The sequence below is a fragment of the Eleutherodactylus coqui genome, chromosome 2 (genome assembly GCF_035609145.1).
Source record: "Eleutherodactylus coqui strain aEleCoq1 chromosome 2, aEleCoq1.hap1, whole genome shotgun sequence".
Classification (NCBI taxonomy): Eukaryota; Metazoa; Chordata; class Amphibia; order Anura; family Eleutherodactylidae; genus Eleutherodactylus; species Eleutherodactylus coqui.
The window spans coordinates 335491735-335563823 of NC_089838.1; the positions used below are offsets into that span (position 1 = coordinate 335491735).

Genomic DNA, 72089 nt, shown 5'->3' on the forward strand with positions numbered 1-72089 from the left:
CGCTGCGCTGAGAGACATTGCTGGATGGGGCCGAGGACAGCGGAGGTGAGGGTGTGGGTCCAGGCCAGGAGACGGTCGTGCCTGTGTCATGAGAGGTGGGTTCGATCTCAGTGGCAGGTTGGGGCCCAGGGGGAGAGGCAGTGGCGCAAGCTGGATCCGGTGAACGGCCTTCGTCCCACCTTGTGGGGTGCTTGGCCATCATATGCCTGCGCATGCTGGTGGTGGTGAGGCTGGTACTGGTGGCTCCCCGGCTGATCTTGGGGCGACACAGGTTGCACACCACTGTTCATCGGTCGTCCGCGCTCTCACTGAAAAACATCCACACCTTTGAACACCTAGCCCCCTGCACAGAGGCTTGCCGCGAGGGGGTGCTTTGGAAAGCAGTTGGGGGATTATTCGTTCTTGCCCTGCCTCTATCCCTGGCCACCCCACTGCCTCTTCCAACCTGTCCTGTGGCTGCAATTGCCTCCTCCTCTGAAGACCTGTCCTCTCTTGGCTTATCACACCAGGTGGGGTCAGTCACCTCATCGTCCAGAGGCTCTTCCTCCGAATCCTCTGTGCGCTCCTCCCTCGGACTTACTGCCCTTACTACTACCTCACTGATAGACAACTGTTTTTCATCATCTTCGTCCTCCTCACCCACTGAAAGCTCTTGAGACAGTTGCCGGAAGTCCCCAGCCTCATCCCCCGGACCCCGGGAAGTTTCCAAAGGTTGGGCACCGGTCACGACAAACTCCTCCGGTGGGAGAGGAACCATTGCTGCCCAATCTGGGCAGGGGCCCGAGAACAGTTCCTGGGAGTCTGCCTGCTCCTCAGAATGTGTCATTTTCATGGAGGCTGGGAGGAAGGAGAAGCAGCAGCCAGAGGATTCAGAGTTGCAGCAGTTGACGGCGTAGAAGACTGGGTGGTCGATAGATTGCTGGATGCACTTTCTGCCATCCACGACAGGACCTGCTCACACTGCTCATTTTTTAATAAACGTCTACGACGTGGACCCAAAAATTGTGATATGAAGCTGGGGACCCCAGAAACTGTCCTCTTTCCTACTCCCGCAGCAGCCGGCTGCGATTCACCTGGACCAGGAACTCGGCCTATGCCCACACCCTCACTTGGGACTCCGCGTCCTCGACCGCATCCACGTCCTCTACCCCCAACCCTACCCCTCAGCATGCTGGATTAAGAATCGAGCAGAGACAGAGCGGTGTAAAAATGTTTGTGAATTATTGCCGCGCTGTTGGTGGGTGCCAGCGGTAATATAACGCAAAATGAAGCCAGAGATAAATTATAAGGAAGGCTGTACTTAGGCCTTGCTGTGCACTATGCAGTTTGGATGGACGTGAAGTCCCATAGGCCACGCAGGCAAATGCACTGGGTCACCGGTAGTGGTAAAAAGGATTTCTTTTTTAAATCTCCTTTTTTTTCTATGCAATGCAAGCTGAGGCTATGCAGTGTGTATTGCACTTTCAATCCATGGGCGTCTGACACACCGTGCAATTGTCAGACAGCATGCGTATAACTCAGAGCGGTGTAAAAAATTTGTGCTTTCTTGGCGTACACTTAGAGGCAGACAGAGCTGACGTAATGCTAAGTGCGGACAGAAAAATATTTAAATGAAGGCTACACGCAGGCTCTGCTGTGTAATACTGAGGTACTACAACTCCCAGCAACCACGGAGTTAAATGCACACGGTCACAGGTTGCCCTAAGAAGAACCATTGGGGTTCTTGCAGACAGGATCCTACACTACCACTGTCCCTGCCTGACCAGTACTGCCCCTATACTCAAGTACAGCCTGCAGCCTGAGAACGCTATAGCCTGCACGCCCGATATACATTAAAAAAAATGTGCAAAACTGCTCCCAGCACCCACAGTAGTAGTGCACTAGGTAAGCTGTGGCCCTAAGAAGGACCGTTGTGGTTCTTGAAGATGCTAACACTATCCCTATAGCAGCAGCAGCACTTTCCCTGATCTCTCTTAGCGTGTGTCTGTGGCGAGCCGCGGGCGGGGCTGATTTAAATACTCGGGGGTCACTTGATTTCGCCAGCTACTCACTGCAGGGGGGTGGGATAGGGTGGAACGTCACAGGAGGAAGTTGTAATGCCTTCCCTGTGTTTCTATTGGCCAGAAAAGGGCGCACATTTCTCAGGGAAGGAAATGTAATTGAGTCGAGTGCCACGTGGTGCTCGTCTCGAGTAACGAGCATCTCGAACACCCTAATGCTTGAACGAGCATCAAGCTCGGACGAGTGCGCTCGCTCATCTCTAATAGTAATCGAAAGCATCCACAGAGCTCTTCTCCCACGACCCACACCATCGGCTCTTCCCCGGGATGTGATCTGCGAACTGCTGAGCTATGTGGACACGGCTGCTATCCTGCAAAAATCAAGGGAGACATTGGAGATCCTTTTCGAAAATAACAAAATCCAACTCTTCCAGAACCTAGCTCCCAGCACTCTGGCCAAGAGACGCATCCTAAAACCCCCCACAGATGCCATGAGAGCAAAGAAATTAGCTGATAAGTGGCTCCAACCCTTCGGTCTGGCCACGTTCAAAGAAGGTCAGCAGATCACGATTAGATCCCCAGAAGATCTGAAAGCTGCATGGAAAAAGATGGAAATCCCACCAATAGAGATCCCCTCCTGGATGCCCGTCCACATAAAACACCAGATACCTCAACTCCCAAGAGCAGAAAGCTGGAACCTCAAATCGAAGACCAAGACTTCCAGAATAACCTGAATCTAGCCTGATACTAGATCGGGAATTTTCATAGTTTCCCTGGGCGGGTTACTATGACTAAGGAGAGAAACATTACACGGGAGTTTCCTACAATCAAAAGTTTACTACGATATTCTAGCTTGTTTTTCTATTTCTCTTTCAAATTTACCTTCCCTACCAGTTACCGGTCAAGACAGAGAAATTTGAAGTCCACAGAAGAGACCTCTTTGAGTAACAAAGGACACTGAACTTCTAGTTGTCTTGGCAACCAACTGAACTGTGAGTTGGGCATCTTCCCCACACGGGGTCTTGTTTCTTTTTATCGCTGTTTTTTCTACCCTTTCACACTCACCCCTGAGTGGTAAGGACTTGCCTCGTTTGGCGGAAAGATTGGCTGGCCTTTCTCTCACCGGGATCCCCAGGTTCCACTTGGACATAAATGTCCTTTATTTTTTGGGGATGGGGCCCTGGCGAGGGGGATGCAGACACCTTGGCGAGCACTGGTATCCGTCTCCTGGGCTCTGTCTCGTTGACTGGGAGATGGATGGCAGACAAGTTTTCTATTCATATACATGTGGGTTCGAATCTCTAGTATAGCATGTTATTATAATTTTAACCAAGTCTCGGTGGCATGCTTGGGAGTTATGGAGTATGCCCACCCACCCCCTGTTTATGTGGGGGGAGAGAGAAGCTCTTATCGGACCCCTCTACTTAACGCACAAAAAAGGCGCTGAGGGGCTTCTACCTCTGGTCTGAGCCTTTCTCTGCTCGAGTATTTCTACAATGTTTTACTTGCCGTCTTTTGAGACAAGTACTGTATATAGTTCTTTTTTTCACTGTCAACGAGCTGGCCTGCCAATTAATCTCAACGTCTGTGAGCGAACCAAGACACATCAATTATCTGACATACACTCAACATGGCTAACATTAAATACTGGAGATGAGCGAACGTACTCGGATAAGCACTACTCGTCCGAGTAATGTGCTTTATCCGAGTATCGCTGTACTCGTCTTGAAAGATTCGGGGAGCGCCGCGGAGTGGGGAGCTGCAGGGGAGAGCCGGGAGGAATGGAGGGGAGATCTTTCTCTCCTTCTCTCCCGCCCGCTCTCCCCTGCTCCCCGCCGCAACTCACCTGTCAGCAGCGGCGCTCCCTGAATCTTTCAAGACGAGCACAGCGATACTCAGATAAAGCACATTACTCGGACGAGTAGTGCTTATCCGAGTACGTTCGCTCATCTCTATTAAATACACATTGTTCAACGTTAGAGGCATGAATACCCCTCAAAAAAGGAGCCAAATATTTTCTCTATTACAAAAACTAAAATCAGAAATAGTGTTCTTCCAGGAGACTCATTTAAGACACAATCATATACCTTAACTCCCATCCCAAATTTACAATCAATGGTTCCAGAGCACATACTCCTCAGCTTCTAGAGGGGTTTCCATTGCAATTGGGAAAAATGTTCCCTTTATCCCCACACTCCAAATTACCGACCCTTGAGGCAGATACATCTTTTTAAAAGGCACAATAGCCAACAGTAAAGTCTCCTTTGCCAACCTATATGCACCAAACCAAAATCAGATCCCGTGGTTAACTCGCACCCTGGGGAAATTTTCGGAACTAGCAGAGGGCTTGATTATTGTGGGAGGAGATTTTAATGTGGCAATAGACCCCTCTAGAGACACTACGTCATCTGCGCAAACAATTCCACACAGACAAATTCGCAAATGAACGAACCTCCACGACGCTTGGAGAATCTTACACCCTGAAGACAGAGAATACACTTACTTTTCCCACATACACTCAACTCTTCACAGAACAGACTACCTGTTTATTTCTGGGAAGCGCATCCAATCTGTTAAGGAGGCCGACATCAGTCCCGCTACAATCTCCGACCACGCACCGATATCTATATCAGCATCAATACATAACCTTCCCCTCAAAGAATGGCCCTGGCGATTAAATAAATTAATAAGTAATGAAAAACACTGTTCCGAATTATCTAGAAAACTTGAAGAATTTTTCGAAATAAACAGCACCCCAGACATCTCCCCCCCCCCCCCCCCCGATCCTTTGGGAATCACATAAAGCATTCATTAGATGAGAATGAATAGCCCTGGGATCGGCAGTTAAAAAACAGAGAGATAAGGAAATAGATTCCCTGTTAGCACAGATCGCAAGCCTTGAGAAATTACATAGAAATTCCTTAAATAAAGACAATCTCCAAGACTTGATGAATCTTAGAGGAAAACTCAAAAATAGCCTTAATATGAAAGCCACAAAAACCCTTCTCTCCTCTACATATAAGATCTACATGCATGGAGACAAAGCCTCTAAAACAATGTCAAAATTAATAAAAAAGCAAAAAGAAAAAGCCTTTATCTATAAAATGAAAACGTAATCAGGCAACACTGCAACATCAACAAAGGAAATCGCCAAGGAGTTTTGGGGAATTCTACAGAGGCCTATATAACCTCTCTATTGATAACTTAATGGAAGATCCCAACCATATTGCTAAATCAACGTCGGCCTTCCTGGAGAATCTCAAACTACCTACACTAACTGAAGAAGCAAATTGACCTTACTTAACCCCTTCACTAACTCCAAAGTAGAAAAAGTACTTAACTCCATACCCAATGGGAAGAGCCCAGGTCCGGATGGCCTACCTATAACCTACTACAAAACATTCTCCAAACAACTACTACCAAAATTCACAAATTTATGTAACTCCCTTCTGTCGGGAACAGACCTCCCCAAACAATCTCTGGAAGCTTTCATAACCTTGATTCCAAAAGAGGGTAAAGATCAATGCGGTAACTAACACCCTATATCACTACTAAATGTAGATCTTAAAATCTGGGCAAAACTCCTGGCCCAATGCATATCCTTGTTCCTAGGTAAGCTTACCCATGCAGATCAAGTGGGTTTTGTCCTACACAGAGAAAGGAAATTCAATACATCTCGCATTATAAACGCATTACGCTAGAAACAACAAAATACCACTAGTACTCCAAGGGACGGACGCCGAAAAGGCATTTGATAAAGTAAGTTGGAATATCATGGAAAACTCGCTATTAAAATTTGGCTTCCCCAATCAATTTATTAACGCTATTCTTACCCTTTATTCAAATCCATCAGCTAGAATTCGCGTAAATGGAACCCTATCAAATCCCTTCCCGATCACAAACGGGACCAGGCAGGGCTGCCCATTATCCCCCACCTTATTTGTTCTAGCAATGTAGACCCTTGTACAGCAAATCAGACAAAATCCCAACATCCAAGGCCTGAAGGTAGGAAACATCACACATACTACAGCTGCATTTGCAGACGACCTACTCATACTATTGACCAACCCAAAAACAGCCTTCCAGGAAATATCTAAAATTTTCAAACAATTTGGCAAGATATCAAATTTCAAAGTCAACCTTGAAAAATCAGAAGCCTTAAATATATCCACCCCAACCAACATAATCGCGCCCATACAGAAGCAATACCCTTTCAAATGGCCCCTTTCTAATATTAAATATTTGGGTATTTTCCTAACCACGGACCCCTTCTTAACTTTTCAAAGCAAATTATACTCCCCTTCTCAAGAAGGTTGAAAGCCAACTACAACACTTCGATGTTCCCCTAATATCTTGGATGGGAAGGAAAAACCTAATATCTACTTATATCCTCCAATATATCCTATACATTCTGGAGACGGTCCCAATAGGAGTACCCCATCATTTCTTTACCAAACTACATCAACTTTTTACAAGTTTTATCTGGAACAAACGCAAACCTTGCCTGGCACTCATGTATCTAAATAAAATAAAAAGCACAGGGAGGTTTCGGACTCCCGAGCATGTCCCTCTACTACAAAGCAATACACATAGACAGATCGTTATCTTTAGTAGATAATAAAATAAACCCCTCCTTAATTGAAATAGAAAGAACCATGATAACCCAGGAGGGACAATATTTTCTTTGGTCCAATGACCCACCTCCACTTAAAACTAGATTAATTAGCCCAACCACAAAAGGAACAATCAGGGTTCTGTGCCGCTTGAGAGCCGAAAAAGGAGGACACTCCAAACTGTCACCAATGAAGCCTGCTGCTTTGACCCTTGGACAAAACTGAGCACTAAACCGCTACACAACATCATCAAAGGAGCCAGATTCACAAACCCAGACCATATCACCACACTCATAGCGAACACTCCCTTAAACTCCTTCGAAAGATTAGGCTTATACACCTCACTAAAAAAAACTGCAAACGCAACATAGTGAACGACTGAGAGACCCATTGTGGTTTGAAACATACCTATCACTACCTGAACGACCCCGAAAGCTCATGACACGCTTATATAAGAGCCTGTTATTGAAAACCTCATCTGATAATACAAGAGAACTACCCGCTGGTATAAGACTCCAGTCACACTCTTCAAATCAAATCTATTGCCAACAGATGTATGTTGGAGATGCGAATCGTAAAAGGGAGACTTGCAGCATATATGGTGGCATTGGACAATCATCAATCCTTTCTGGCAGCAGATCACAAGACACATAAATACAATACATGGTACCTCACTCACTCTCACCCCTGAGGAAGTGCTACTGTGGCTCCCCTCTAGACAGTTAATTCCCTCAAAAAGACATCTTCCTACAACACTAATTTCTGCAGCAAAGCTCCTTATACCACTCTACTGGTAAAAGAAAACAATCCCTACACTGTCTTAATGGAAAGGTAAAGTGTCCCAGATATACAGTTTCAAAGAGATCGCTGCATGGGAATCTGGCATGAGAAACAAATTCCTTTTGACCTGGACACCAAGGGTATTATCCCAAAAGAATCAACCTTAAAATTGTATTCCGCTTAAGCTCACAGACCACACACTTGAATATTTTAACGCAGATAAACATCGAAGGCAGTAACCTCTCGTTAAAAGGTTCATGTCCCCTCCCCCTCTCCCTTTCCCTTCCCCTCTGTCATGTTCATTCTGTTATCACTGACTTTACAAGGCAGTAACGGAGCCACTAGGTTATACTGGAGGTACCTCAGTGAACGACAAGCAAAAACCAGCAATCTTCACCCACTGGTATAGAACCGATAAAGGTTTGGACAATTAACGCCAACTTCAAACCACTCATTTTACCCAGCAGATCAGGAGCTTTGAGTTACTAATGCAGCATCCTTGGGCTTACTCAGTAACCGCGTACACACAACTTGCGCCACTCTCCATATAGCTCCTCTACAGAAAGCTAACACAAAGTTGTATATACACACACTGAATAACCCTTAGATTAAATATTATCTCCACCCGAACAAACCTAGTGACTGCCAAACTGCATAACTGCAAAGTTTACAGGACCTGCAAGTCCTATATTTGATGTACCACTGCAATGGCTGTACTCCAGTGCTCCTATGTTGCCTCATCTACTGTACCAACAATTTAAAATAAAAAAAAAAGATTAAAAAAAAACAAACTGTTAAATATTAAATTTTAACTTGTGTGGGAACTGATATAAGGGGGGGGGGGGGTCGGGGGGGATTCTTTAACTAACCGGCCTATTAGTGACTTTTTTGTTGCTGAATTTCATTGGCTAAATCTTGAATTGAAGGTTGGTATTCTAGCAGGGCGCTCCGTGCATAAAACATCTGGATGCAGAAGACAAGCAGGGACACCCCGCTTGTCTTCTGCATCCTCCATTCTGAGCGCTCAGCTGTATAACAGCCGAGCGCTTGGAGCGGGAACAGCTGGCAGTGCAAGGTGATCGCTCATCTTGAGTGATCATCTTGCACTGTAAATGACACAACGATGACTGCTCAAAAGTCGCTTGAGCGCCATCTTTTGAGCGAGGAGCGTTGTGTCTAAATGGGCCTTAAGACGGAGAACAGACTGGGATTTTCAACAGCTTACAGTAGGAATTTTCAAACTGTGTCAATAGACTTCAAAAATAGAAGAATCCTAAACTTAAGGGGACAGTGTAGGGATTAGAGTCCTAGTGTCAGCATACAATAGGGATTAATGGTTAGTTCCCAAGTTACAACTATCTGCCATTAACCAATCCTAGTTTAAATTTCTTCTCAATTCTTGGGTAATACTTTTCTTTACAATGCAGCTCAAGTTCAGATGTTACATTAGGACTCAGATGTTATGTTCTACGCGTTTCACCGCTAAGTGTCGCAAATCTTTAGGAAATCGTGAGCTTATCAGGTGTGCATCTGGACGAGGGAATCTCGCTCAACACTCAACACCTGAATTTAGGAAAATATGAGCATATCAGCCTAGACCGACATAGACGTCTCGTTAGTGTGTCCGGCGCCACACCTCTACTCTGAGTGGCTCCGCCAATATACATCAAGAAGATGCTCTGGTATGTGGAACCCACACCCCTCACAACGGGTTACCAGGACAACAGAGGCAATGCTCTTTTTCCACCTCTTTTGCCTCTCCTACGTGGGTGTTTTTTAATGTTGTTGGGGTTTTGAGCATTGATGGCTGAAAAAAGTGTAGTATTTTGGACCTTGTGATCGGAGGTGTCATGGTAGCTCCAAGTGTTTTCCTCCCTTGAATATATTGACACCAACTCCATTAGTAAGCTACGAAAAAAGGGAAATGTTTTGGATTCACAGATTAAACACTCTGACCCCGTATGGGTTAAACGAAGTCCTTGAAAAAAATCTAACCGTGGTGCTCTCTCTTATTTTAATATTATTCTATTTATTTCTTCTGTAAATAATTTTTTATTCATTGGTGATAAATTATACAGCTCAGTGTATTAAGTTTATACAAATTTGTTTAGTAGGAATCATTTTTATTAATACATTTTTAATATGTGGCATCGTTATATAATTTTTATATGTATATATATATATATATATATATATATATATATATATATATAGAGTGTTCCGTCTAGTATGCAATTGTTACTTATTCGTAATAAGAAAGCTCGGTCTGTTTTAAAAATATATTTTTATCCTGATGAGCCCTGAAAAACTATTTTTACTTTATACTAGAGATGAGCGAACACCAAAATGTTCGGGTGTTCGTTATTCGTAACGAACTTCCCGTGATGCTCGAGGGTTCGTTTCGAACAACGAACCCCATTGAAGTCAATGGGCGACCAGAACATTTTTGTATTTCGCCGATGCTCGCTAAGGTTTTCATGTGTGAAAATCTGGGCAATTCAGGAAAGTGATGGGAATGACACAGTGACGGATAGGGCAGGCGAGGGGCTACATGTTGGGCTGCATCTCAAGTTCCCAGGTCCCACTATTAAGCCACAATACCGGCAAGAGTGGGCCCCCCCCCCTCCCAACAACTTTTACTTCTGAAAAGCCCTCATTAGCATGGCATACCTTTGCTAAGCACCACACTACCTCCAACAAAGCACAATCACTGCCTGCATGACACTCCACTGACACTTCTCCTGGGTTACATGCTGCCCAAACGGCCCCCCTCCCCCCCACAGCGCACACCAAAGTGTCCCTGCGCAGCCTTCAGCTGCCCTCATGCCACACCACGCTCATGTCTATTTAGAATTGCGTCTGCCATGACGAGGGACCGCAGGCACACACTGCAGAGGTTGGCACGGCTAGGCAGCGACCCTCTTTAAAAGTGGCGGAGCGATAGCCCACAATGCTGTACAGAAGCAATGATAAATAGAATCCTGTGCCACCGCCATCAGGAGCTGCACACGTGGGCATAGCAATGGGGAACCTATGTGCCACACACTATTCATTCTGTCAAGGTGTCTGCATGCCCCAGTCAGACCGGGCTTTTTAATTCATAGACACAGGCAGGTACAACTCCCTATTGTGAAGTCCCTGTCGACCCACAGCATGGGTGGCTCCCTGGAACCCACCGGCGGTACACAGAAATATCCCATTGCATTGCCCAACACAGCTGAGGTAGTAATGTCGTGCTTAATGCAGGTGGGCTTCGGCCCACACTGCATGCCCCAGTCTGACTGGGGTTCTTTATAAGTGTACAGATGTAGTAAAAACTCCGTGTGCACCTACAGCATGGGTGGGTGCCAGGAAGCCACCGGCGGTACATAGAAATATCCCATTGCATTGCCCAACACAGCTGAGGTAGTAATGTTGTGCTTAACCCTTTCCAATCCAATTTGTATATGGTTTTCCTAGGGGGCTTACTCTTTTTCTGCTGTTATACAACGGCGCTATATGCTGGCTAAAGCCAGTACTGCATGAGCTGACACGTAGGATAGGCTCCGACAGCAGAGAGGCTGGCAATATACAGTAAGAGAACCCCGACGGACGTCTACCAACAACGGAGCTGTACAGCCTTAAACCCTAATGTCTTCACAGGTCACACAGTGGACTGGAAAGGGTTAATGCAGGTGGGTTTCGGCCCACACTGCATGCCCCAGTCAGACTGGGGTTCTTTACAAGTGGACACATGTAGGTTTAACTCCCTGTGGACCCACTGCCTGGGTGGGTGCCAGGAAGCCACCGGCGGTACATAGAAATATCCCATTGCATTGCCCAACACAGCTGAGGTAGTAATGTCGTGCGTAATACAGGTGGGCTTCGGCCCACACTGCATGCCCCAGTCAGACGGGTTTTTTAGAAGTGTACAGAAGTATTAAAAACTCAGTGTGCACCTACAGCATGGGTGGCTCCCTGGAACCCACCGGCGGTACACAAAAATATCCCATTGCATTGCCCAACACAGCTGAGGTAACGTCAGCTGTAATGCAGGTGGGCTAAAAATTAATTTGATTACACTGTAGGCGAGGGCCCACAAAAATTGCTGTATCAACAGTACTAATGTACATCCCAAAAATTGGCCATGGCCAGCCAAGAGGGCAGGTGAAACCCATTAATCGCTTTGGTTAATGTGGCTTAAGTGGTAACTAGGCCTGGAGGCAGCCCAGTGTAACGAAAAATTGGTTCAAGTTAAAGTTCCAATGCTTTTAAGCGCATTGAAACTTATAAAAATTGTTCAGAAAAATTATTTGAGTGAGCCTTGTGGCCCTAAGAAAAATTGCCCGTTCAGCGTGATTACGTGAGGTTTCACGAGGAGGAACAGGAGGAGGAGGAGGAGGAATATTAGACACAGATTGATGAAGCACAAATGTCCCCGTTTTGGATGGTGAGAGAGAACGTAGCTTCCATCCGCGGGTGCAGCCTACGTATTGCTTACGTATCGCTGCTGTCCGCTGGTGGAGAACAGAAGTCTGGCGAAATCCAGCCTTTGTTCATCTTGATGAGTGTTAGCCTGTCGGCACTGTCGGTTGACAAGCGGCTACGCTTATCGGTGATGATTCCCCCAGCCGCACTAAACACCCTCTCCGACAACACGCTAGCCGCAGGACAAGCAAGCACCTCAAGGGCATACAGGGCTAGTTCAGGCCACGTGTCCAGCTTCGACACCCAGTAGTTGTAGGGGGCAGAGGCGTCACCAAGGATGGTCGTGCGATCCGCTACGTACTCCCTCACCATCCTTTTGCAGTGCTCCCGCCGACTCAGCCGTGACTGGGGAGCGGTGACACAGTCTTGGTGGGGAGCCATAAAGCTGGCCAGGCCCTTAAAGACTGTTGCACTGCCTGGGATGTACATGCTGCTCGATCTACGCACATCCCCTGCAACATGGCCCTCGGAACTGCGCCTTCTGCCACTAGCGCTGTCGGCTGGGAATTTTACCATCAGCTTGTCCGCAAGGGTCCTGTGGTATAGCAACACTCTCGAACCCCTTTCCTCTTCGGGAATCAGAGTGGGCAGGTTCTCCTTATACCGTGGATCGAGCAGTGTGTACACCCAGTAATCCGTAGTGGCCAGAATGCGTGCAACGCGAGGGTCACGAGAAAGGCATCCTAACATGAAGTCAGCCATGTGTGCCAGGGTACCTGTACGCAACACATGGCTGTCTTCACTAGGAAGATCACTTCCAGGATCCTCCTCCTCCTCCTCCTCAGGCCATACACGCTGAAAGGATGACAGGCAATCAGCCGGTGTACCGTCAGCAGCGGGCCAAGCTGTCTCTTCCCCCTCCTCCTCATCCTCCTCATGCTCCTCCTCCTCCTCCTGTACGCGCTGAGAAATAGACAGGAGGGTGCCCTGACTATCCAGCGGCATACTGTCTTCCCCCGCCCCCGTTTCCGAGCGCAAAGCAGCTGCCTTTATGGTTTGCAGGGAATTTCTCAAGATGCATAGCAGAGGAATGGTGACGCTAATGATTGTAGCATCGCCGCTCACCACCTGGGTAGACTCCTCAAAATTACCAAGGACATGGCAGATGTCTGCCAACCAGGCCCACTCTTCTGAAAGGAATTGAGGAGGCTGACTCCCACTGCGCCGCCCATGTTGGAGTTGGTATTCGACTATAGCTCTACGCTGTTCATAGAGCCTGGCCAACATGTGGAGCGTAGAGTTCCACCGTGTGGGCACGTCGCACAGCAGTCGGTGCACTGGCAGCTTAAAGTGATGTTGCAGGGTGCGCAGGGTGGCAGCGTCCGTGTGGGACTTGCGGAAATGTGCGCAGAGCCGGCGCGCCTTTACGAGCAGGTCTGACAAGCGTGGGTAGCTTTTCAGAAACCGCTGAACCACCAAATTAAAGACGTGGGCCAGGCATGGCACGTGCGTGAGGCTGCCGAGCTGCAGAGCCGCCACCAGGTTACGGCCGTTGTCACACACGACCATGCCCGGTTGGAGGCTCAGCGGCGCAAGCCAGCGGTCGGTCTGCTGTGTCAGACCCTGCAGCAGTTCGTGGGCCGTGTGCCTCTTATCGCCTAAGCTGAGTAGTTTCAGCACGGCCTGCTGACGCTTGCCCACCGCTGTGCTGCCACACCGCGCGACACCGACTGCTGGCGACATGCTGCTGCTAACACATCTTGATTGTGAGACAGAGGAGGAGGAGGAGGAGGAGGAGGGTGCTTTAGTGGAGGAAGCATACACCTCCGCAGATACCACCACCGAGCTGGGGCCCGCAATTCTGGGGGTGGGTAGGACGTGAGCGGTCCCAGGCTCTGACTCTGTCCCAGCCTCCACTAAATTCACCCAATGTGCCGTCAGGGAGATGTAGTGGCCCTGCCCGCCTGTGCTTGTCCACGTGTCCGTAGTTAAGTGGACCGTGGCAGTAACCGCGTTGGTGAGGGCGCGCACAATGTTGCGGGAGACGTGGTCGTGCAGGGCTGGGACGGCACATCGGGAAAAGTAGTGGCGACTGGGAACTGAGTAGCGCGGGGCCGCCGCCTCCATGATACTTTTGAAGGACTCCGTTTCCACAACCCTATACGGCAGCATCTCAAGGCTGATGAATTTTGCGATGCGGACGGTTAACGTTTGAGCGTGCGGGTGCGTGGCGGCGTACTTGCGCTTGCGCTCGAACACTTGCGCAAGCGACGGCTGAACGGTGCGCTGAACTACACTGCTGGATGGGGCCGAGGACAGCGGAGATGAGGGTGTGGGTGCAGGCCATGAGGCGGTAGTGCCTGTGTCCTGAGAGGGGGGTTGCATCTCAGTGGCAGGTTGGGGCACAGGGGGAGAGGCAGGGGTGCAAACCGGAGGCGGTGAACGGCCTTTGTCCCACCTTGCGGGGTGCTTGGCCATCATATGTCTGCGCATGGTGGTGGTGGTGAGGCTGTTGGTGTTGGCTCCCCGGCTGAGCTTTGCGCGACAAAGGTTGCACACCACTGTTCGTCGGTCGTCAGGCGTCTCTGTGAAAAACTGCCAGACCTTAGAGCACCTCGGCCTCCGCAGGGTGGCATGGCGCGAGGGGGCGCTTTGGGAAACACTTGGTGGATTATTCGGTCTGGCCCTGCCTCTACCCCTGGCCACTGCACTGCCTCTTGCAACCTGCCCTGCTGATGCCCTTGACTCCCCCTCTGAAGACCTGTCCTCCTGAGTAAGCGTTGCACACCAGGTGGGGTCAGTCACCTCATCGTCCTGCTGCTCTTCCTCCGAATCCTCTGTGCGCTGCTCCCTGGGACTTACTGCCCTTACTACTACCTCACTGCAAGACAACTGTGTCTGATCGTCATCGTCCTCCTCACCCACAGAAAGTTGTTGAGACAGTTGGCGGAAGTCCCCAGCCTCTTCCCCCGGACCCCGGGAACTTTCGAATGGTTGGGCATCAGTGACGATAAACTCCTCTGGTGGGAGAGGAACCGCTGCTGCCCAATCTAAGCAGGGGCCCGAGAACAGTTCCTGGGAGTGTTCCCGCTCCTGAGCAGGTGTCATTGTAGTGGAGTGAGGAGGCTGGGAGGAAGGAGGAGCAGCAGACAGAGGATTCGGATTGGCAGCAGTGGACGGCGCAGAACTGCGGGTAGACGATAGGTTGCTCGAAGCACTTTCTGCCATCCAGGACAGGACCTGCTCACACTGCTCATTTTCTAATAACCGTCTCCCACGTGGACCCATTAATTGGGCGATGAATGTGGGGACGCCAGAAACGTGCCTCTCTCCTAATCGCGCAGCAGACAGCTGCGACACACCTGGATCAGGAGCTTGGCCTGTGCCCACACCCTCACTTGGCCCTCCGCGTCCTCGGCCACGTCCACGTCCACGTCCTCTAGGCTTACCCCTACCCCTCAGCATGCTGTATTACCAGTGATTAGATTTCCCAGGCAGGAAATAAATTGGCGCAAGACTGCAGGGCAAATATAATTTTTGCCCTTTTTGGAAAACGAAAGGCCCCACTGCCTCTAGTGAATGAATTATCTAAGTTTAATAACTGTGCTGTGTCCCTGCTTATGTGTCACAGAACGTGAGGGTAGCAGAGTTATTATAACTCTTGGAGAGCAGGTATTTTTTTTCCCAATTAAGGAAAGCAAATGGCGAAGCCAGCAGTAAAGCGTAGCTGGCTGCGTATGATTTAGCAATGTTTTTCACACAGCTCACACGTGTCCACCGCCCGTAAGGACGGACAGAGGCTGGACAAATAGATTTGTTTTCAGTTTTTTCCCACCAACAGGCAGCACTGCGTATATTCTATGAACCTGAGAAGTTTAATAACTGTGCTGTGTCCCTGCTTATGTGTCACAGAACGTGAGGGTAGCAGAGTTATTATAACTCTTGGAGAGCAGGTATTTTTTTTCCCAATTAAGGAAAGCAAATGGCGAAGCCAGCAGTAAAGCGTAGCTGGCTGCGTATGATTTAGCAATGTTTTTCACACAGCTCACACGTGTCCACCGCCCGTAAGGACGGACACAGGCTGGACAAATAGATTTCTTTTCAGTTTTTTCCCACCAACAGGCAGCACTGCGTATATTCAATGAACCTGAGAAGTTTAATAACTGTGCTGTGTCCCTGCTTATGTGTCACAGAACGTGAGGGTAGCAGAGTTATTATAACTCTTGGAGAGCAGGTATTTTTTTTCCCAATTAAGGAAAGCAAATGGCGAACCTAGCAGTAAAGCGTAGCTGGCTGCGTATGATTTAGCAATGTTTTTCACGCAGCTCACACGTCTCCACAGGCGTAAGGACGGACACAGGCTGGACAAATAGATTTGTTTTCAGTTTTTTCCCACCAACAGGCAGCACTGCGTATATTCAATGAACCTGCGAAGTTTAATAACTGCGCTGTGTCCCTGCTTATGTGTCACAGAACGTGAGGGTAGCAGAGTTATTATAACTCTTGGAGAGCAGGTATTTTTTTTCCCAATTAAGGAAAGCAAATGGCGAAGCCAGCAGTAAAGCGTAGCTGGCTGCGTATGATTTAGCAATGTTTTTCACACAGCTCACACGTGTCCACCGCCCGTAAGGACGGACAGAGGCTGGACAAATAGATTTGTTTTCAGTTTTTTCCCACCAACAGGCAGCACTGCGTATATTCTATGAACCTGAGAAGTTTAATAACTGTGCTGTGTCCCTGCTTATGTGTCACAGAACGTGAGGGTAGCAGAGTTATTATAACTCTTGGAGAGCAGGTATTTTTTTTCCCAATTAAGGAAAGCAAATGGCGAAGCCAGCAGTAAAGCGTAGCTGGCTGCGTATGATTTAGCAATGTTTTTCACACAGCTCACACGTGTCCACCGCCCGTAAGGACGGACACAGGCTGGACAAATAGATTTGTTTTCAGTTTTTTCCCACCAACAGGCAGCACTGCGTATATTCAATGAACCTGCGAAGTTTAATAACTGCGCTGTGTCCCTGCTTATGTGTCACAGAACGTGAGGGTAGCAGAGTTATTATAACTCTTGGAGAGCAGGTATTTTTTTTCCCAATTAAGGAAAGCAAATGGCGAACCTAGCAGTAAAGCGTAGCTGGCTGCGTATGATTTAGCAATGTTTTTCACGCAGCTCACACGTCTCCACAGGCGTAAGGACGGACAGAGGCTGGACAAATAGATTTGTTTTCAGTTTTTTCCCACCAACAGGCAGCACTGCGTATATTCAATGAACCTGCGAAGTTTAATAACTGCGCTGTGTCCCTGCTTATGTGTCACAGAACGTGAGGGTAGCAGAGTTATTATAACTCTTGGAGAGCAGGTATTTTTTTTCCCAATTAAGGAAAGCAAATGGCGAACCCAGCAGTAAAGCGTAGCTGGCTGCGTATGATTTAGCAATGTTTTTCACGCAGCTCACACGTGTCCACCGCCCGTAAGGACGGACAGAGGCTGGACAAATAGATTTGTTTTCAGTTTTTTCCCACCAACAGGCAGCACTGCGTATATTCTATGAATAATAACGGTGTTGTGGCCCTGCCTATACAATTCTTTCCCTGCAGTATCAATGGAGGGTGCAATGCTCTGCAGAGGCGATTTTGAGAAGCCCAAAAAAAATGCAGCACAGCCAACAGCAGCCTGGACAGTACTGCACACGGATAAATATGGCCCTAGAAAGGACCGTTGAGGTTCTTGAAGGCTACACTCACTCCTAACACTCTCCCTGCCTATGCAGCACTTCTGTCCCTAATGCCAGGTGCAACGGTCTGCAGAGGCGATTTTGAGAAAAAAAAAATCCCACTGCTAACAGCAGCCAACACACAGCTATCAGTGGCCCTAATAAGGACCTTTGGGGGGTCTTGAAGCCTACACTAACTACCAATTCTTTCCCTACAGCAGCTCCGGTATAAACAGCACTGTCCCTCATCTAACTCACACCGCATCTGAGGCGAACCGCGGGAGGGGCCGACTTTTATATTAGGCGAACACCTGATCTCGCCAGCCACTCACAGCAGGGGGGTGGTATAGGGCTTAAACGTTGCAGGGGGAAGTTGTAATGCCTTCCCTGTCTTTCAATTGGCCAGAAAAGCGCGCTAACGTCTCAGGGAAGGAAGTGAAAGTAACCAGAACACCGCATGGTGTTCGTCACGAATAACGAACATCCCGAACACCCTAATATTCGCACGAATATCAAGCTCGGACGAACGCGTTCGCTCATCTCTACTTTATACTCTTTTGACTACATTATTTACAACATATTTTGAACTAATTGTAATGAAAGGCTGCACTATTCGCTAAAAACACGTATAATGGAACATACTAACGACAGAGAGAGAAAAAGCAAAACTGCCTCAGGAGTTGGCAGACATGTTTTGGAACATAATGCGGCTCTTTAGAGTCATTCAGATTCCGCTGTAAGAAAACCTCTAAGACGAGGGGATTGGAGAAAGTTTGTCCTCAGCAGAGCGGCGTTCTGGATTCTGAAATTGGCAACTCGCTTACTGGTGGGTTTAAATTTCAAAATGATTTGCTGGATATTTATTAAAAGGGGAAAGAAAAAAGGAAAGAAAGAAAAAATATATATATGTATTTGTTTTGGGTTTTGGGATTCACAAAGAAGCTTGTGGAAACACGCACACGTGATATAAATGTATAATAAATGGCCCGTAATTTAGTTTAAAGGGGAAGTATCACATCAGTTTGTCGGCCGTGATCAAGAAAGAAGTGTTTTGAAATGCAAAATTTGCAAGTTTATGGATCTTTTGGAATAAAAGAAGTGTTTTAAGGAGCTGTCCTTTCTCCTTTCTATTGTGTTCACTCTATGAATCCTCTCCCATGTACCCTGCAGCAACTGTGGAATGCACTGCAGATACCTGAGACCACCTGTCAGCTCCCTATTGAGTCCCTCCTAGAGGAGAGAGGGGGGAGTTGCAGACCCCTAAGGCTGGCCTAAAGTAGATTGGGAGGCTCTGCAGCAGCTGCACACAAAATCCATATAATGTTAAAGACCTTCTATGCTGCTCTGGGGTAATAAGAAGGAAGGCAGCCCCTTGTATGACTGAGATTGTGGGGGAAATTACCCAGGACCCCAGCTTTTGTGATATTATTTTAGATTCTACTGTTTCAGAGAAATCATTTCTTGTATAAGCTTTAGGCCTTGGTAGAATGTCAGCTTGACTTAACCAGCAATAAACCATAGCTGGTGACTAGTCAGGCGATGGCTGAAAGTACAGACATAAATTGATAAGAAGCAAATTCATACCAGGTTGCAGCTGATATAACCAATAAATTTACCTTAAAATAAAGTCATAAAAAGTAAAACATGTATTAAATAACAGAATCGCTGAAGAATGGAAAGTTTTAGGTATTATGAATAGACTTTGATCGAACATGTGGCATTATTGAATGATGTAAACTAAATATGTAATGTTTGGCTCAGAATCAACGTCACTTTAATTATATGATAGGTCTATAAAAGACCTCTTGTAACGCCGATAAACTCAAAGTAGATGAATTGTACACTCAATGCAGCTGTGCATATTGTCTCTCTTCCTACCGATCGGTATTACTTAAACAATAATGAGTACTCATTACAATTTGGACGCCGGATGACATACTAAAGGGAGTTTTTCCCTAACAAACTTGGTACCGAAACCCTTATCAAGGCAGAAATCTTTCCCCTTGGACCCCTGACCTAGCAGTGAGGAGCGAGGATACCAGGAAACCACAGATTTAAAAACATCGCTGTACAGGTAAGAGATTTTTATCTTACTATAAAATCTGTGCTTTTCTGAAATTCTCCTCTTTCCGTCCGGAGTTAAGTGGGTAAGTGTTTTTATCTCCTTTAAAAGCCTGATTTTCAAAGAACCTGTAAGAGGGATCTGGTATGTCATTTTGGCGGGTGAGAATGTTGCATCCCATGTTTTATGTTTTATAATGATTCCCTTCAGCATATACTAGAGCGCTGCTAAGCTTACTACTGTACTCTGTCCTCTTAATTTGGGTGTGTATGATTACGGAATCCTGTAGACAGGAAATGGTTTATGGCCTTGTATAAAAATCCCCTTCACTGAACTTTTTGGGAATAAGAAATAGAAGAAAGCTATTTCACATAGACTATATATATATATATATATATATATATATATATATATATATATATATATATATTAGAGATGAGCGAGCACCAAAATGCTCGGGTGCTCGTTACTCGGGACGAAATTATCGCGATGCTCGAGGGTTCGTTTCGAATAATGAACCCCATTGAAGTCAATGGGCGACCTGAGTATTTTTGTATTTCGCCGATGCTCGCTAAGGTTTTCATGTGTGAAAATCTGGGCAATTCAAGAAAGTCATGGCAACGACACAGCAACGGATAGGGCAGGCGAGGGGCTACATGTTGGGCTACATCTCAAGTTCCCAGGTCCCACTATTAAGCCACAATAGCGGCAAGAGTGGGCCCCCCCTCCCAACAATTTTTACTTCTGAAAAGCCCTCATTAGCAATGCATACCTTAGCTAAGCACCACACTACCTCCAACAAAGCACAATCACTGCCTGCATGACACTCCGCTGCCACTTCTCCTGGGTTACATGCTGCCCAAACCACCCCCCCCGCACGACCCAGTGTCCACAGCGCACATCAAATTGTCCCTGCCCAGCCTTCAGCTGCCCTCATGCCACGCCACCCTCATGTCTATTTATAAGTGCGTCTGCCATGAGGAGGAACCGCAGGCACACACTGCAGAGGGTTGGCACGGCTAGGCAGCGACCCTCTTTAAAAGGGGTGGCTCCCTGGAACCCACCGGTGGTACATAAAAATATCCCATTGCATTGCCCAACACAGCTGAGGTAGTAATGTTGTGCTTAATGCAGGTGGGCTTCGGCCCACACTGCATGCCCCAGTCTGACTGGGGTTCTTTAGAAGTGGAAACAGATGCATTTATAATTCTCTGTGGACCCACAGCATGGGTGGGTGCCAGGAAGCCACCGGCGGTACATAAAAATATCCCATTGCATTGCCCAACACAGTTGAGGTAGTAATGTTGTGCTTAATGCAGGTGGGCTTCGGCCCACACTGCATGCCCCAGTCTAACTGGTAATATGTACCTTAACAGTAACCTCGTTGGTGGTAATGTGGTTTTGACTGCGGACCTGGTAGCGCGGTTTAATGTAGTTGGTTTTCGGAATGTGGCCAGGATTAAGTGGGCCGTGGCGGGGGGATGGTGGTTGTGCTCTCTTGTTGTGTCGTTAAAGGTGAAATTCTTGGACTGCCACCAGACGGACCAATGCAAAGGTATTTGCCAAGAATGTTTTCATTGTTGGAGGAGGAGGGGGATGTTTTGGAGGCACTATGTGTCCTCTACACGTGTCCGTTGTTATATGCACCTTAACAGTAACAGCGTTGGTGGGAAATGGCCTCGCCGCCATCATGTCTTTGTAAAGCCTCTGTTTCCACACCCCAGTGACATACCATTAGCAGCGGTATAGGCAGAGCCCACAATTATTAACATTTCAGCGGTAGCATTAGGGACAGGCCCCACTAACATATCACTAGCAGCAGTATAGGGGGAGCGCAGTCTTAGTTCCATTTCAGTAATAGTAGCACTCAAGACAGGCCCCAGTAACATTCCCATTGCAGCAGTTTAGGGAGATAACAGTCTCTTTCACATTTCAGTAGCTGCAGTATAGACAAGGCCCCAGTTACATTTATGTAGCTAAAGTGTAGGCCAACCCCACACACCTTTCTGTAACATCACTGCAGGCGAAGAACATAGAAATTACTATGATTACACTGTAGGTGAGGGCCCAAAAAAATTGGTGTACCAACAGTACTAATGTACCTCAGAAAAAATTGGCCATGCCCAACCAAGATGGCAGGTGAAACCCATTAATCGCTTTGGTTAATGTGGCTTAAGTGGTAACTAGGCCTGGAGGCAGCCCAGTTGAACGAAAAATTGGTTCAAGTTAAAGTTTCAACGCTTTTAAGAGCATTGAAACGTATAAAAATTGTTTAGAAAAATTATATGAGTGAGCCTTGTGGCCCTAAGAAAAATTGCCCGTTCGGTGTGATTACGTGAGGTTTCAGGAGGAGGAGCAGGAGGAGGAATATTATACACAGATTGATGAAGCAGAAATGTCCCCGTTTTGGATGGTGAGAGAGAACGATGCTTCCATCCGCGGGTGCAGCCTACGTATTGCTTAGGTATCGCTGCTGTCCGCTGGTGGAGAAGAGAAGTCTGGGGAAATCCAGGCTTTGTTCATCTTGATGAGTGTAAGCCTGTCGGCACTGTCGGTTGACAGGCGGGTACGCTTATCTGTGATGATTCCCCCAGCCGCACTAAACACCCTCTCTGAGAAGACACTAGCCGCAGGACAAGCAAGCACCTCCAGGGCATACAGCGCGAGTTCAGGCCACGTGTCCAGCTTCAACACCCAGTAGTTGTAGGGGGCAGAGGCGTCACCGAGGACGGTGCTGCAATCGGCTACGTACTCCCTCACCATCCTTTTACAGTGCTCCCGCCAACTCAGCCTTGACTGGGGACCGGTGACACAGTCTTGCTGGGGAGCCATAAAGCTGGCAAAGGCCTTGGAGAATGTTCCCCTGCCTGCGCTGTACATGCTGCCTGATCTCCGCGCCTCCCCTGCTACCTGGCCCTCGGAACTGCGCCTTCTGCCACTAGCGCTGTCGGATGGGAAGTTTACCATCAGTTTGTCCACCAGCGCCCTGTGGTATAGCATCATTCTCGAACCCCTTTCCTCTTCGGGAATGAGAGTGCAAAGGCTCTCCTTATACCGTGGATCGAGCAGTGTGTACACCCAGTAATCCGTAGTGGCCAGAATGCGTGTAACGCGAGGGTCACGAGAAAGGCATCCTAACATGAAGTCAGCCATGTGTGCCAGGGTACCTGAACGCAATACATGGCTGTCCTCACTCGGAAGATCACTTTCAGGATCCTCCTCCTCCTCCTCCTCTGGCCATACACTCTGAAAGGATGACAGGCAAGCAGCATCTGTCCCCTCAGCAGTGGGCCAAGCTGTCTCTTCCCCCTCCTCCTCATGCTCCTCCCCCTCCTCCTCAACGCGCTGAGATATAGACATGAGGTTGCTCTGACTATCCAGCGACATACTGTCTTCCCCCGCCTCCGTTTCTGATTCCAAAGCATCTGCCTTTATGCTTTGCAGGGAACTTCTCAAGAGGCATAGCAGAGGAATGGTGACGCTAATGATTGCAGCATCCCCGCTCACCATCTGGGTAGACTCCTCAAATTTTCCAAGGACCTGGCAAATGGCTGCCAACCAGGCCCACTCTTCTGTAAATAATTGAGGAGGCTGACTCCCACTGCGCCGCGCAAGTTGGAGTTGGTATTCCACTATAGCTCTACGCTGCTCATAGAGTCTGGCCAACATGTGGAGCGTAGAGTTCCACTGTGTGGGCACGTCGCACAGCAGTTGGTGCACTGGCAGATTAAACCGATGTTGCAGGGTCCGCAGGGTGGCAGCGTGCGTGTGAGATTTGCGGAAATGTGCGCAGAGCTGGCGCACCTTTCCGAGCAGGTATGACAAGTGGGGGTAGCTTTTCAGAAAGCGCTGAACCACCAAATTAAAGACATGGGCCAGGCATGGCACGTGCGTGAGGCTGCCGAGCTGCAGAGCCGCCACCAGGTTACGGCCGTTGTCACACATGACCATGCCCGGTTGGAGGCTCAGCGGCGCAAGCCAGCGGTCGGTCTGCTCTGTCAGACCCTGCAGCAGTTCGTGGGCCGTGTGCCTCTTATCTCCTAAGCTGAGTAGTTTCAGCACGGCCTGCTGACGCTTGCCCACCGCTGTGCTGCCACGCCGCATTACACCGACTGCTGGCGACGTGCTGCTGCTGCTGACACATCTTGATTGCGAGACAGAGGTTGCGTAGGAGGAGGAGGAGGGTGGTTTAGTGGAGGAAGCATACACCCCCGCAGATACCACCACCGAGCTGGGGCACGCACTTCGGGGGGTGGGTAGGACGTGAGCGGTCCCAGGCTCTGACTCGGTCCCAGCCTCCACTAAATTCACCCAATGTGCCGTCAGGGAGATATAGTGGCCCTGCCCGCCTGTGCTTGTCCACGTGTCCGTTGTTAAGTGGACCTTGGCAGTAACCGCGTTGGTGAGGGCGTGTACAATGTTGCGGGAGACGTGGTCATGCCGGGCTGGGACGGCACATCGGGAAAAGTAGTGGCGAATGGGAACCGAGTAGCGCGGGGCCGCCGCCGCCATCATGCTTTTGAAAGCCTCCGTTTCCACAAGCCTATACGGCAGCATCTCTAGGCTGATCAATTTTGCAATGTGCATGTTTAACGCTTGAGCGTGCGGGTGCGTGGCGTCGTACTTGCGCTTGCGCTCAAACTGTGGCGCTAGCGACGTCTGGACGCTAGGCTGAGAGACATTGCTGGATGGGGCCGAGGACAGCGGAGGTGAGGGTGTGGGTGCAGGCCAGGAGACGGTAGTGCCTGTGTCCTCAGAGGGGGGTTGGATCTCAGTGGCAGGTTGGGGCACAGGGGGAGAGGCAGTGGTGCAAACCGGAGGCGGTGAACGGGCATCGTCCCACCTTGTGGGGTGCTTGGCCATCATATGCCTGCGCATGCTGTTGGTGGTGCCTCCCCAGCTGATCTTGGCGCGACAAAGGTTGCACACCACTGTTCGTCGGTCGTCAGGTGTCTCTGTGAAAAACTGCCACACCGTAGAGCACCTTGACCTCTGCAGGGTGGCATGGCGCGAGGGCACGCTTTGGGAACCAGTTGGTGGATTATTCGGTCTGGCCCTGCCTCTTCCCCTGGCCACCGCACTGGCTCGGCCTGTGCCCACACCCTGACTTGGACCTCAACGTCCTCGCCCGCGTCCACGTCCTATAGGCCTACCCCTACCCCTCAGCATGGTGTATTACCAGTGATTTGATTTCCAAGGCAGGAAATAAATTGGCGCAAGCCTGCTGTTAAACTTAGCTGGCTGCGTATGATTTTTGTTTACGTTCTCCACCCACCACACACGTACCCAGAACACTGAGGACTGTCAGAGGCAGGCCACATAGAATGTTTTCCCTTTTTTTTTTTTGAAGGGAAGGCCCGCTGACTATATTCAATCAGATAAGAAATGTGTTCCACAGAACTGCAGTGTTATATGAAGTGCAGCAGAGCGGTGATTTTTCCCAGGCAGGAAATAAATTGGCGCAAGCCTGCTGTTAAACGTAGCTGGCTGCGTATGATTTATTTACGTTCTGCACCCACCACACACATACCCAGAACGCTGAGGACTGTCAGAGGCAGGCCAAATAGAATGTTTCCCTTTTTTTTTTAAAGAAAAGGCCCACTGACTATATTCAATCAATAATATATGTCTTCTGGCCCTGCAAATGTGTCACAGAACTGCAGGGTTGCAGAGTTATTAACTACAGCAGAGCTGTGATTTTTCCCAGGCAGGAAATAAATTGGCGCAAGCCTGCTGTTAAACGTAGCTGCCTGCGTATGATTTATTTACGTTCTGCACCCACCACACACGTACCCAGAACGCTGAGGACTGTCAGAGGCAGGCCAAATAGAATGTTTTCCCTTTTTTTTAAAGGAAAGGCCCACTGCGTATATTCAATCAATAATAAATATGTTTTCTGGCCCTGCAAATGTGTCACAGAACTGCAGGGTTGCAGAGTTATTAACTACAGCAGAGCGGTGATTTCCCAGGCAGGAAATAAATTGGCGCAAGCCTGCTGTTAAACGTAGCTGGCTGCGTATGATTTCTTTATGTTCTCCACCCACCACACACGTACCCAGAACGCTGAGGACTGTCAGAGGCAGGCCAAATAGAATGTTTTCCCTTTTTTTTTTAAAGAAAAGGCCCACTGACTATATTCAATCAATATGTCTTCTGGCCCTGCAAATGTGTCACAGAACTGCAGGGTTGCAGAGTTATTAACTACAGCAGAGCGGTGATTTTTCGCAGGCAGGAAATAAATTGGCACAAGCCTGCTGTTAAACGTAGCTGGCTGCGTATGATTTCTTTACGTTCTGCACCCACCACACACATACCCAGAACGCTGAGGACTGTCAGAGGCAGGCCAAATAGAATGTTTTCCCTTTTTTTTTTAAAGAAAAGGCCCACTGACTATATTCAATCAATAATATATGTCTTCTGGCCCTGCAAATGTGTCACAGAACTGCAGGGTTGCAGAGTTATTAACTACAGCAGAGCGGTGATTTTTCCTAGGCAGGAAATACATTGGCGCAAGCCTGCTGTTAACCCCTTAGTGACCAAGCCTGTTTACGCCTTAATGACCAGGCCAAATTTTGCAAATCTGACACGTGTCACTTTAGCATGGAAAAAGACCAGAAAGGTTTTGCATATCCAAGCGATTCTGACATTGTTTTATCGCCACATGTTGTACTTCATTTAGGTGGAAAAAAAAGACCGATAGAATTTGTGTTTATTTATTAAAAGCGCCAAAATTGGGAAAATTTTGAAAAAATTATCATTTTTTTCACATTTCCAACAGCAATATCTCAAATATGTGCAAACATAATATAGAAATTTTTGCTAAGATTTATATTTCCATTCGTTTACTTTATTTTGGATGCACATTGGAAAAACTTTCGTTTTTTTTTTAACCATTTAGGAGACGTACAAATGTAACATTACTTTTCAGCATTTTGAGGAACACTTTGTTTTCCTACACCAATCCAAGATTGGAAAGGCTCATAGGAGTCAAAATGATAGATACCCCCACAAGTGACCCCATTTTAAAAACTACAACCTTTAACGTATTCACTGGGGGGTGTCATGAGTATTTTAACCCCACAGTTTTTTTTCAGGAGTCAATGCAATTTAGAAGAGAAAAACAAAAATTTCATATTTTTGCAAATATGTCATTTTAAAGACAGGACTTTTTTCTATAGTACACATGAAAATTAGGATTTGCACCCCAGAATGGATACCCCTGTTTGTCCCGTGCTCAGAAACATACCCATTGTGGCCCTAATCTTACGTTTGGATGCACAATGGGGCCCAAAATTAAAGGAGCAATCGGTGGCTTTCGGAACAGAAATTTTGCTTAAAGGAGATTTAGTCCCCATTGCCCACTTGTAGAGCCCTTGAGTGACCAAAACGATGGAGAACGCCCACAAGTGACCCCATTTTGAAAAGTAGACCCCTTAACGAATTTATCTAGGGGTACGATGACTTTTTTGACTTCACAGTTTTTGCATGAATCTAAGCCAAGCCGAAGGAAAAAAATTACAATTTTCATTTTTTTGGTAATTCTGTCATTTTAAAAGCAGTTTTTTTGTACAGCACATATATGAATGAAGACTTGCACCCCAAAATGGATACCCCTGTTTCTCCGGTGCTCAGAAACATACCTATTGTGGCCCTAATCATATGTCTGGATGCACAATGGGGCCCAAAATGAAAGGAGCAACCGGTGGCTTTCGGAACAGAAATTTTGCTTGAAGGAGATTTAGTCCGCATTGCCCACTTGTAGAGCCCTTGAGTGACCAAAACGATGGAGAACGCCCACAAGTGACCCCATTTTGAAAAGTAGACCCCTTAACGAATTTATCTAGGGGTACGATGACTTTTTTGACTTCACAGTTTTTGAATGAATCTAAGCCAAGCCGAAGGAAAAAAATTACGATTTTCATTTTTTTGGTAATTCTGTCATTTTAAAAGCAGTTTTTTTGTACAGCACATATATGAATGAAGACTTGTACCCCAAAATGGATACCCCTGTTTCTCCGGTGCTCAGAAACATACCCATTGTGGCCCTAATCATATGTCTGGATGCACAATGGGGCCCAAAATGAAAGGAGCAAGCGGTGGCTTTCGGAACAGAAATTTTGCTTGAAGGAGATTTAGTCCCCATTGCCCACTTGTAGAGCCCTTGAGTGACCAAAACAATGGAGATCCCCCACCAGTCACCCCATTTTGAAAGTAGACCCCTTAACGAATTTATCTAGGGGTATGATGACTTTTTTGACTTCACAGTTTTTGAATGAATCTAAGCCAAGCAGAAGGAAAAAATTACGATTTTCATTTTTTTGGCAATTGTGTCAATTTAAAAACTGTTTTTTTTTGGAAAGTGTACATAGGAATGAAGACTTTCGACCCCCAAAATGGATACCCCCATTTGTCCCGTGTTCAGAAACATACCCATTGTGGCCCTAATCTACTTAAAGGAAACATAGCTAGGCCTATAATGGAAGGAGCACCCGTTGGATTTCAGGGTACAACGGAATAAATTCCAGTCCCCATTGCCCACATGTAGAGCCATTGAGCATCCAAAACGATAGAGAACCCCCACAAATGACCCTATTTTAAAAACTAGACCCCTTAACAAATTCATCTAGGGGTGTACTGCATATTTTGACATCAAAGTATTTGAATGAATCTAAGCAAAGCAAAAGGAAAAAATTACGATTTTCATTTGTTTGGCAATTTTGTCAATTTAAAAACTGTTTTTTTTGTACAGTGTACATAGGAATGAAGACTTTCACCCCAAAATGGATACCCCTGTTTGTCCCGTGTTCAGAAACATACCCATTGTGGCCCTAATCTACTTACAGGACACATGGCTAGGCCCATAATGGAGGGAATGCCCGCTGGATTTCAGGGCAGAACTGAATAAATTCCAGGCCCCATTGCCCACTTATACGGAAAAAAATTTGACTTCCTAAAAATAATCCCCCCCCCCCCCCCCCCGCCATCCCCATTTTTTGGCATTCCTTAAATATTAGATAAAGGTAATAATATAAACTGCGTTTTATGTCCGAAGACAGGGGTAATTACGGAGGCTGGTTGGGCTGGGCACATGGGGCAAGAAAACCGTGTATCCCCCCTCCTCTCATGTATTTTGGGGGGTATTTCGTAACCTCAGCGGCGGGGATGGGGTGTAGAAAGTGGTGCTGTGAGGCTTTGTAATCTTGCTGCGGTGCAGCGGTCTCACAGAGAAGGCGCTCAACAAGCTGCTCCTGGACCTGCAGGAAGACGAACGTTCCCTGGGCTTCTTGTAAATTACGGATTACAGGTAGCGGTCTGAATAACGCCGGGCTCACGTAACCGTAGACGGAATCCGCTTGCCGAGGCCTGCAGCGGATTCCAGCTGTGAGCCCGGCTGTGACCCTGCGTACGGTTGCGTAATGTACTGCGAATAACTGCCTACTCACACAGGCGGTTTTTTGTTTGCATTTCCCGTGCCGTCGCTTAGAGATGACCCGGGTACAAGCAGCCCGTACACAATGTGTTTGCATATGGGCTGCGAGTATATCCGCGGTCATAGAGCACAATGGGCTCTAGGTCGCAGATATTCGTGGTAAAATATAGCATGCTGTGTTCTGTTTCTGCGAGTGGATTACGTAATTCCGACCCGCTAATTGGGGGGAATTGTGTAATCCAATGCATGCGATTGATCCATGGATTACCGCTGATCAAGCGCATGCAGAACCTGTAATTCCTCTCCGGTCATGTGTGACCGGCCTAATGTTAGATCGCTACTTTATCACGTGACCGGGGACCGCTCAGCGAGGCCACCGGTCACTGCTCCAAGCACTCAGCGACCGTTAGTCGCTGGGAGTAAGGAGATTTAAAATTTCCTGGGCTTCCCGGCTCCTGCGAATGTGTCCGGCATTTTGCTGGCGGGCGCATGCGCAGCAGCCGGAAGGGTCCATGGAGGATAATCGCATCTGGATTCAAATGCGGAAGCCTCCGAGAAGATGTTTCATCTCCTCTCACCGATCGCATCGGTGAGGGGAAATGAAACTGCCACTTTTTAAAGAACTTTTACGTGATCGCCATTATGCATTGGATAACGGCGATCACGTGACCAGTAACCGCATACCGCGGCTCCCCGTGACATCTCCAGGCTCTTGGCTACCTTTTGTAGCCAGCAGCAGGGAGATTTTATATTTCTTGGGCAATCTTTCACTTTTGCGCATGCGTCCACCATCATGCTGACGGGTGCATGCGCCGAAGCTGGGGTAAGATCCGCGGATCAACATCCCACCAGGGAACAAATCCGGGACCTTGGGTACGTAATTTCATCCCCCCTTACAGATACGATCCATAAGGGGAGATGAAACTTTAACTTTTTAAACTTTTTTTTTACTTTTAACTTTTTTTTTTTTACTTTTTAACTTTATATGATCACCGTTATCTGATGGATAACGGTGATCATATGACTGGAAACCGCATACAGCGGTCCCCAGTCATATCTCCCTGCACTCGGCTATCTGTGACAGCCGGGTGCAGGGAGATTTTGAATTTGCCGGGCTCGCCGGCTTCTGCGCATGCGCGCCGCATTGGCACATCGCAGAAGCCAGAGGGGGGTCCCGACACCGGCCGGAGGACATCGGCGGACCTGAGGTGAGTATTTTCACCTCCCCTCATCGATCCGATCCATGAGGGGAGGTGAAATTAAGCTGATTTTAACTTTTCAAAAACTTTTTCGCGATCGCCGCTATCCGTTGTATAACGGCGATCGTGGTACCGGGGACCGCTCACCATGGTCCCCGCTGATATCTCCTGCCTCCCGGCTACCTACAGGAGCCGGGAGCCAGGAGATTTTAAGTCTCCCGTGCCGCCGGGCCTTCTGCGCATGCGGCTGATGTAATGCCTCCTGGCGCGCATGCGCAGAAGGACGGCTACGGCGCTCGGAGCATCGGGACAGCTGGGAGTCGTGCGGCGGACATCGGTGAGTAATTTCAGCTGCTCCGATGGATCCGATCCATCAGAGCAGCTGAATCTTTAACTTTTATTGCACTTTTATTTACTTTTTTGCGATCGGCGCTATCCATTGCATAGCGCCGATCGCAATACCGGGGGGGGGGGGGGGCTCCGAACAGCCCGGGATGACAGCTCCATGCTGTCAGCTACCTGCGGACACCAACAGCATGGAGCTGACACGTCCACAGCCCGAGGGGCATTATTCTCTGCAGGAAGCATGTTTTTACGTCCTCAGAGAATAAAGCCCACTTCGGGAGGACGTAAAAACACTATGGGCTGGTCGTTAAGGGGTTAAACGTAGCTGCCTGCGTATGATTTTTGTTTACGTTCTCCACCCACCACACACGTACCCAGAACGCTGAGGACTGTCAGAGGCAGGCCAAATAGAATGTGTTCCCTTTTTTTTTAAAGGAAAGGCCCACTGCGTATATTCAATCAATAATATATGTCTTCTGGCCCTGCAAATGTGTCACAGAACTGCAGGGTTGCAGAGTTATTAACTACAGCAGAGCAGTGATTTCCCAGGCAGGAAATAAATTGGTGCAAGCCTGCTGTTAAACGTAGCTGGCTGCGTATGATTTCTTTATGTTCTCCACCCACCACACACGTACCCAGAACGCTGAGGACTGTCAGAGGCAGGCCAAGTAGAATGTTTTCCCTTTTTTTTTTTTAAAGAAAAGGCCCACTGACTATATTCAATCAATATGTCTTCTGGCCCTGCAAATGTGTCACAGAACTGCAGGGTTGCAGAGTTATTAACTATAGCAGAGCGGTGATTTTTCGCAGGCAGGAAATAAATTGGCGCAAGCCTGCTGTTAAACGTAGCAGGCTGCGTATGATTTCTTTACGTTCTCCACCCACCACACACGTACCCAGAACGCTGAGGACTGTCAGAGGCAGGCCAAATAGAATGTTTCCCTTTTTTTTTAAAAGAAAAGGCCCACTGACTATATTCAATCAATAATATATGTCTTCTGGCCCTGCAAATGTGTCACAGAACTGCAGGGTTGCAGAGTTATTAACTACAGAAGAGCGGTGATTTTTCCCAGGCAGGAAATAAATTGGCGCAAGCCTGCTGTTAAACGTAGCTGGCTGCGTATGATTTCTTTACGTTCTCCACCCACCACACACGTACCCAGAACGCTGAGGACTGTCAGAGGCAGGCCAAATAGAATGTTTCCCTTTTTTTTTTTAAAGAAAAGGCCCACTGACTATATTCAATCAATAATATATGTCTTCTGGCCCTGCCTACGCAATTCTGTCCCTGTAGTATTACTGCAGGGCGCAATGCTCTGCACAGCCGATTTAAAAAAAAAAAATATGCAGCACTGCTAACAGCAGCCTGCACAGTACTGCACATGGTTAAATGTGGCCCTAAGAAGGACCGTTGGGGTTCTTGAAGCCTACACTCACCCCTAACACTCTCCCTGCCTAACCACCACTTCTGTCCCTGTAGTATTACTGCAGGGCGCAATGCTCTGCACAGCTGATTTTGAAAAAAAAAAAAAGGGCAACACTGCTAACAGCAGCCTCCACACGGATAGATGTGGCCCTAAGAAGGACCGTTGGGGTTCTTGAAGCCTACACTAACTCCTAACGCTCTCCCTACAGCAGCTCCGGCACCAGCAGCACTGTCCCTCAGCTAACTCACAAGGCATCTGAGTCGGAGGGGCCGACTTTTATACTCGGGTGACACCTGATCTCGCCAGCCACTCACAGCAGGGGGGTGGTATAGGGCTTGAACGTCACAGGGGGAAGTTGTAATGCCTTCCCTGTCTTTCAATTGGCCAGAAAAGCGCGCTAACGTCTCAGAGATGAAAGTGAAACCGCGTGGTGCTCGTTAAGAGTAACGAGCATCCCGAACACCCTAATATTCGCCCGAGCATCAAGCTCGGACGAGTAAGTTCGCTCATCTCTAATATATATATATATATATATTTATATAACTAGTCAGGGATACGCCCTTCGTAAATAGAGGGTAGTGGTTAAAAGTCAGAGAGAAGAAGCGGGAGGACATACAAGGGGGGCTATAACGGGAACCATACACCCAAATGGCGGTAACCAATGGAAAACCGCTAGAGAAGTAGTTGAAGAAATGGAGGGACAAAGTACAGTAGGAAATCAATGTATTCAGTTGCTAAGAGCAGCAGGTTTAGGAGAAGCTGGAATTCTTGAATCTTTCTTTTGGGAGGTATTCAGGAATTGCCAGGGGGGGGGGGGGGGGGGGATGGATTGCAACTAAAAACATGTATGGGATAAGTAAAACAAGCGAAGATATAAGTTATCAATGAAAAGAGTACAAAGGTATAATGTATTACGTTCTTAAAATACAAAATCCACCAGCCTATGATTCTAATAAAAAGTTATTCACAGAGGAAAAGGGTCCTTACTGGACTTGTGGGCTGTAAACTGTAAAAATCCATGGTAGAAGAGACGTTTGTGTTGTCTGTGGTCCTGGCAGACTGTCTAAAAAGCACAGCAATAACTTTTTTTCTCAGCGCGTCTGTAAGCAGGAAGTAGCAGGTGAAGAACCTTTGGCCCCTATGCCTAAAGGACTTTACCCTGTAATTACTAATAAAGTATAGCAGAGTCAAATCTAGAGGAAACTGCTATGGGAAAATTCATTAATGAAGCAGTGGATTTAAATGTTACAGTCTATGGAGATAGAAAAAATATACAGTCCGGAAAAAGAATACTGTGAGGGTCTCCAAAAGTGGGCTAGTGAAAGGTTACGGGAATCTTCCCTTTCCCTGTCCACTGTGATGCAGGAAAAGTGTGAGACCTTTGCGGAAATAATATATAATATATAATTGGTGGGCGGACCTTGGGTATAGCGGCATAACTGATGGTAACATTAGGACTTCTGTGTTAGCATTATCTTTTGTGGAAGGTCTTAAACCCTCCATTCGCAAGAAATTATAGGAATGCAACCCTAAATGGCGGCAGACTGAATATAAGAATCTGTAGCAGGCAGAAAAAGGAATAGAATTAAATGAAAGATCTGAACGGGTTACAAACCCTAGAGCTGTCATGATGATGCAGAGACAGGGGTTTTAAAGGAAAAGCCTCAAGGCACAAGTACCCGCTAGCGCCACCTATTTTACAGTGATTGACCTTAGCAATTTATGTCAGCCTTTATGTCAGTTGTATTGCACCCCGATTCACAATATCTCTTTGCATTCACTTTAAGGGGAAAACAGTACACTTGAACAGTTCTGCCACAAGGAGCGCAGAACTCTCCAAATATGTACACACAGGTCCTACAAGCTTTTCTGCAGGCCTGGCCCTGGCCACAAGGGGTGGTCTTGCTACAATATGTGGATGATTTGTTACTATGTGCTGACAATCTCTAAATTTGCCAGCAGGCATCAATCTCACTGCTCCATTTGCTAGCAGATAATAGATGTAAAGCTTTAAAAGACCAGCTTTAGTTCTGTAAGTAGAAGGTAATCTTTCTTGGTCACTGCCTGTTATAAGGAACCAGGCATTTGACGGAAGAAAGGAAAAAAAGGCTATTCAAGATCTGCCTCTCTCATATTTTGCTGCAAAGCGTCGAACATTTTTAGGTCTTGTATCATTCTGCAGGCCTTGGTTACGTTCGGCTTCGCTACTTATGCTACCACTCTATGACTGTCTCAAAACCACTCCCTTCACGTTTTCTGAAGAAGCAATCACTAACCTTTATTTGCTAAAACAAGCTATCACTTCTTCTCCTGCACTGGGTCTATCTAACTACCAACTTCCTTTCCGACTTTACTGTACAGAACTGTCTGGACATACTACAGCAGTAAACAACATGGTGGCAGGCCACGGCCTGTGGCCTACTATACAGTCAGACAGATCTGCTTGCAATGTGCACTCCTCATGCCTCCTAAAATTACCTCTCAAAGATGTACTACCTTGAATCCCGCTACTCTATTGCCAGTGGATTATCCGGATTCCAAAAGGGGGGGAGGAAGGAGGGGGAGTAGGGGAAAATACAAAAATCAATGATGACACATTTGATGATGACACACACGAGCACGATTGCATAGAATTGATGCAACAAGAAACTGCAGGTTTTGAAAATGTTGTTGAAAAACCATTAGATAATCCTGATTTTGAACTTTTTGTAGACGGTTCTCGTTATCAGGGTGAAGATGGACGATTCCACTCTGGTTATGCAGTCATAACACAACATGACACGGTAAAAGCAGAGTCTCTGCCTCCGCATGTCTCAGCACAAGAAGCGGAATTAAAAGCACTCAGAGGGGCGTGTAGAGTGGCCACAGGTAAGACGGCTAATGTGTACACTGACTCCAGGTATGCTTTCGGCATAGCTCATGATTACGGCCCCATATGGAAGGCCAGACAATTTTTAACCTCTGCTGGACAACCTATTAAAAATGGTGCTGCAGTGAAAGAATTAATTGAGGCCCTGCTATGGCCAGATAAGATAGCAGTACTAAAGATCAAAGAACGTACAAAAGATACAACCATGGAAAAGAAAGAAAAAAAGGGGGTTTTTGCTACGCAGCATACAGACCCCGACCCAGTCACAAGAGAGACATTTTGTTCTGATACAGATACAGAGACATTTTGTTCTAAAGCAGACACAGGGAAACCTGTTTCATCTGATATGGACATTATTAAGACTTTCTCAATACAAGCCAGCAAAGAAGAAAAGGACAAGTGTACGAAAGCTGGGGCCAAGGAAGATGACGGCATATGGAGAACTGTTACCAGAACTTGCCTCCCACGTGCCTTGTTCCCTATGATGGCCCAGCTGATTCATGGAAGAACGCATCTATCAAGAACAGCAATGGTCGCAACGTTAGAGAAATTCTGGTTGGCCCCTGGTTTTTCTGTAGCTGCAGCATCATTTGTCCAATTTTGCATGATTTGTGCCGTAAAACATTCCTGGCAAAAAGTCAAAGTACCCCAGAAACACGCACCTAGACCACTCTACCCTTTTCAGAGACTGCAAATTGACTACATTCAACTGCCCCGCAAAGGCAAGTATGAATTTGTGTTGGTATGTGTGGACATGTTCTCGGGGTGGTGTGAGGCAACTGCCCATGTGACCGCAAAGAAACCGATGAACGAGATAATCTGCAGATATGGGGTACCTGAGGTGATCGAATCAGATAGAGGTACCCACTTCACGGAGAGATAATGAAACACATAATGTTAGCTCTGGGCATCACTCAGGCCTTTTACACTCCATACCACCCACAAAGTAGTGGTAAGGTGGAAAGGCTGAATGGCACCCTGAAATTAAAAATACAAAATGCCATGAGGGAGACTGGCAAACCCTGGACTGAGTGTTTGCCTTTGGCCCTTTTCTTTGTAAGATATGTCCCTAGCAAGAAAACAGGCTTGTCTCCTTATGAAATTTTGTTTGGAAGTGTGCCAAGACTGGGGCTGTATTTCCCACAACAACTGCAGTATGGCACCCTAAGAAATTATGTTATCCTCTAAGTAAGAAACTTAAAGTAACACACGACCAAGTGTTCTTTTTCATTGCAGATCTATACTCTCTTGAAGGTACACATGAATTGCAGCCTGGTGATTGGGTAGTGATAAAAAGACACGTGAGCAAAAACATTGGAACCACGATTTGATGGTCCCTTCCAAGTTCTCCTGACCACCTCTACTTCAGTAAAACTAGAAGGAAAACCAAATTGGATACACGCTTCACACTGTAAAAGGTCCAGATACCAGGGGGAGTATGCGTATCTTAAGTTCCTTAGGCCTTAGTCAGACGGGCGTTTTTTCACGCGATTTGCGGATCGCATGACGGATGCGCATCCGCAAATCGCGTGACCTGTGCGCGCAAGTCGCCCGCAAATCGCCCGAAAATCTGCTCCTAGCCGCGTTTCATTAGAAACGGGCCGGAGCTGTCCAGCGCATTGCATTCAATGGAGACGGCAATACAGCCGTCTCCATTGAAAGCAATGCGCTGCGGGCGAGCCCGGGATGAATTGTCGGTAAGGGCTTAAATATATAAGCCCTTACCTGCAATCCATCCTAAAATGTGTTAAAATTTAAAAAATTGTATACTCACCTTCTCCCGGCAGCCGGAGCTCCGCGCTGCCGTCCTGCAGTGGGTGTGAAGGGGGTGTGAGTCAGACCTGCCCCCTGATTGGCTCAGCGCTGAGCCAATCAGAGGCATGCCTCACTCACACCCATTCATGAATTCATGAATGGATGTGAGTCAGACCTGCCCCTGATTGGCTCAGCGCTGAGAGGCAGCAGTCACTCACCCATTCATGAATTCATGAATGGGTGTGTGAGTGTTTTCAGCCTCCGATTGGTCAGGGCTGTGACCAATCAGAGGCAGATCATTCAGCAGGCGGGGATTTTAAAGCCCCGCCGCCTGAATAGTGCCAAGAAGCAGTTCAGGAGAACTGACAGCGGCCGCGGCTGGACTCACGCTGCAGCGGAAAGGTGAGTATACAATTTTTTTTTATTTTAACACATTTTAGGATGAATTGCAGGGAAGGGCTTATATATTTAACCCCTTCCCGACAATTCACCCCGCGCACGCCGGCAGCCCATTGCTTTCAATGGAGCGGCTGTATTGCCGCTCCATTGAATTCAATGGGCAAACATCGTTCTTCTCTGCTACAGCTGTTACAGCTGTGGCAGAGAAGAATGATTTGTCTTCTATATGTTCTCAATGGGGTCGGCGCTGCTGCCGCCGGCCCCATTGAGCGCATATACAGAAGAGAACAGGAATCGCAGATCGCAGATAGGTGCGATCTGCGATTTTTTGTTCTATAATTTATCGGACGAGCGCATAAAAAGCGCTCATGTGTCCGATACCATTGCAAAGCAATGGTTTTAAAAAATCGCCGGACGCATGCGCATGCGCAAATCGCGGCTAAAAACGCCCGTTTGACTAAGGCCTTAGTGTGTATTGCAATCTGTCTTACAGGTATACTATGGTATTGGAAACCAAATGAAATGACAAAGGTGGGAAGGAGATGGTCCGTATGGACAGAAAGGCGTCCCAATATGTGGGAATATTTGGCAAGAGATGTATTAAATATTTCAAGTATGTGTATGCCTAATTTGAGAAGGGGAAATGATATTTTACATGTTTGTTATCAGATCCTACACCTGTGAAAGTGCTCAGAAATATATTTACAGCAAAACATAATGATAGTTTAGTAGAAGAATCCGATGTAACCAACATAAATACTTTCTTAAATTTGTATGAATACTGTCCAGACTGTAGGGAATAGAACATACAGAATGGACTAATATGACTAAGTTTCAGGTTAAGAATGTAGCTGAGGCCGAGGTGTGTTATAATTTCACTTGTGACATTGGGAAATGTCGGCAAATTGAAGCACACCCCGAACAGGCTACTGATGATTCTCAAATACTCTGTAATCGTACGGTAAATCAATGTAGTAAGGTAATTAATGAAATGCACTGTAAAGTGATTGTTAGAAGCCCAAATCATGTTCAACATGTTAAATTACCAACTGGTTGGGTTTTATCATGTGGAAATCTCACTTATACATATATTCCAGCAAATGTTACAGGAGAACCATGTACACTGTCCCGATTGAGTATTTTTATGCACTAGAAACTAGAAGAACGTAACAAAGTAAAAAGAGAAATAAAAGGGATAGATGAAAGTTGTGAGGGTCCACCAACCCTCCTTAGCGACACTGAAGTAAAAGCGTTAGGATTTTCTATAGTAGGAGTCTGGGGGCTAGCCGTATATAATGGGAGAGTCATAAATGGAATAGCTTGTGATTTAGCAAAAGGGTTAAATACTACCTCTCAAGCTTTAGACCTCCTCCTATTGGATGTACAAGGAGTAAGAAAGGCCGCCCTACAAAATAGAGCCACTATAGATTACCTATTGTTGACACTAAATCATGGTTGTGAAGAATTCGAGGGGATGTGTTGTTTCAACCTCTCTGATCATTCAGAATCAATACATCAGAGAATTAATACTTTAAAAGAAATATCCATTAGTATAAAACAAGTTGTGGATCAGGGATGGTTCAGTAGGTTATTTTTATGACTAGACCTGAGCTGGATAAAGAAAATATCTTTGATATTTGCAATAATAATTATGGGATTAATATTGATCTACTGTTGTATACAGTGTATTCCAAATTTGGAGACTATATGTCTGAAGTATGTACCAAAAAGAAGACCTCCCTATTATGGGAATAACATAGAAATGTCACGTTTATATAGGAACTAACACTTTTGTTTGTTTGTTAATATCTGAGGAATCAAGCAATGCAAAACTACAACATACACGAATGAAAAAGAGCCATCTTGATCATCAAAGAAAATAATGAAGGATTTACAATTTTACTAGTATCTTCAATGAATTTTTAAACAGTCATATGGGGGAGCCGTATCGGTGGGAACCCGGCCCGAAGCAAGAAGAGAAAATTGGGAAAAGTCTGGCTCAGAGGGCTCCACCCTCCTTGAAGTACCACAACGTCTCCTCGCATGGACTATTATAAAAAGGGGGGATTGTGGGGGAAATTACCCAGGACCCCAGCTTTTGTGATATTATTTTAGATTCTACTGTTTCAGAGAAATCATTTCTTGTATAAGCTTTAGGCCTTGGTAGAATGTCAGCTTGACTTAACCAGCAATAAACCATAACTGGTGACTAGTCAGGCGATGGTTGAAAGTCCAGACATAAATTGATAAGAAGCAAATTCGTACCAGGTTGCAGCTGATATAACCAATACATTTACCTTAAAATAAAGTCATAAAAAGTAAAACATGTATTAAATAACAGAATCGCTGAAGAATGGAAAATGTTAGGTATCATGATGGACTTTGATTGAACATGTGGCATTACTGAATGATGTAAACTAAATATGTAATGTTTGGCTCAGAATCAACGTCACTTTAATTATATGATAGGTCTATAAAAGACCTCTTGTAACGCCAATAAACTCGAAGTAGATGAATTGTACACTCAATGCAGCTGTGCATATTGTCTCTCTTCCTACCGATCGGTATTACTTAAACAATAATGAGTACTCATTACAATTTGGACGCCGGATGACATACTAAAGGGAGTTTTTCCCTAACAGAGATGGACAGCTGACTGGGAATCTGCCCGCTTTGGCGCATGTTGCTTCGAGCCTGGACATGGCTGTTGCGATATCTCACTTGCAGATGTCAGTTTTGAACACTCTGATTATCCACTCCTATATACGCCATCTCTGCAGTAACCGATATCCCACACTCCCCATATATGCTGTATGGTGCCGTCTGCTGCAGCACTATTAGCAGTAGGAGGCTGGGAGCTGTTGGCATTAGTCTTCACTCTGCAGCTGTGGCAAGGCTGGCAACAATGCTTAACTCTCTCAAGACTCTCTTAGCCTCTCTCAAGGTGGCTGCACCCAGCAGGGACGGCTCCGTGTTTGTCAGGCCTTGGGCGATAGATAATTAGTCCGTGTGCATTTGCATTGTGTCACAGCACATGCAGCAGTAAATCAGCGGCGCATACAATGACCATCTAACAGGAGATGCTAGCGGTAAACAGATGCTTTGCAGGCCTTACTAGTGATTGCTGTGCCATTATATCCAGTGTTCACAGCTGGCGGCCTTTCTAAATGAAGTCATTCAGTTTTCTTTTTCTTCTGTATCCGGCCCAGACTGACATGATGACTTCTTTTACCCCCCCTTCCTACGATATCTACACCTTCACACAACCCCCCTTCTCTAGTAATAATCATGTGAAATCATCAGCGTATCCACAGCCGATTGCCAGTCATAATCTGCACTACTGGTATAAATTTTAACCGTCTTTTTAATGTGGAAATGCTGCAAAAATTTCTGCTGCGGACATTCAGCAGCATTTCTGTTATTTGTAAACACACCCTAAGTCAGCTTTACGTATATAGTAATAGTTGCCCTATATTTGCCTCAGTAGTAATAGTGAGCCCCACAGTGACTCCAGTATCACTAGTGTTCTTCATAATGGCCTCAGTAGTAATAGCGCCCCCTATATCAGCCCCATTAGTAATAGTGTTCTCCACAATGGCCTCAGTAGTAATAATGCCACCTATATCAGACAAAATTAGTAATAGTGTTCCCCACAGTGGCTCATATATATAACCTCGTCTGCTAGAGGCTGTTGGCCTTTTCTCTGTTTGGTCAGTGTGTACAGTGTCATGCTCCTGCGGGTCTGTGCAAGTGGCTGGACATGAAGTGTCTGTGCAGTGTGCAGGATGTTCAGTGTGAACAGTGTTGTGCTCCTGTGTGACTGTGCAGCTCTCAGTATATGTGGTATGAACTGTCTTGCTGTGGTTCGTTTATCACCTAGTACGAGTTAGGTCTCTAGGTTCCAGCGTAGGGTCGTCCCTATTGGGATGATCTCTTTGCATTGCTAGTTAGTATAGGGATCCACAAAGCAATGAGGACCCTTGAAGTTGGCTTGTGAGCTTAAGTAGATTGGCCAAAATACTAACTAAAACCTCATACATTCTATAGTTATTCCATCTGGCTATTTGTGCAGGTATGCAAGCGAGTGTTTTGAGCATTTATCAGCCATTGGTTTGGGTCTGCCTGTGACTATAAAGTCCATTTTGCATTTCTGCTGTTCAGTCTGGTTTCACCAGTCATTCACTGTGAATGGTGTAATATTTATGTCTGCTTCTCAGTTATGTCCAGTCTGCAGTTCTACAATTCAATCTGAGTTTGTCTGCCAGCGAGTTTAGTGTCCAGTTTGCAGTTCCGCAGTTCACTTGCCGGAAAGAATCTGCAGAGTGTTCTTGTCCCAGTTTGACGTTGCAGTGACAGGTCACACCGAGGAATCTCATCAAGGACTGCTTGTAAGTGACCATAGAGAGTGTATTTATCCATATCGTTAGAGTCTTCAGTTGGTGAATCGTCTTGAATGATTGTGACAACAAAGGAGAAAAGCCAGCTCCTTAATAATACTTCTTTTTTGTATTCAATGCTTGTACCTTCACATGACGAGACCCAAACCATGCCATGATCACTCTTTCTGAAATTTGCTTACAACTGATGATGGTGCCTACTACTTGAGCTCAGGTTATGAGCCCCACATCATACATGTGGTTGGTATCTCATTTCAGAAACATCCAGGACATTAAACTTATACCAGTCAAAGTAGCTAGGATAATCAATAGAGATGAACGAGTATACACGCTAAAGGGAATTGCTCGAGCGAGCATTGCCTTTAGCGAGTATCTCCCCCGCTCGAGACAGAAGGTCCGGCACGGGGGAGCGGTGAGTAGCGGCTGTCAGCAGGAGGGAGCGGGGGGAGAGAGGGAGAGAGATTTCCCCTTCGTTCCGCCCCGCTCTCCCCCGCAGCTCCGTGCCCGCTGCCGGCACCCGAACCTTCCGTCTCGAGTGGGGGAGATACTCGCTAAAGGCAATGCTCGCTCGAGCAATTGCCTTTAGCAAGTATATTCACTCATCTATAATAATCAACCACTTTGAAATAATTTTTGAACATTTTATGTCCCTATTAGAGATGAGCGAGCGTACTCGGAAAAGCACTACTCGCTCGAGTAATTTGCTTTATCCGAGTATCGCTGTGCTCGTCCCTGAAGATTCGGGTGTCGGCACGGAACGGGGAGCTGCAGGGGAGAGCGGGGAGGAACGGAGGTAAGATCTTTCTCTCCCTCTCTCCCGCCAGCTCTCCCCTGCTCCCCGCTGCGACTCACCTGTCAGCCGCAGCGGCACCCGAATCTTCAGGGACGAGCACAGCGATACTCGGATAAAGCACATTACTCGAGTGAGTAGTGCTTTTCCGAGTACGCTCGCTCATCTCTAGTCCCTATTCCTGTTATTGTCTTATATAGTCCACAAAAAGCATTGTGCAAAAAGAAATATGCAAATAGGGGATGCAAAACAATAACTCAAAAGCGCCACACAATGGAAGGTGACTTCTCTAAAAGTCTGACCTTTTTTACAGGCCTTGATAACGTGGCTAATGATGTAAGTTATGTTGTCCAGGCGTGTTGAAAGTACAAACACTGACTTATAGGAAAGTAACCTTCCAATACGTGACACTGAAGACATACGTTTCCATACTCTACTTACATGCTACTACCATTACAGCAGATATACTTACTTTCTCTGCTCTCATGCCACTGCCATTGTGATGGCTCTTAATTTTCACTGGTCTTCACTTCTAGTTGCAGGGAGCTGGTGGGGACATCACCAACACCATGGCCATGTGACTGCTGCAGCCAATCACCAGCTACCTTCAGTGATTATCTGCAGCCGTCACATGATGTAGTGTTGCGCTGTCTTTGCTCTCCACCCAAAAGTAAAGATCTGCAAGAACTGAGTGGCAGCAGAATGAAAGTGGAGGCATGGCAGGGAAGGTGAATATAACTTTATGTTACCAGAGCAGACTGAGACAGTTTTGAAAAAAAAAAAATGTACCCTGGATAATATCTTTATAAAGGGCGTATTATGCTGAATCATTTTGCCTATATTTTTGATTTAGCCTCACCCTCCCATTCGCCTACAATGGCTCCCATTACTTTCAGAACCTGAAACTAGTCCACCATCAAGTGGGTGGTCTTTGTCTGCCAGTGTCAAACAGATGTTACGTCACCCATTGTCCCAGAGAGGCCATCCACTTGACGTTGAACTAATGTCAGGCTCTAAAAGTAACAGTGGTTGAATGAGGGGGATTAAAACAAAAATAAAACACTGGAGGAATCAGCAGAGATGCAACTACAAAGTTATGTATGCCACCCTGTTTGTCAGAGGATGGGACAGGTCATCTTTAAAACATTGGCTGTTTACATCAAGAACTGGCATATAAAAGTCACAAATTTTGACACATTCCATGTTTTGCACCAAACTTTGAGACTTTTACCTTTCTTTAACACTTTTGAAAAGTGTAAAAAGAAGTGGGACTTATCAAGAGAGGGCAGAGCCTCCTACGGTCCATCAAATTTGCTATACTTTATGACAGAAACTGGCATAAATTATAGTGGAAATCTGGGCCACCTCATATTTATTTCCATCCAGGTGTACTGTGGGCCAGAGATGCACCTAAATTCTAAAGGTATTAATTAGGCCCATCTTATCTCCAGCAACCTGTTTATTAAAATTGATGTATGAAATGCTAGTCTTCATAAATCTACCACTGGTGTGACCAACATACGCCTTGATCTAAAAAAAAAAAAAAAAAACTGTTTAATGCTTCATTACATCAGAATTCTCCTCTAGTTGCCATATGGCAGCATATGAAGTGCTTACAATAAGGCCATACTGGGGCTGAAAGCCTTGAGGAAGGCCGTCATGACTGGGGTAATATAACTAAGGGCAAGCAGGTGGGGGGATTCAATGCTTTGCAATGGGGCCCAGCCTATTCTAGCTACACCACTGCACCCGATGACTATGTGATTATTAGTTGCACTGCCCATTCTCTATATACTACATAGTGCTCGCTGAGCTCTACACATGTAGCAAAGTTTACCTTGAGTTTGATCATTTTCTATGGTAAGTGATATTATCTGAAGCCATTAAAAAATATATTGTTATCATATCTTCCCTAGAGATGAGCGAACGTACTCGTCTGAGCTTGATACTCGTTCGAGTATTAGCGTGTTCGAGATGCTCGTTACTCGTGACGAGTACCACGCGATGTTCGAGTTACTTTCACTTTCATCTCTAAGACGTTAGCGCGCTTTTCTGGCCAATAGAAAGACAGGGAAGGCATTACAACTTCCCCCTGCGACGTTCAAGCCCTATACCACCCCCCTGCAGTGAGTGGCTGGGGAGATCAGGTGTCACCCGAGTATAAAAATCGGCCCCTCCCGCGGCTCGCCACAGATGCGTTCTGACATAGAGGAGGGAAAGTGCTGTCTTGCTGGAGCTGCTATACGGAGAGCGTTAGGAGTATTTTAGGCTTCAAGAACCCCAACGGTCCTTCTTAGGGCCACATCTAACCGTGTGCAGTACTGTGGAGGCTGCTTTTTGCAGTGTTGCACTTTTTTTTTTTTTTGGTATATCAGCCGTGCAGAGCATTGCGCCCTGCAGTAATACTCCAGGGCCAGAAGTGGTGGTTAGGCAGGGACAGAAGACATATATTGTGAGGCAGGGACAGAAGACATATTGATTGAATATAGGCAGTGGGCCTTTGCAAAAACATTTGGGGAAAAAAATCTATTTGGGCTGCCTGTGACTGTCCTCAGTGTTCTGGGTCTCTGCTGGGTGTAGTTGTCCTCCTAATTCATACGCAGCCAGCTAAGTGTTACAGCAGGCTTGCGCAAAATAATTTCCTGGCTCTGTGTTGGCTGTTAAATCACCGCTGTATTGCAGTCCACAGTGCAACACTCTGCAGTTATTTGACATACTCCAGAGCCAGTAGCGGTGAGGCAGGAATAGAAGACATATATTGATTGAATATAGGCAGTGGGCCTTTGCAAAGACATTTGGGGAAAAACATCTATTTGGGCTGCCTGTGATTGTCCTCAGTGTTCTGGGTCTCTGCTGGGGGTAGTAGTCCTCCTAATTCATACGCAGCCAGCTAAGTGTTACAGCAGGCTTGCGCAAAATAATTTCCTGGCTCTGTGTTGGCTGTTAAATCACCGCTGTATTGCAGTCCACAGTGCAACACTCTGCAGTTATTTGACATACTCCAGGGCCAGTAGTGGTGACGCAGGGACAGAAGACATATATTGATTGAATATAGGCAGTGGGCCTTTGCAAAAACATTTGGGGAAAAAAATCTATTTGGGCTGCCTGTGACTGTCCTCAGTGTTCTGGGTCTCTGCTGGGTGTAGTAGTCCTCCTAATTTATATGCAGCCAGCTAAGTGTTACAGCAGGCTTGTGCAAAATTATTTCCTGGCGTTCCGTAAGCGAAGTCAGCCTCCAACCACAGGCCAATAAGCGGCACATTTAATTACAGCGTTCTTTTTCTGCACTACTGGTAATACACCATGCTGAGGGGTAGGGGTAGGCCTATAGGACGTGGACGCGGGCGAGGACGCGGAGGCCCAAGTCAGGGTGTGGGCACAGGCCGAGCCAGTGCGGTGGCCAGGGGTAGAGGCAGGGCCAGACCGAATAATCCACCAACTGTTTCCCAAAGCGCCCCCTCGCGCCATGCCACCCTGCAGAGGTCAAGGTGCTCTACGGTGTGGCAGTTTTTCACAGAGACGCCTGACGACCGACGAACAGTGGTGTGCAACCTTTGTCGCGCCAAGATCAGCTGGGGAGTCACCACCACCAACATGCGCAGGCATATGATGGCCAAGCACCCCACAAGGTGGGACGAAGGCCGTTCACTGCCTCCGGTTTGCACCACTGCCTCTCCCCCTGTGCCCCAACCTGCCACTGAGATCCAACCCCCTCTGAGGACACAGGCACTACCGTCTCCTGGCCTGCACCCACACCCTCACCTCCGGTGTTCTCGGCCCCATCCAGCAATGTCTCTCAGCGCAGCGTCCAGACGTCAGTAGCGCGACTGTTTGAGCGCGAGCGCAAGTACGCCACCACACACCCGCACGCTCAAGCGTTAAACGTGCACATAGCCAAATTGATCAGCCTAGAGATGCTGCCGTATAGGCTTGTGGAAACGGAGGCTTTCAAAAGCATGATGGCGGCGGCGGCCACGCGCTACTCGGTTCCCAGTCGCCACTACTTTTCCCGATGTGCCGTCCCAGCCCTGCACGACCACGTCTCCCGCAACATTGTACGCGTCCTCACCAACGCGGTTACTGCCAAGGTCCACTTAACAACAGACACGTGGACAAGCACTGGCGGGCAAGGCCACTATATCTCCCTGACGGCACATTGGGTGAATTTAGTGGAGGCTGGGACAGAGTCAGAGCCTGGGACCGCTCACGTCCTACCCACCCCCAGAATTGCTGGCCCCAGGTCGGTGGTGCTATCTGCGGCAGTGTATGCTTCCTCCACTAAACCACCCTCCTCCTACGCAACCTATGTCTCGCAATCAAGATGTGTCAGCAGCAGCACGTCGCCAGCAGTCAGTGTCACGCGGCGTGGCAGCACAGCGGTGGGCAAGTGTCAGCAGGCCGTGCTGAAACTACTAAGCTTAAGAGAGAAGAGGCACACGGCCCACAAACTGCTGCAGGGTCTGACAGAGCAGACCGACCATGGGCTTGCGCCGCTGAGCCTCCAACCGGGCATGGTCGTGTGTGACAACGGCCGTAACCTGGTGGCGGCTCTGCAGCTTGGCAGCCTCACGCACGTGCCATGCCTGGCCCATGTCTTTAATTTGGTGGTTCAGCGCTTTCTGAAAAGCTACCCACACTTGTCATACTTGCTCGGATAGGTGCGCCGGGTCAGCGCACATTTCCGCAACTCCAAGACGGACGCTGCCACCCTTCGGACCCTGCAACATCGGTTTCATCTGCCAGTGCACCGATTGCTGTGCGACCTGCCCACACAGTGGAACTCTGCGCTACACATGTTGGCCAGACTCTATGAGCAGCGTAGAGCTATTGCGGAATACCAACTCCAACATGGGCGGCGTAGTCGGAGTCAGCCTCCTCAATTCTTTACAGAAGAGTGGGCCTGGTTGGCAGACATCTGCCAGGTCCTTGGAAACTTTGAGGAGTCTACCCAGGTGGTGAGCGGCGATGCTGCAATCATTAGCGTCACCATTCCTCTGCTATGCCTCTTGAGAAGTTCCCTGCAAAGCATAAAGGCAGACGCTTTGCACTCGGAAACGGAGGCGTGGGAAGACAGTATGTCGCTGGATAGTCAGAGCACCCTCATGTCTATATCTCAGCACGTTGAGGAGGAGGAGGGGGAGGAGCATGAGGAGGAGGGGGAAGAGACAGCTTGCCCCACTGCTGAGGGTACACATGCTGCTTGCCTGTCATCCTTTCAGCGTGTATGGCCAGAGGAGGAGTTGGAGAAGGAGGAGGGGGAGGAGCATGAGGAGGAGGGGGAAGAGACAGCTTGGCCCACTGCTGAGGGTACACATGCTGCTTGCCTGTCATCCTTTCAGCGTGTATGGCCAGAGGAGGAGGAGGAGGAGGAGGAGGATCCTGAAAGTGATCTTCCTAGTGAGGACAGCCATGTGTTGCGTACAGGTACCCTGGCACACATGGCTGACTTCATGTTAGGATGCCTTTCTCGTGACCCTCGCATTACACGCATTCTGGCCACTACGGATTACTGGGTGTACACACTGCTCGACCCACGGTATAAGGAGAGCCTTTCCACTCTTATTCCCGAAGAGGAAAGGGGTTCCAGAATGATGCTATACCACAGGGCGCTGGTGGACAAACTGATGGTAAACTTCCCATCCGACAGCGCTAGTGGCCGAAGGCGCAGTTCCGAGGGCCAGGTAGCAGGGGAGGCGCAGAAATCAGGCAGCATGTACAGCGCAGGCAGGGGACCATTATCCAAGGCCTTTGCCAGCTTTCTGGCTCCCCAGCAAGACTGTGTCATCGGTCCCCAGTCAAGGCTGAGTTGGCGGGAGCATTGTAAAATGATGGTGAGGGAGTACGTAGCCGATCGCACGACCGTCCTCAGTGACGCCTCTGCCCCCTACAACTACTGGGTGTCGAAGCTGGACACGTGGCCTGAACTCGCGCTGTATGCCTTGGAGTTGCTTGCTTGTCCTGCGGCTAGCGTCTTATCAGAGAGTGTGTTTAGCGTGGCTGGGGGAATCATCACGGATAAGCGTACCCACCTGTCAACCGACAGTGCCGACAGGCTTACACTGGATTTCCCCAGACTTCTCTTCTTCACCAGCGGACAGGAGCGATACCTAAGCAATACGTAGGCTGCACCCGCGGATGGAAGCATCGTTCTCTATCACCATCAAAATCGGGGACCTTTTTGCTTCATCAATCTGTGTATAATATTCCTCCTCCTCCTCCTGCTCCTCCTCCAGAAACCTCACATAATCACGCCGAACGGGCAATTTTTCTTAGGCCCACAAGGCTCACTCATATAATTTTTCAAAACAATTTTTATACGTTTCAATGCTCATTAAAGCGTTGAAACTTTCACCTCAACCAATTTTTATTTTAACTGGGCTGCCTCCAGGCCTAGTTACCAATTAAGCCACATTAACCAAAGCGATTAATGGGTTTCACCTGCCCTCTTGGTTGGGCATGGCCAATTTTTCTGAGGTACATTAGTACTGTTGGTACACCAATTTTTGGGGGCCCTCGCCTACAGTGTAATCCAATTAATTTTTAGCCCACCTGCATTACAGCTGACGTTACATTAGCTGTGTTGGGCACTGCAATGGGATATATTTATGTACCGCCGGTGGCTTCCTGGCACCCATCCATGCTGTCGGTCCACACGGAGTTGTAACTGCATGTGTCCACTTCTAAAGAACCCCAGTCTGACTGGGGCATGCAGTGTGGGCCGAAGCCCACCTGCATTAAGCACGACATTACCTCAGCTGTGTTGGGCACTGCAATGGGATATATTTGTGTACCGCCGGTGGGTTCCAGGGAGCCAACCATGCCGTGGGTCCACAGGGAGTTGTAACTGCATGTGTCCACTTCTAAAGAACCCCAATCTGACTGGGGCATGCAGTGTGGGCCGAAGCCCACCTGCATTAAGCACGACATTACCTGAGCTGTGTTGGGCAATGCAATGGGATACATTTATGTACCGCCGGTGGGTTCCAGGGAGCCACCCGTGCTGTGGGTGCACACGGAATTCCCATTGCGGATTTGTACCTGCCTGTGACTATTTATAAAAAAACGCGGTCTGACTGGGGCATGCAGACACCTTGACAGAATGAATAGTGTGTGGCACATAGGTTCCCCATTGCTATGCCCACATGTGCAGCTCCAGATGGAGGTGGCACAGGATTGGATTTCTCATTGCTTCTGTACAGCATTGTGGACTATCGCCCCGCTCCTTTTAAAGAGGGTCGCTGCCTAGGCATGCCAACCCTCTGCAGTGTGTGCCTGTGGTTCCTCCTCATGGCAGACGCACTTATAAATAGACATGAGGGTGGCGTGGCGTGAGGGCAGCTGAAGGCTGGGCAGGGACAATTTGATGTGCGCTGTGGACACTGGGTCATGCAGGGGGGGGGGGGGGCGGGTTGGTCAGCATGTAACCCAGGAGAAGTGGAAGCGGAGTGTCATGCAGGTAGTGATTGTGCTTTGTTGGAGGTAGCGTGGTGCTTAGCTAAGGTATGCATTGCTAATGAGGGCTTTTCAGAAGTAAAAATTTTTGGGAGGGGGCACTCTTGCCGGTATTGTGGCTTAATAGTGGGACCTGTGAACTTGAGATGCAGCCCAACATGTAGCCCCTCGCCTGCCCTTTCCGTTGCTGTGTCGTTCCCATCACTTTCTTGAATTGCCTCGATTTTCACAAATGAAAACCTTAGCGAGCATCGGCGATATACAAAAATGCTTGGGTCGCCCATTGACTTCAATGGGGTTCGTTATTCGAAACGAACCCTCGAGCATCGCGATTGTTTCGTTCCGAGTAACGAGCACCCGAGCATTTTGGTGCTCGCTCATCTCTAATCTTCCCACAACAGACTTTGTAAAGTAACTGAAAGGGCAATTAAATTGTGGCATAGAAAGCTGTTATAGGGCATTAAGAGTCAAGTCAAACTTTTGTACATCTCTATGTATTCTGGAAAAGAGGAGTCAGGCGTGTTTATAAATACGTATGAGGCCTGGTTGCAATTGAATGCACAATGAACCTAAAAAGTATTTTTACTTCTTAAACAACCAAATGCAGTCGAAAACTTGAAGAAGAGAACAAGTGTGAGATGGGGTGCGTCGACGCTTATTTGGATCCTTAACATGCCCTCATTCTCCTTTTACTCTTATTTCTTTATTCAGACACATGAAATTCCTAAAGGAACCACATATTCTCACAGAACCTATGTATGATAGAATGAATGTACTGTATAATGTGTGTATGATACAATGTACGTACTTTAGGATGTGTATACGACACATGGTTGCACTTAATTCGAATCTCTGAATTTCCTAACAATTTGTTGAAGAGCTCTCCTGATTTCCGGATTCCTCAGACTGTATATGATAGGATTCATCATAGGAGTCACCACAATGTACAGCAGAGACATAAATTTGTTCATGTTTAATAAATTGTCATCCAATGGTACCACGTAAATCATCAGGATTGTTCCATAGTAGGTACACACAGTGGCGAGGTGGGAACTACAGGTGGAAAAGGCTTTTTTCCGTCCACTGACAGATGGAAGAGTCATTATGGTGAAGAAGATGCAGATATAGCTTATAATAATGAGAGCAAATGGGATGAAGACCACTAGAATACACATGATGAAATCAACCAAAACCAAAAGGCAAGTGTCTGATGTAGCTAATTTAACCAATGGACCGATGTCACAAAAGAAATGGTCAATGCCATTCTGGCCACAGAACTCCAGCTGCAAAAATAGGAACATTTCAAAGGAAATAAGAAGGATTAAGAGCCAGGAGCCAAGAACCATCTGGAGGCAAAGCCGAGGATGCATCATAGAATTGTAGTACATTGGGCTGCAAATGGCCAAGTATCGATCATAGGACATTACAGCAATGAGAAAACACTGAACAAACCCGAAGATGCAGAAGAAGTAGAGCTGAACCATGCAGCCACTCACTGATACTCTCTTCTCTTCTAATACTATTGCATCTAACATCATGGGTATGATGGTCGTACTGATAAGTACATCGGCTAAAGCTAGATGCTTGAGGAAGAAAAACATTGGGATATTGAGGTGGTCTTTGGTGGACACTAAAGCTATAATGAGAAGGTTTCCAGTCAGGATCACTAGGTAAGAAAAGAAGAGAATGATAAAGAGTAGAAGCTTGTATTTATTTAGACCTTTAAACCCCAGGAGCAGAAACTCGGTGACTTCACTTTGATTGCCCCCACACATTTCTTGTAAGGTACACAGACAATACTAGTTAGAGTTAGTTTCCTGGAAGAAAATGGATAAAGTAGGTAACATTACAGTATAATCTGCTGCAGAAAGTAAAGGAGATTCATATACTGTGTATTTATAGTTGCAGTCAAACTTATTCAACCCCACTGAAAAGTAAGTTTATTTGCCAAATGTATAAATTTTCATCTTTTTGCAAAAAATCAAAAGAAGCAAAAATACAAGAACAATTTAATTTGCCCAACATAAGTGATTTCTCCAAATTCAACAGAAAATTCCTCTGAATTGAATAAACAAGCATTTATAAATCAGGTCTAGTCTCAAGCACACCTGGTATAACTAATCACTAGAGATGAGCGAGCACCAAGATGTTCGGTGATGCTTTGGGGCTCTTTCTTCCTCTGCACTGGAAACCAGCAGTGTGTGTGTGTGTGTGTGTGTGTGTGGGGGGGGGGGGGGCAAGGTGGATTACATCAAGTATTAGGAAAGCCTAAGAGAAGGCATCATGCCTTTTTTTGAGGAAGCTGAAGCTTGGGCATTATTGGACCTTCCAACAGGACAATGATTTCAATCAGACCTCAAAGTCCATGAAGGCTTGATTTCAGAAGCCTAACCCATAACTGGATTTCATTCTAAGTTTTATATTTCTCATGTAATGAGTTTCTCAAAAGTCCTTACCCGGTCACCAGCAAAGTAATCTCCTGTAGCTCCAAATCAGATCATTGTTGTCAGAAGTGAGGAAGGCAATGAGCAGGCAGAAGCTCTCCAAAGCTTGTATTCCTCTTAGACTTTATCCAAAAGATCCCAAGCCCATACGGTTAATTCTGTGCACCACAGTTTCTCTTGCCATGGAGTATCCCTTGCTCCTCACACCACGGTATGGCTGCACAGATGCAGGAGAGTATCCCCAGCTCTGCACACTCCAGCATAACTGCACAGACACAGAGGAGCATCCTAGTTGCTCCTCATTTCCTCCCCTTTTTAAAGTCACAATAGTTTACAAATCACTGGCACAGCAGAACATCAAATTAACAATGAAACATTCAGGAATAGAGATGAACTAGCGTACTCGCTAAGGCAAATTACTCAAGCGAGTAGTGCCTTTTGCGAGTACTTGTCCGCTCGTCTCAAAAGATTCGGGTGCCGGCGGGGGAGAGCGGTGAGTTGCGGGAGTGAGCAGGAGAGAGCGGGGGGAGAGAGTGAGAGAGAGAGATCTCCCCCCCCCCCCTCCCCGTTCCTCCCCACTCTCCCCTACCGCTCCCCGCCCCCCGCCGGCATCCGAATCTTTTGAGACGAGCAGGCAGGTTTTCGCATAAGGCACTACTCGCTCGAGTAGCTTGTCTTAGTGAGTATGGTCGCTCATCTTTATTCAGTAACAACCAACCCCCTCTTACATAGATACAAGGATAGGTCAACAAACTGAGGCTCTGCCCAGAAGAGAGAAACCTTGCTATGACTGTGTCATTGCATACTGAGGCCAGTAGCTCTACATCCATTAGAGAGGTGAAGTTTGAATCACGCTGCTAGATATGATTTAATACCCTGAAAATCCATTCTTAGATTAGGGTCCTTCTTGGTAAACCAACTTATTGTTTGAGCAAGCGAATGACATCATGGTTAGCTCTTTCACTTGGGCAGCTTATTCAGACAGGCAGATAGATTGTTAGCTTGTTCAAATGAGAAATCTTTTAGCATCATTCGATATTTCACATTCTCTGTATAAATGAATGAGTATGATTGAATGAGCGCTGTTTAAACTGAACAATCAGTAATTGAGCCAATGATGATTTTCATGCCTGCATAAAATAAATGACAAGAGAAAATCCAACAATCATTGTTCATCATTCAGTCATTGGGACTCGCTTAGCCTGAACGCTATTGTTCACTTTTCTGAATGATTGTTTTGAATGATAATTGTTCTTCCGAAAAGTGCCTTACGTGATATAATATATATATATAGTCCTGTGTGATGACTTCTGACTAGAGATGAGCGAGCACCAAAATGCTCGGGTGCTCGTTACTCGAGATGAACTTTTCGCGATGCTCGAGGGTTCTTTTCGAGTAACGAACCCCATTGAAGTCAATGGGCGACCCGAGCATTTTTGTATATCGCCGATGCTCGCTAAGGTTTTCATTTGTGAAAATCTGGGCAATTCAAGAAAGTGATGGGAACGACACAGCAACGGATAGGGCAGGCGAGGGGCTACATGTTGGGCTGCATCTCAAGTTCCCAGGTCCCACTATTAAGCCACAATAGCGGCAAGAGTGCCCCCCCCCCCAACAATTTTTACTTCTAAAAAGCCCTCATTAGCAATGCATACCTTAGCTAAGCACCACACTACCTCCAACAAAGCACAATCACTACCTGCATGACACTCCGCTTCCACTTCTCCTGGGTTACATGCTGCCCAACCCCCCCCCCCCTCCAGTGTCCACAGCGCACACCAAATTGTCCCTGCGCAGCCTTCAGCTGCCCTCATGCCACACCACCCTCATGTCTATTTATAAGTGCGTCTGCCACAGGAACCGCAGGCACACACTGCAGAGGGTTGGCACGGCTAGGCAGCGACCCTCTTTAAAAGGGGCGGGGCGATTGTCCACAATGCTGTACAGAAGCAATGAGAAATCCAATCCTGTGCCACCTCCATCTGGAGCTGCACACGTGGGCATAGCAATGGGGAACCTATGTGCCACACACTATTCATTCTGTCAAGGTGTCTGCATGCCCCAGTCAGACCGCGTTTTTTTATAAATAGTCATAGGCAGGTACAACTCCGTAATGGGAATTCCGTGTGCACCCACAGCATGGGTGGCTCCCTGGAACCCACCGGCTGTACATAAATGCATCCCATTGCAGTGCCCTGGACAGCAGAGCTAACGTCAGATGAAATGCAGGTGGGCTTCGGCCCACACTGCATGCCCCAGTCAGACTGGGGTTCTTTAGAAGTGGACACAGATGCATTTACAACTCCCTGTGGACCCACAGCATGGGTGGGTGCCAGGAAGCCACCGGCGGTACATAAAAATATCCCATTGCATTGCCCATCACAGCTGAGGTAATAATGTCATGTTTAATGCAGGTGGGCTTCGGCCCACACTGCATGCCCCAGTCAGACTGGGGTTCTTTAGAAGTGGACACAGATGCATTTACAACTCCCTGTGGACTCACAGCATGGGTGGCTCCCTGGAACCCACCGGCGGTACATAAAAATATCCCATTACATTGCCCATCACAGCTGAGGTAATAATGTCATGTTTAATGCAGGTGGGCCTTCGGTCCACACTGCATGCTGTGACACGTATGGGATACGATTGAACTGGATGATTGTGTCAGAGGCAGGGAAATTAAGGTAATCAAATAACTAGTTGCCGTATGAGTTAACCAGAACTTCAATGAACTAATGACCCGTCTGAATGTTCTGCTAACATTTGTTCAAAAGCAGAATATTTTGGACATATATGGTATGATACAGCAAGAATGACTCATAATACAATACAGATGTCGATAACTTCATGGACAAAATATTTAATATATTTTGTTGCCAAGCATCTATCACGCATGCCTAGAACCTGAATAGCCATATTAGAATGATGTATATACCCATAACTGCGCAGAAGCAGATATGCCACGTAATGTAAAAGTAGTATAAAAGAACACAATCCTTAGCAGAGCTTTGGGACTCGTTTTGCTGTGGTCGATAGACGTATCGGCGTACTCCCGGATTCCTCCTACAAATCGTACCTGGACATCCCCCGATTGCGGAGTGATGCTACAATATCCGGTGACGTATTGATGCTTATCTTTGTTACCCATGTGATCTCAATGCCTATATGTTAATTAACTATTTTACTTACATATACTAAAGAGTAAATAAACTCGTGTTTTATATTTGTCTTCCCTTAAAAACTGTCACGGTATGCTTAGTTGGTATGCTAATGAGGTTAAAGAATCGCCAAAACTTGAGCGGGTGAGACATAAATGGGCGTAGTCTGGCAGGATATTGTTGTCTTTGGTAAGGTTATATTACTGTATAATTTGGTATTGTGACAGTGCTTCTCAGTGCACGGGGGGGTTGCTGTCGCCATATTAGATTTTTGGCCCATTGCCAAGGGGTTCAAATGGTTATAACTTTGCTTTGATAGGTGATAGAGTAATAATAGTAAATACACATTGATAGTTGCAGTAAGTAGTCCTTGTTGAACCCATTGGCATACTGCCAAAATATTATAAGTTCTGTAACTTTGAAGCAGGACTTGGGAGATTGGTGCCAGTTTGCACGGTGGTGTCTAGCAGTAAAGGGGACCTCTGTGCAAAATTTCACCAATTGGCACGTTGCCAAAATTTTCGGAGTTCTGTAACTTTGAGACAGGACCTGGGAAATTGGTGCCAATTTGCAGGGTGGTGTCTCGCAGTAAAGGGGACCTCTGTGCAAAATTTCACCAATTGGCACGTTGCCAAAATTTTCGGAGTTCTGTAACTTTGAGACAGGACTTGGGAAATTGGTGCCAATTTGCAGGGTGGTGTCTCGCAGTAAAGGGGACCTCTGTGCAAAGTTTCACCAATTGGCAACTTGCCAATATTTTGTGAGTTCTGTAAGGGGGAACTCTGCGCAAAAATTTCACCAATTGGCATTTTGCCAATAAGACAACAATATGTTTAGAAAAAGAACCAAGAAAGATAAAACTAAAATCGTTCAGAAAGTAGACATCCCCGGCTGGTCCGAGGGTCCCTATGATATATTAGCTCAGGAATTGATGCATAGTGGGCTTGCAGAATCATGGGATAGTAAGCTAAAAGATTCAGAGCCCCTCGATGTCGTTAAGGTACTCGAGGAGACCCCTGCCAAGGCAGGTGACGCAGTTCAGTTGGGTAGGAGGAATTGGGTATTGGCCTCAGCCTATAGGAATATCCATAAGAAGAAGTCCCAACTAATAAGAAAACTTAATCAGGCGGAACAAAAGTTAAAAGAATCTGAAGGAAAGAGAATGGTGTTGGAATGTTACCAAGGTCTGATAAAGGAAAAAATAGAGCATTATCAGAATATTGCAGAGAAGGCTGTTGTAAAAGTTGCTCAGAATAAATATAAGGGACGTAAAGGTAAAGTTGATAAACGAAAGGTATCGAAAGTTATAGCTTCTGCTTCTGTGAACTGGGACCCAGATAAGTGGGATGGAGACTTATGGGATTCCTCATCTTCTTCGGGGGAGGAGGACTGGCATAAGTGGGATTGGGAGGACCCACCCAATCCAATAATTGATCCACCTGCTTTAAAACGTGCCCAGCCCATTAGCAGAAGGAAGGAAACTACTGAATATGGACCTGATACTCAGCCTATCCTAGGTCATGATGGGCAAAGGTTGCCCAGGTATGACGATCAGGGAAACTATATGTACGATGTCGATGGGAGACTGTTGGTGCAAGAAGAATTGGTGCCACATAGGCGCACCAGGCTTACCCTAGAGGATTTTTCTCAGTCAGAAGTTGATGATATACTGAGTAGATTTAGGCAAAAGCCTGGGGAATCTGACATACCATGGTTGGTCCGTCTATTTGAGCACGGGGCGACTGGGGTAATGTTGGATCCAAAAGATGCAATGAGATTTGTTACTCTAACCAGAGATCCAGTAATTAGTAGAAATTTTAGAGAATACTTTCCTAATCATCAAGGAGAAAGTGCTATTTCCCTGTTTAATATAGTAACCAATGAGTTTCTTAATAAATTCCCAACAGAGGCAGACATTCCAATCAATGACAAACCTTGGTACACTATCAGGGATGGCATTGAAAGGTTGAAGGAGGAAGCTATGAGGGTCTCTTTAATTATCATCGAGCATATGGAAGATTATTTGGAGACTCGGTTAACAGCAGGAATTAGAAATCGCTTAATTAAAACTGCACCTCCGGCTTATAAAGCCGTAATGATGACCCTACTTCTATCCATGACTAATGAGCCCATATCTGCGGTCGTGGCTAGAATGCGGGAATTGCAAGATATGGGAAACTGGGATAGGGAGGAAAAGCGAACAGATCGTGATAGGTCTAGGAATCCTAGTTCCCAGGGGACTGGTGATTCAGGAGTGCCAAGGGTATCTCGCAGAGATATGTTTCAGGCTCTCCTGAAAGCTGGAGTCTCCAAGGACGCCATTGATGGAAAAGATACAGGTGATTTGTGGCGTCTTTATAAACAGAAGGTATTATCCAACAAAAAGGTGGATAAAAGGGAAGATTCAGTGGCCCCAAAAACTTCTAAAAAGAAAGAGAAGCAGGTCACTAATTCAGAACCTAAGAAATTAGAATGGGAGGACTTTCAAAAGATCTATCCATGGAAGGAGATGGCTGCAATGGTAGCTAGCCAAGTGCAGGACCATATGAAGCCATCTGCTCCGCTCCTGGAGGAATCAGATTCTGATTCCGCATAGGTAGCAAGCCAAGCCCCTGTTTGGGTTAGGCGGGATGACAGACCCTACGTCCCACTAGCCATACATTGGAAAGGGGGTAATGTCCAAAGGGTCCCAGCTTTAGTAGATACAGGGGCGGAGGCTACTCTGATTTATGGAAATCCCAAAAAGTTTAAAGGTCCAAAAGTTAATATTTCAGGATTGGGAGGAAAAGTTACTGAGGGAGTACAGACACAGGTAACTTTGAAATTGGGCAATTTGCCCTTACGTAAATACACGGTGTTAGTAGTACCTATTCCGGAATATATCATTGGCATAGATATTCTGAAAGGATTGACACTACACCTCGAAGATGGTAAGTTTGCCTTTGGCGTAAGGAAAATAGGGATAAAAGCTTGTCCAGTTACGGTGGGAAAGGTCAAAATGCCACCCGTACACATCCCTCCTGCAGGAAAACTGGTTGCTATGAAGCAATACAGAATTCCTGGAGGTCACAAGGAAATAGGAGAAACCATTAAGGATTTGGTCGATGCTGGGGTTGTGAGGCCTGCAACCACAGCATGGAACAATCCGGTATGGCCTGTGAAGAAAAGTGATGGGTCTTGGAGGATGACTGTCGATTACAGGGAATTGAATAAACAAACACCTCCCTTGACGGCAGCTGTCCCAGATACCATTACAATTGTGGAGCAGATCCAAAGTCACAGTGGACAATGGTACGCTGTGATTGATATCGCACAAGCGTTCTTCACAATTCCAATAGAAGAAAAGGCACAAGATCAGTTTGCCTTTACGTGGCAAGGACGTCAATATACGTTCACTCGATTGCCACAAGGTTGGATACATAGTCCAACCATCTGTCACCGGACGGTGGCAGAACATTTGGATGAGTTTGATTTACCATCGGAAATGCAGTTTTCACATTATATCGATGATATAATGATTCAGGGACCGGATGAACAATCTGTAAAGAAACAATCGGACAGATTGTTACATCATCTGCGAGAAAAAGGATGGGAAATAAATGATAGCAAGGTGCAGGGCCCCTCTCAGACGGGGAAATTCTTAGGAATTCAATGGAATAAGGGCCATAGGGAGATTCTCCCTAAGGCAAGGCAGAAAATCTTAAATTTTCCCACTCCGAAAGACAAGAAGGAAACACAATCCTACATAGGATTGTTTGGATTCTGGAGACAACACATTCCGCATCTGGGGCAGCTTCTTGCTCCTCTTTACAAGGTGACTCGCAAGAAGTACGAGTTCACGTGGGGAGAAGAGCAACAGGTTGCATTTGAGGCAGTAAAAGAAGCCATACAACAGGCCGTAGATTTATGGCCTTTACAAGATGGTGAGATAGAACTTCATGTATCAGTTCAGCATATGTATGCAAACTGGTCATTGTGGCAGAAGCAAGGGGGCAAAAGAGTGCCACTAGGCTTCTGGAATCGAAAATTACCAGATGCAGGAGAAAAATACACTCCACTGGAGCAACAGCTGTTGGCATGTTATTGGGCCCTGGTGGATACTGAACAATTGACAACAGGACACATAGTCCTTCTAAGGCCGCAAATACCCATCATGAGTTGGGTATTATCTAATCCAAAGTCCAATCGGATAGGACATGCCCAGGAGCAGAGTATCATTAAGTGGAAATGGTACATCTCGGAAAGAGCGAAAAAAGGTGAAGGGGGGATAGCTGCCCTGCATGAAAAGATAGCTGATATCCCTCCAGATGGTCAGGTTACACCAGTAGCGCAAATGGAGGAATCCCCAGTAAAGTGGGGAATACCTTACTCTGAGTTGACAGACTCCCAAAAAGAGCATGCTTGGTTCACGGATGGTTCGGCCAAGTATATCAGTGGAAGGCGTAGATGGAAAAGTGTAGCCTTTAATCCAAAATTAGACAAGACGTTGGTCATGGAAGGAGAAGGTAAGAGTAGTCAATATGCAGAACTTTGTGCAGTATTCTTAGCTCTGAAGCAGGAACAAGGGCAAGAATGTCATTTGTATACGGACTCATGGTCAGTTGCCAATGGTTTGGCCACTTGGATCATGGGATGGAAGAAGAACGACTGGAACATTCATGGTAAGGAATTGTGGGGGAAAGAGCTTTGGCAAGACATAGAGGAATTCATTAGGAGTACTAAAAGTACTGTGTTTCATGTTGATGCTCATGTCCCTCTTGACTCATTGGAACGTTTATTTAATTCTCAAGCAGATGCGGCAGCATCGATCTCTGTTGCCGTCCAAGAACCTGACAAGGAAAAGGAAGCATGGCTTCAAGGTACAGCTGTTTGGGCTCACCAAAAAAGTGGACACTTGGGAGAGAAGGCCACTTACAGGTGGGCACAAGAAAGAGGTATCCCATTGACGGTGGACATGATCAAACAAGTAATCGCGCAATGTCCAGTATGTCAACATGTGCAAAAACGAGAAGTGCCTCATACAGTAATGGGACACATAGGGAGAGGCCAGTTGCCAGCGCAGATTTGGCAGATGGATTTTGTAGGGCCCCTCCCTGAGAGCAGAGCATGTAAGTATATTTGTACAGCAGTAGATACATTCTCAGGTCTGATGGTGGGATTCCCATGTAAAACAGCAACACAATGGAGTACTTTACGTACTCTGGAAGTTATTACCCAGTATTATGGGACTCCCCTGCAGATCCAGACAGACAATAGTTCACATTTTACCGGAAATCAGGTAAAAGAGTATGCCAGTAAAAACAACATAGAATGGGTATATCATATGCCCTACTATCCACAGGCCGCGGGCCTGGTGGAACGAATGAATTGGTTATTAAAATCTACCCTGAAGAAGCTCACTGAGACCGACAAATATGGTCAATGGAGAGATAATCTGACTGCTGCTTTACAGATTATCAACAACAGGCCCATCACTGATTCTATGACACCCTTAATGCGCATGCTAACACCCAATCTCAGTATAGATGTAGCTAAGGTAGAGACAATCTTATACTGGAAAATTAATCCAGATGCGCAGGCACCTTATAGAGCCACTCCTGCCGCTGCAGGGTTGGATCTATACGCTCTTGATACGGTGGTGATAGCCCCGGGAAAGGTGAGTACTATTCCCACAAGGATAGGATGCAAGATCCCAGAGAATCACTTTGGGCAGATAGCCACTAGATCAAGTTTTGCTCTGAGAAGTGCAGTAGTCCTAGGGGGAGTCATAGATGCAGATTATCAGGGGGAAATTAAAGTAATCATGATAAATTTAGGAACAGATCCTCTGATAATAGGGAAAAAGGAGCGCATGGCACAGCTGCTATTAATACCAGTGTATCTGACACAAGTGGAAGAAGGGGCGGCTCCCACTGAACTTACTGTAAGAGGAGATAAAGGTTTTGGCTCAACTGATGTTACTAATGTAGGGGCCAAAATATGGGTTCAGAATCACCAAGGACCGCCCTCCCCGGCAGAGGTTATTGCTGTGGGGAAAGATCGAACTTTGCTTATTATGCGACCCGGAGTAGAGAAATGGGAATATGTCCCACAAGAAAAGTGCTATTTGCGGGAATAATGCTTGTTTCCTTGCCTTCTCTAGAATCACATAATCATTTTTGGAATCCTTGGCGTCATGTGTTCGGTGTTCGCAGTAGGTGATGCGTGGACGCCAGGGATCCGCGTCAATGACACCGGAAGGAATGACTATTCGTGGGGCTGGAGGAATTCAACCCGAACCAGGAAGCAAGACAACTTCACTTGTGAAGCCAACCAGAAATGTTATATCGTGAATATTACCTTTGATGGGACTATCTGGAGTGGAAATCCATTATCGCATATAAGTTCGACTTACCGTCCTTCATATGCACTGCATAAGGCAACGGGACAAATAAACATTACGTCACTTGTGAAAGTGTCCTGCTGTCAGAGACCAAAAGAGTTGCCATATCTCAATTACTCCCTGGTGATACAATATGTTCAGAATTGTACAAATACGGGAGTGCAGTTTTCATTTCCCTTAAATGAGACAGAAGTAATTACGTGTGGGAATGCAACGGAGATCGAGAATCGGGCCATGTGGGGCCAGTTCCTGGTATTCGTGAACATTAATGCTTCTAAAATAGATCCTGGACATATAAAAAGGGTTCCATCCACCTGTCGCCTGGTGGGACGAGATGCTCAAAAGACTGTTATACAAGCTTCCGTGCAGTTTCCACCCTCAAGGACTTGTCCTACCAAGCGTTCCCGTCGAGCTTGGTATGATACCTTACTCGGAGGCTACGGAGCGCTTTCTGGGACTATTAATGGTTTTGATATAGAGACTTTAGCTAATCGAATGCATAACGCGGGAAGTGGTATTAAAGATGTGCTCACATTGCAGGCTAACTGGATGCCCACTATATGGCAGCCCTTTAGTATGCAAACGGATGTGGACACAATAATGCTTGATTTGCAAGATGCATCTAATAGGTTTTCATATGAAATAAATTCTAACATATCTAACTATGTTAATTGGTCAATATGTACCTTGCAGACCATTTATCAGCAACAACAAAAGAGCACACTTCAAACTATGCTCATGACTGGCAATGAGCAGGTGTGGAGGACCGTGTTCAATCAGACTATAACTGAGACTGATTAGATACAGTTGGAGGCGCAGAAAATGGTTTGCAATGATACATTATGTAAAGGGACCATATTAATATACAATGTTACTAAAAAGAATGTGATGTGTAAGTTTGTAGCCCTCCCCTTACTTATAGGTGTTCCGGAAGATATGCATTTCTGGGTACCTAGATTTAATGGGATTTACATTGATGACCAAAATATAACTCATGATTTATCATTGTGTGATGATACATTAGAAGGGACCATATGCAAGGTCCAATCGGCTGTTTATGAACCCTGCTTATTACAAAATACGATCAATGTATGTGAATGGACTGTGCTGCCACTCACTTTTAAGATGATGGTTGAAATAGCCCCACAGGAGGTATGTTTGGCAAGTAATCATCCTGTTGTACCTGGGATGGTTGTCCCATTTTCAGGATGCTTGCGAAACGTATCTGCACTTGTTTGGGAAAATGAGACCTTTGTGTTATTACCTGAACGAGACAAGACAGTGGCTGTCAATTGGCAACCACTGCCTTTAAATGTGTCAAATTGGGATCTAAATTTGACCAAATTCAAAAAGTTGTTAGAAGACACAGAAGAAGTACAGCAACATATTAAATTGCTTAATAGATCTTTGGCAACACATATTGTAAGTACTACTGTAATAGCTGGCAAAATTGTAAAGATGGGATCGGCTATTGCTGATGCCACGTCACACCATTGGTATGACATCTTTATGGGTTATTCATCATCTGCACAAACCACTCTTAATTGGCTAATACATCCTGTTTTGGTATTGGCCATAGTTGTAATACTTTTATCGCTATGGAATTGTTTCATGGCATATAAGGTATTCTGTAGAAGACCAAAAGTTTTAATGGTATCATACGGCAAATAGTGAATGATTAAGGACCGATTGTGATACGTATGGGATACGATTGAACTGAGTGTGGTTGTGTCAGAGGCAGGGAAATTAAGCTAATCAAATAACTAGTTGCCGTATGAGTTAACCAGAACTTCAATGAACTAATGACCCGTCTGAATGTTCTGCTAACATTTGTTCAAAAGCAGAATATTTTGGACATATATGGTATGATACAGCAAGAATGACTCATAATACAATACAGATGTCGATAACTTCATGGACAAAATATTTAATATATTTTGTTGCCAAGCATCTATCACGCATGCCTAGAACCTGAATAGCCATATTAGAATGACGTATATACCCATAACTGCGCAGAAGCAGATATGCCACGTAATGTAAAAGTAGTATAAAAGAACACAATCCTTAGCAGAGCTTTGGGACTCGTTTTGCTGTGGTCGATAGACGTATCGGCGTACTCCCGGATTCCTCCTACAAATCGTACCTGGAGATCCCCCGATTGCGGAGTGATGCTACAATATCCGGTGACGTATTGATGCTTATCTTTGTTACCCATGTGATCTCAATGCCTATATGTTAATTAACTATTTTACTTACATATACTAAAGAGTAAATAAACTCGTGTTTTATATTTGTCTTCCCTTAAAAACTGTCACGGTATGCTTAGTTGGTATGCTAATGAGGTTAAAGAATCGCCAAAACTTGAGCGGGTGAGACACATGCCCCAGTCAGACTGGGGTTCTTTAGAAGTGGACACAGATGCATTTACAACTCCGTGTGGACCCACAGCATGGGTGGCTCCCTGGAACCCACCGGCGGTACATAACAATATCCCATTGCATTGCCAAACACAGCTGATGTTACGTCAGCTGTAATGCAGGTGGGCAAAAAATTAATTGGATTACACTGTAGGCGAGGGCCCACAAAAATTGTTGTACCAACAGTACTAATGTACCTGAGAAAAATTGCCCATGCCCAACCAAGAGGGCAGGTGAAACCTATTAATCGCTTTGGTTAATAAAGGTTCTTTATTCACAGGGTGCACTAGTATTGTCTGTGCACCCTGTGAATAAAGAACCATTATAACGTCATAACTTGGACAAGCCTTATTTCTACGAGCTGACCTGGATTTTCAGGGGTGTCATTTGCACTGACACCCCTGCTAAGTAAGTTCCTTCTGCCTTCTTATTTCACCTATCTGATCACTGGAGCACGGTTTTTTTTTTCTAATTTGTTGTCTACTGCCTGATATATCTATACATAGTCCTGGATGTAATAGATGATGGGAGAAATCTCTGTATTAGCCCCTGATATATTATACATAGTTATTAGAGCGCCCCCTTGTTACAGTCCTGGGTACAAATAGATGATGGGAGAGTTCTTTGTATTGAACCTCGGTATAATTATACATATTTATTAGGTCACCATCAGCCCTATTTTTCCAAAGTAAACAACCCCAACTTAGATAACCTCTCTGGCTAGTGTAATCCACCCATTCTGTTTTTTACTTTAGTTGCCCCCTTTGTATCCGCTCAAGGTCTGATATGTCCTTCCTGAGTATTGGTGCCAAAAACTATACACAATATACCATGTGTGGTCTAACCAGTGACTTGTAAAAAGGACGAACAATGTTCTCATCATGTGTCCATAGACCTCTTTTGATGCACCCCGTGATCCTATATGCCTTGACAGCAGCTGCCTGACACTGGTTGCTTCAGTTAAGCTTACAGTTAACTAAAACTCCAAGTATTTTTCCATGTCCTTGATGCCCAGTTGTTTACCATTTGGTATGTAATGGTGACAGGTATTTCTCTGCCCATGTACAGAGCCTTACATTTATCAGAGCAGACCTACATTCTACTCAAGCACCCCAACTTATCCAAGTCCATTTGCAACCACCTTGCGTCCTCTCTTGTGTTAATGTCTTCACATAGTTTTGTATCATCTGCAAATATTGATATTTTACTGCACAATCCTTCTGCCAGGTCATTAATAAGTATATACAAAAGAATAAGGCCCTATATTACCCTCTGTAGTACACCACTAGTAACAGCAACCCAATCACAGTATGTACCTTTTTTAACCACCTACTACTTCTTATTACTGACCAGTTACTCACCCACTTACACACATTCTCGACCAAGCATTCTCATTTTATATACCAGCCTTTTATGCGGCACAGGATCAAATGCTTTGGAAAAGTCCAGATACACAAGATCCAGTGACTCTCCATGGTCCAATCTAGAGCTTACCTCCTCGTAGAAGCTAACCAGGTTGGTTTGACAGGAGAGATCTCTCATAAACCCATGCTGATATGGAGTTACACAGCTACTTTCCTTGAGGTACTCCAGAATGGTATCTCTTAGAAACCCTTCAAACATTTATCCTGAACACCCTTTTGTAATGACCTGCTGCTCAAATATCACCATGTGAAGGGCTCTCCCAGGGTTTTATATTAACTGATGGCAAACTCAGTGCATTACCACACTCAGTTCTACTAAAAGATCAGTATTAGGCATCAGTCTATTTCGGCTCCCCATGAAGGACTCTTATAGCAGTCACTATAGGCAGTCAGTCGTATAGCCTTACATCTGATCTCTACTGTCCCCTGCCTGGAATAGTCTTGTACTTACGGTGTGTTCCAGGCTGGAGCAGAGATGAGCAGGGTATGGTGGTGTCTCTACATCTTGGTGACCACCTCACAGGTCCTGAAAATCATATGACAACCGCTGACATTTCCCTCCCTATTTATCCTTTGTGTGGAGGATCCCTACAATCTCCAGGATGATGCTGGGGAATAAGAACAACGTGATGGGATATCTCTAGTGAACATTTCATTACCGTAATTACCTCAGGGCCTAAATACATCCCAGAGATGGAAAACCTATCATCGTGAATTAACCTAATGGGCTAACTGACTTCTGCCTCTTGGTTTTTTTTGCCATCCTCTGGATCAAAAAGGGGATTGAAACAGGCGGAACTAGATGGACATTGTCTTCATTCAGCATATCAGCAATGAAATCCTTTAGAGAACATTCAGATACAGAAAGCTACTTTATAACTCATTTGTATCTTATCATCTCATCACATACAATGTAAGGCTGAAAAAAGACATCTGTCCATCCAGTTCAGCCTATTACCCCGCAATGTTGATCTAAAAGGAGACGAAAAACCTAGTGATGTAAAAGCCAATTTTCCTAATTTTAGGGGGAAAAATTACCTCCCAACTCTAATCTGGCAATCAGAATAATCCCCGGATCAACAACCCTTCTGAGTAATCAGTGATATAGCATATAATATTGTATCACTCAAGAAAGATGTCCAGGCCCATCTTATACTCTTTTATTGAATATCCACCCATCCTCAGGCAGAGAGCTCCATAGTCTCACTGCTCTTACAGTAAAGAACTCCCTTACATATTACGTATAAAACTACTTTCCTCTAGACGATGAGAGCGCCACCTTGTTACAGTGCTGGGTATAATAGCAGTCAGTACAGAGATCTCTCCCATTATCTGTTATACTATCAGGACTCAAACCCTGGACCTCCTGCTCCCAGACTGGCAGCTCTCCCTGATAAGACATCCAGGCCTTTAGACAAATTCCCTTGCATACCCTAACCTTGTTTTATGATCCTGTTTACCTTGTTCCTGCCTCCTTGCTCTAGCTTTTCCGTGCTCCTGATTAAGTGCTCTATTTAAACCTGGCCCTGCCCCACTACTGGGAAAGAAAGGGACCGCGCTGAAAATCTGTGCCTTTATTGTGGAAGCTCAGGACATTATGCCTTAAACTGTCCAAATAAATTCCAAAGGACTCTCGTCCTAGCCAATGTCAAGACCACAATCAATCCCACTGTCCCGAAACAAGAGGATATTACTAAACAGACTTCGCCCTGGTAGTTCAAGATGGTGCAAAACCCTTCCTCTGCCCACCATTTTTTTTCTCCCAATAGAGATCTTAACAGGGACGCAGTGCTCAGTAATATTGGACTCAGAAGCAGGGGGAAACTTCATGGATTTTAGATTAACTATTGACAAAAACATTGCAAGCAGACTTAAGCCCATACCGATTGATATGGAAACCATGGATGGGTCACCCTTGCCCTTGGGACCAGTCACATAGGAGGCAATCGAACTGGAGCTCTGCATGAAACCAGACTGCCAGGAAATGATCAGCTTACAGCTCATCTCGTCCCCTAAATTTCCAGTGATTCTCGAGATCCCTTGGTTCTCTACCCATAATCCCTCTATCACTTGTGACTCAAGGACCACCGTTATGGAGCGTATTTACACACGAACAAGTCAAAATTCTTATTTTTACAGTTCAAATTTCATGTAAATGTGCAAATATTATTTTAAAAAAAGAAGTAGGAAGATAGAAACATACCTGCGACAAAGATATGGCAAGTCCAAGTTAATCATACTTGAAATCAATGGTTTTGTATCATTCTATTTTGCCAGAATGAATTTTGCAGCCGCAAAACAGACGTGTGTTTGAGTCCTAAGGTAGGGCATGCTGCGGTTTTTGACCAAAAGTTGTGTGAAAAATACAGTATGTTGCTAAAACCAATGTTTTCTATTCACTACATGTTGGGGCGGTGTCACACAAGAGTATTTTTCCAGTTTTTTGCCCACAGAAAATTAGAACCTATTGAAATGAGTACATTCTCATTTTTCTCATACTCATGGACGCAGAAGAATAGGGCCTGATCTACTTTGTGCGTATTTGCGCACCAAAGAGGCCCATATAGATATACGGGGTGTAACAATATGCAAACATTTACATGGGCTACGCACATAGCCACAAAAACACACATATCGTTTGGCTTAATAGCCATTTAAATTAGAGTGGGGTGATACCACTACAGAATTTGTGCAGGCACACACAAAGTAAGATCAGAGAGGTGAGAGGGAAAAGAAAATCATTTCTCACTGGCAAATAGCCACAAATGCATTACCTGATATGGTGCAGAGCAGGCACAATCGCCGCAGCCACAATTGCCATAAGGCCGGCCCAATTACTGTAGGGTAGGCACAATGGCTGTAGACCCTAACAAAAAGCAAGCCAGACTATAAACCAGAGGAGCTAAACTGTCCACTGCAGACTTATATGCAGCCAACCACTCAACCAGCCCAGATTGGGGAGGAGCGACTGCATGCAACTAAATCTGCAAAGGGAACGATACCACAGAAGCCAGACGATAGATGGGCGCGTCCCACAATACAGGATTACAGCTCACACTGACATAGCAGTGGGTTGCACTGTATCTCAATAGTGGAGCACACTGCCTGACATCTTGGGCTCCCCCAGTAGTCTATAGCAAACTGCATAAAGGAAATATTGATACACACTAATAAAATGCGGGTGTTAATTCAGCATTTTGGCCAAGACGCATAAGCTGACGGGCAGACGGCAAGGCCATCACTGGTCCGTCAGAGCCTACACTATCTCACTGTCCACTACATTGAAATTACAGAGGTTAGGAGGAGCGGAAAAACATATTTTACTGGAAAAGAGCCAAAAATCTGAAAGCTCCTCAAAGCAGTGCAGGAGAAGAGCTGGCTGGATGCGGCTGAGCCCGGCAGCTGCAGAGAGGGGAGTATACATTTTTTTATTGTTTACACTTTTTTAGATTGATTTTCAATTTTAAGCCCTTCCCTGAAAATCACTGCGAGCTTGCCGGCAGCCCATTGCTTTCAATGGCTGTATTGCCGGCTCCATTGAATTCAATGGTAAAACATTTGCTCCTCTGCCACAGCTGTGGCAGAGGATCGTGATCTTTACTCTATGTTCTCAATGGGGTCAGCGCTGCTGCCGCCGGCCCCATTTGACCACTGGTGAAGCCCCAGGATGCTGTCACCTCCAGGCGTTTCACATCCAAGTAGTCCCTACTGTGGCTATCAGCAGGGGATAGCGGGCTGCACTCGTTTTGAGCAGATAAATGCTGCTAGGTGCGGTTTTTCCGCCGTTACGCCCGCTTCAGGCACGTAAATTTTTGAACGCATCAGTTATGCGTACAAAAATGTGTGCATCAAAACGCCCGTGTGACTGACGCCTATGTAAAGCAAAACCCCCAAAACAATGGCAGAATTCATGTTTTTTTTCTTCCTGTCCTCAAAAAAATGTAATAAAAGTTATACAACACATTATATGTACCCAAAAAATGACACCACTAAAAACTACAATTCCCCACACAAAAACATCCCTCATATGAAGATGTTGAAGGAAAAATAAAAAAAATGATGGCTTTTAAAAAGTGGTCTCAAGTGGGAGACCCCGGTCTTAGAATTGGAGATGCCATCTTGGCACAACCTTGTTTAGCCTCTGCCAAATATCTCACATGAAAAAGGGGAGTATAAGGAGTAGATTTTGAGGATACAACTGAGGAATCTAAGGGCTGTGTATATTGAGGGTGTATATTGCTGTACAAGCTGTGAGCGTGTTAAGCATTTGGAATGTCTGCCCCAGTAAGAAGGGGAATAGGAGTGCAGGGCCGGAGAGACAAGTCTTGGTAGTGGGAGACTATATTAGGGAGACAGACAGGACAAACTGCCACAAAGACCGGGACCATCAAGCGATGTGTTGTCTTCCTGGCGCTTGAGTTTGACACCTCACAGATTGGGTTGACTGATGACTGGGAGGGGTTGGTAAGGATCCAGCATTCATGGTACACATTAGCACCAATGATAAAGTTAGAGGCAGATGGATAGGTAGGTGGAAGGTCCTTAAAAACAATTTCAGGGAAGTAGGATATAAGCTTAGGGCAAGGACCTCCAAAGTATTTTTTCTGAAATACTACCTGTACCACATGCCTTACAAGAAAGGCAGAGGAAGATTAGGGAAGTAAATAAGTGGCTCCAGAGTTAGTGTAGGAACAAATTGCTTGGGTTCCTGGAGAAGTGGGCTGACTTTGCTGTTGGCTACAGGTTCTACCATAGGGATGGGCTGAATCTCAATAGGGAGGTTACAGATGTGCTGAGGAAGAAGGTTGGAGGAGTTTTTTTTTTTTTTTAAATAGGCAGTAAGGGAAATGTAAATCGAGAGATAAAGGGGAAGACAGTGTAGACAGTGACCTGGGACTAAGGGACTAAGTAATGTAAATGGGAGTGGAGCTGTGGGAGAGGTCAGTACAGTTACAACTGGCAGAACAGTTAGTATGGATACACGGAATATAAAAAAAAAACCTTTCTAAACTGTACGGTGTCTAATGCTAAAAGTCGGACCAATAAATTAGATGAACCAGTAGTAATAATGTCTGAGGAAAAATACGACACAATGGGAATAACAGAGACGTGATTGGATGAAAGCTGTGACTTGGCAGTGAACATACAGGGTTACAATCTGTTCAGAAGGGATCATAAAAACCAGAAAGGGGAAGGGTTATTTCTCCATGTAAAATCCTGTTTAAAGCCCACTATACAGAAAGATATATGGGAGGGAGATGAATAGAGATAAGGGAGCCTACTCGTCCGAGCTTGATGCTCGTTTGAGTAGTAGCATACTCGATGGTGTTTTTTACTCGAGCGAGCACCGCACGGTGCTCAAGAAAATTTTATGTCCCCTCCCTGCATGTTTAGCACCACTTTTTAGTCAATAAACATGCAGGGAAGGCTTTACCCCTTCCTGCTGTGACGTGCCAACCCTGTGCACGTCTATAGCAGTGAGTGGCTGGCCGGCTCAGGTGATAGCTGAGTATTAAAGCTTTGGTCACTCGCGGCTCACCTCAGACGCATACTGCATGAGCTTATGGATAGAGCTGCTGCAATAGGGAAAGCCAGAAGCGTAACTTGAAGCTCCTGGACCCCGATGCAAAACCTGTAACAGGGCCCCAAACTATAATGCTTTATTCATAGTTCTGGGCTCACTATGTGGAGAACTGAGGCCATATGGGCCCCCTAAGGCTCCTGTGCGCAACCGCATCCCCTGCATCCTCTATAGTTACGCCCCTGGGGAAAGCGTTAGTGTAGGGATTATCTTGCGGTTAGGCAGGAATCCTTGCTCCAAGAACCCAACAGTCCTTTTTAGGACTACTACTCCTATCATTGTGTGCATCAGCATTCTGGTTGGTTGGGACCAGTAGTGCGCATAAATTTTTTTCCAGCATCCTGGCTCTATTCTGCTCACTGTTACCGGTTTTATGCAGTGAACTGCCAGTGGTGTACACATAGTACATAGGAATTAACAAAACTCCTACCATTTCTCATATTTTAGTTTTTGGGGGGCTCAAAGCGTATGCTATATACATGTGCATTGGTGTTACGAATTGCATCATTTTTGGTGTTACGAATCCCTGTTATAAGAAGATATCGGAGGGACGAATCCATAACTGGTCTCCCCTCTCGTCAATATTTTATCTTTATCTGACACTAATTGCCAAATTGCTCTGGTTTAATCTAAGTCAGTCAATGAAGGTTATTTTTTTTATCTTACTCTGTGGATACATTTTTTGAGGTAATTAGGATTTTTTCCGACTTCTGTGATTCCTTAGATTTATATCAAAGACCACACTGTTCCCTCAGGGGGTTGTTGTTGCTGCTGTCAGTGATGGTGGAACGTTTACTAATCTCCTTCTCCTTCTTATGCTATGTTTCTTCCTCCTCATTCTCCCAAAATTAAAAATTTTTAAATTGCAAGAAAGTGTTGTCTTCAGCTGTCAGCATTTGTCCTTGTAAACTATATCACATTGCTTTTACAACAAGCAGCACATTTACTGTCTTTCTTGGAACAATTTTTGATCTAGGAGACTTTTTGTGGACCTTTTTTCAGTGCTACAATTGACCTTCTACACAAAAGTACACTATTTTGACCAATT

At 46.1% G+C, this 72089-nt stretch overlaps 1 protein-coding gene across 1 annotated transcript; it reads right to left on the reverse strand.

Moving 5' to 3' along the window:
• Positions 1-50474: 50474 nt before the first annotated feature.
• On the reverse strand, positions 50475-51410 carry LOC136610397 (olfactory receptor 11L1-like). The gene has a single exon (XM_066589628.1). The coding sequence runs from the start codon at positions 51408-51410 to the stop codon at positions 50475-50477; it is 936 nt and encodes a 311-aa protein (XP_066445725.1).
• Positions 51411-72089: the final 20679 nt, after the last annotated feature.

Bases quoted from the DNA above. Each gene is read 5' to 3' on its own strand.
- LOC136610397 (XM_066589628.1), bottom strand. From the start codon at position 51,410: ATGTGTGGGGGCAATCAAAGTGAAGTCACCGAGTTTCTGCTCCTGGGG.